This window comes from Aythya ferina, assembly GCF_964211825.1.
Source record: "Aythya ferina genome assembly, chromosome: 2".
Taxonomy (NCBI): Eukaryota; Metazoa; Chordata; class Aves; order Anseriformes; family Anatidae; genus Aythya; species Aythya ferina.
In genome coordinates this window covers 119,672,980-119,745,068 of record NC_140297.1, presented here as the reverse complement: position 1 = coordinate 119,745,068, position 72,089 = coordinate 119,672,980, and the positions used below count along the sequence as shown (strand labels likewise).

Here is a 72,089-nt window from a genome sequence, read left to right as displayed (position 1 = left end):
CATAATTGTATAGCAAGAGATTTCATGCACTGCATCAGTTTTCGTTTATGTCTTGGAAAATTTACCAGCTTATCAATTACTGAGATTTTGAAGGATTTACACTGATGCTACTGACAGCAGTTAGAAGATAGATATGATATACGCAATAATTTTGGCTGGTAGGTGTGATAGGACTCTGATTAAAGGCTCAGGCTAGAGGGATGTGATTTACCAAGAATTTAATGTCTTACTCTATCTAGAGTGTTAATAAAAAAAAAAATAATTTCTATTTGAAGGACATGGAGATAATTGTATGTAAGAATATTGTATCTTGATGAAAAGTTAGACTTGATCAAGGTTTCTCTTCTCTTTCTGTTAAAGTTTCTGGGTTCTCTTTGTACACATAGTTTGCCTTTGTACTGAAAACTTTCTTCTGTACAAATCATGGCCTTGTAAATTTTAGTAATGATTATTATGTGAATAAAGGAGTTACTTTACCATTAGCTTGGTGAAAAAATAACCTGACCTTAATGTTAAGATTCTATGCGAGTTATGTGGATGAAGGAAAAATGACACAGTACAGCATAACAAAGGATTTTATTACATCCCAGGACCTGTATTTTGCTGAAGCAGCTGCAGTCATGGGAAGGAATTGTACCTGGACAGGAACTGCAAATCTGTAGCAATCAGTAATAGAATACCTTCCTATGCAGGATGTCTTGAGAATGAGATGAAATTTTAAAGCAAGACATGAATATTGAGTTCTGAAAATATCGACAGTGGAGATTTCTTCATGTGTTTAGGGACTTAAAAATTGGAAATAAGATACTGTGTTCAGAAAAGGTGGGCATTTATACCCTCAGAAAATAAAAATCAAGAGAGCTAGGCATTTCAAATCCTGCTTCTGCCTGTAACCTGAATCTGGTAGAGATCGTGCTTTATGTTTCCAAGTCAAAGAGGTCATCATCACTAGCCTGACCCCAAGAGCTCGCTGCTGGGAACTTGGCTCTGTGGTACAGGGCTGTGAAAGCTGTATACTATAGGAGTGGCACACCTTAGATTTTGGTCCTGCCATGCTCAAAATCCAGATCATGAGCAAAGAGGGAGCACCTCTTAATGTATGTAAATCAATAATATATTTTTAGTATAATCAGAATCTCAGATGTTTGTTAGTCCAGACCTGGTTGTTACAGAAAAGGAAATAATTACTGTGCAATTAAAACTGTAGCATGCACACTTAGTTTCTAACCCTTTTCTGGAGGTATGCTCTTTCTTCCCCATCTCTGTGGACTCTATTTTTCTTAATGTTTGAATTCAATTTTAAATTTGCATTCTATGTGAGCAAATAAAGCCTTATTCTATGAGGCTGTAAGAAGTAAAAGCTGGCAGATGACTGTTACACGTCTCTGTGACAAGGGTGAAGGCTGTAGGCTTTTGTGCTGGTGAGGACTTGGCCAGCTTATGGTATATGATAGAATTTATTTTGCCTTCAGTTTACCTTCACAGTAACAAATTGTTCATGCTTTTCTGCTTCTTTTCTACAGCCAAACTCTACCTTGTCCTTTTGGAAGCAATCAAAGAAAATAAAAATCTCACCGATTTTTTTTTTTTTTTTTTTTTTTTTTTAACTATTGCCTATTTTGCACATTTGTTTCAAACTGTTCATCTGAGAGTGAGGTTGCTGCCCCTGTTTGTCTCTTGGGCTGGAGGAGACTCTGCCTACCAGATTCACAGGTGGGAGTAGCAGAGGTAGAGGGATGGGTCTTGTGTCAGTGGGGCAGTTGTGTGAATCCCCTTGGCCACAGTGGGTTGTGAAGGTTTTGCGGGCTTCCACGCTTGCTGTCTGTATGGACAGTGGTTGTGGCCTTGGGGATTTTGTCAGTGACAGTGTTCAAATTAATTTTCCCTTATGCGTGCTAAAGATAATTGACGAGTTGGGAGATGCCAGTGTGATCTAAAGCCACAAGCAAGTTATTTTTAAGGGTTGTGACACAGTGGGAACAAACTTTGGTAGAGGTTCTAAAACTGCTCTTAGAAACTGCTAAAATTGAAAGTGCTCCAGAAAACTTTTACCCAGTGGTATATTCAATGGGTTATAATTGTAGTTCTGAACTCTGTAGCTGAGATTAACAGTAATCTTGCCTGTCTTCTGTATGACACACTGGTACAGTCCTCCTCATGAAGTCTGTTTCAGTACTGGAACACCAAGTATTTAGAAAATATTTGTTTATATTTACAACATTTGCTTTAAATTTATAAGTGAGGAAGCATAAAAAAAATAATCTGGAGAGAGAACAATATTTATCAAAGTTTTACTTCTCTCTTTATAAAAATGTACTTTCCTCAGGAGAATAGAAATCCGTTAGAGAGAGGCAGTCCAACTACTGAACTCTCTTGTGAAGACAGTCCCAGTTCCCTAGGTTGAAAAGTAGTGAATGATTACATGTAAGTGGAAATAACTCATTTTGACTGGCTGCTGAAGTCTGTCTTCAGATTTTTTAGTTTCTTCCTGCTGGAAATATATCAATAATTATTCCTCAACTTCTTCTGCGTGAATATATCTTTTTTATCATACATCTAAATACCTTTCTCTGAGACCTTAATTTTTAGGATAAAATTGTGTTAGAGTAACTACTTCTATATTTTCTTTTTGCAGTTCCGTTTGCAGTCCTCTAGAAAGATCATCGATATATATATGTCTGTGTTCATACCTCTCCAACAGTGTAACGGCAAGGGCTGATTAGAGGGAGCAGCTTTCCATAACCAAGTATTTTCACTCAGAGCTCTTGTTTACTGAAAAAAAAGGTATTTTACATTTAGCAAGAGTATGATAATTAATAGCAATACAGTTACTCTGATCTAATTTCCTTATGATCACTCTGACCATGCGATAGCTCTAAGGCTGTCTACTACATTTTCAAAGGTGAACAAAATCCCTCATGTGATGATGCTCTTGGGGTTCAGATGCATATTCAAGCTAAATTGTGTTTCAACACTTTCTTGCCATTTGAAACTCAGGTGTCTAATGCAAGTTAGATACCCAGCATCTCATTACAAACACTTACAACCCCAGCATTTGCATTTGAAGGACATTGTAGATGAAACTTAGCGATGCAACTACAAGGGGTCACTAAGGGTCACCTGTCTTCCATTAGTGTTCACATGCTGATATTTTCAAGATGAAAAACTTACTGTGTAATAGTAACAGGCACATACTCCAGTCTTACACTTTACACTGTGTATTTATGACCGCTTTTCTTACTGACTTAAATTTATAAGCAAAGGATCTAAAAAATGGAATAACATGGTAATGCTCAGTGCAGTGGGCTGCTTGTTCCACACACAGCAGTGATCAGGTGACAGAGGAGGAACATGCTATTTTTAAAATAAAGAAGTGGCAGAATTATCTGCAGGATGTTACTACTGAATAGGTAGATCATCAAATCCTTCCTAATAGGTGCAGAATCCTTCCCAGGGAGAGGAGTCTTCAGGAACATTTAAGTGCAAACAGTCTCTCCGGAGCTTAATCATAGAACAGGTCAAAGAAGATTAAAGCAGATGTCGAATATAAAAAGGAAAATAACCTCCCTACCTTGGTGCAACATCTGCTCCTTTCTGTGTTGCCAGAGGCAGCTACTCTGCTGCTTCCCACAGCTAATAAAGTCAGCTAAATCCAATGAAAAATCCCACTGCTATTTTTTCAAATACATGCATTTTGTAAAATTAAAAATGCATGCAAGTTATGTGCTGAGAAAAAACCACATTTATCTGGAGGCTAAAACTTTAAAATTCCTGTATAAACCGTTGTTTGTAAAGAGAAGTGAGGAGAACCAGCAGAAAAATAAACAGGTAAAGAGAAGAGCAGATAACAGGTAACTGTTGAACAGAAAAAGTGCTCGGTGAGCTGAGCTCACTGGACTGTCTGTACCGATTGGCACTTCCCTTCCTTCAGCAATTATTCTCATTTGGGATCAATTCCCCCCCATTTTACAGGACTCTATACGGAGATGTGCCTTTATGTGCCTTCCAATGACAAAGTTGATTGAAATTGGCAAATGGTTTCCAAATTACCATGAAGAACTGACCCAACACAAGGCTCAGGCATGTATTTCTAAGAAACTCAGTCTTTCCCTGGCTAGGAAATCTTTGTTGGTTACAAATCTTGGGAGGGTTTGTCATTTGTTATAAAAAACTTCTGGCACTTGCACAGTGTTTCTAAATTGGAGACCTCTTAAAAAAACTTTAAATGGTAAATCACTATGATTTTCCTTATTCATAGCACTGGAAGTGAAAGAAGAAAAAGTGTTGGGTATTTAATATGCATTAGTTATAAATTATTAATATATTATGTATCTTATATGAAAATTGTCTCAATCCGTGTGTGCATGTCTATGTAGATATATAATTATGCTTTTTTATATAAACATATAAAAGTGTAATTGAGGAATAAAGAAATATTCATAGAGATTTGAAAACCTTTGGGAGGTAAAGGAAGAAAACAAATAATATTCTTCCTGGCAAAGAAACATGAGACTCAATAAAAGGAAGAACACAAGTTAATAACAAATACTTTTGTTTATTGCTCACTAGCCTGCTGGGTTTTATTGCACACAGAGTTACAATATTTCTAGGAAAAAGTAGCATTTTCCAGTTCAACCATGGCAGTGCTGTAGCATGTCAAGACAGAAAGCTGACCATTTCTTCTATTTTTTTCCCCTCCCCAAAATGGTAACTATATGAATATAAGATTAAATAGATCTATATCTATATTTGTTCCCTAAAATATCAAGCTTATTCATTAGAAATTAGTCTCTTATTCCAGAAATGTTCTCCAAAAATCAGAAATTACTTCTGGGCTAAAGTATTGATTCACTTTATTTGACCCCTTTTTTCTTTAGAAAAAGAAAAGTCAGTTTTGGAAAATGTGACTGTCCCTCTTTGTGATGTCCTATCACACAATTTCTCCCATTACCGCTTTTTCAAAAAATTTAATTTAATTTAATTTAATCTTAGTTTTTTTCCTAGTAGTCTCTTCTAGTAGTCTCTTGCTCTCCGTGAGATAGTACAATAGGATGGCAAACCACTGGCCTTTGTTCTTTTGATGGGTGCAGTAGGTGACCTTTAGAGATGCTGTTTCTTTTCAGATTATTTTTTTTTCTTTTTTCTGTTGTGTTGCATAATGGAGTCTTTGTGTTTTTTGTTATTGACCCGAAAACAGAGGGATATGTTACTAGCACTATATAGCTGACTCGACCGTGACTTAATTTGTAGTTAGCACAATCTATCTCAGTGATGCTTTCCATTGCGTGCAGTTTTGTATTGCACACATTTGTATACATTTGGTCAAGATGGTAAGGAACAGATTTGTGGTGAAATGTGGAAAAAAAAATACAAATCTTGAACTTCCAGATGATGATTGACACTTGAGAAGCTGATCTGAGTGAAGGAGTCTTTTTCAGCATTCCCTCAAAACCCAAAAGCCTGATAGCAACACCTACAAAACTCACTGGTTAGCTGTAAAGAATTGATACAGCCCTAAAGGAAGCTGTTGACCTTTAATGTAATTTTTCCAAACTAACAGAAGATACATAAGGCTGCCGGAGATAATGAGTAGACAAAATCATGGCAAGGTGATTGAGGAAATAACTGATTAGATGCTAGACCAACAATTGCCCAGAAAAGCACAATTAATGCTGGGTCAGGATCGGAAATTTTCCTTCTGAGACCCTGGGGGGAGGCCAGCAGCAGCAGATCTGTCTACTGATCAAGGAGTAAGTGTACATGGGCTGTGTTTGTGTGGTGACATGTGTCCTCACTGAGTTATGTCACTGAATTGTTCATATTGGGAAGGACCTCTGAGCCTGTCTAGTCCAACCTCCCTGCTCAGCCTGTCTCTTCATAAGCAGGAGCCTGAAAAATGTGGCTATGGGAGGACCAGGGCATCTGTAACAGGAAATGTGGGCAGCATTTTGTGCTCCCTCACAATTTAAAACAAGGCACTTAATTGAAAATAAAAGGGGACAAGCTCAGAGACAATGACATCTGGTTACACAAGAGACTGCTATGTTTACTTGGGGCAACTAGTGCCCAGCGTGTCTAAAAATCAGGCCCTGTGGTGTGGTAAATAGTGAGTGTGATCCCACTTGCTTTTAGCTGGCTTCTTCAGCATTGCCACAGTGCACCTGAGATAAAATTCTGGTGGTGCAGAATGACCTGGAGCTGGACAAGGGGTGGGAATACACCTGCTCCTATGCTAAGTGACTGCAGAGGAGGAAATTCACAGTACGAGCAGAAGGCTGCAGCCAGCTCTGTGTATCATCATTAGTCAGAAACGAATGTTTCTTAGCTCCATGCAGGTACTTCTGTAAACAAGCACTTGGAAATGTGGTTGTCTTAAGGCAAATGCATTTTGTTGAGCAGGTTATATATAAGCTAACATTTTTAGCATTAACTGATTTATTTATTTATTTATTTATTCAGATTCTAGTTTATATCAGATTCTCAGCTGGAATAAATCACTGCCATTTCAAAGGAGCAACCTACCCTGTAGTTTCAGTTGCTTTCAAATGAGCAACTTCAATTTACACCAGCTCTAGAAATGGCCTAGGAAATTAACAGTTCTCAGTGACATTAATGTAAATTTACTTGATTGTTGTGCATGCACTTTTAAGTGAGAATAACAATATTTATTACCTTATCTCCTCCCTTTCAGCACTCCTCTGGTCAGAATCAAGTAGAAATAGCTCTGCAGAACTGACAGACTTGGTTCTAAAATTGAACGCTGTAATCAGTGATAATGAAGGTAAAAGGAACGGAGTGACTGGTGAATTAATTCTGTGTGTGGGTGACTGTGAAACCTTATACTGAACCCCTAAGAAACAGAGAAAACTCATTTTTGCAGGCATCTGCCTCTTGGGAATTTACAGACTAATCTATGTAATATTCGAAAGGTAGTACCTCTAATATTATCACTTCAGCTTTATGCACCAAAGTACTGGGTTAAAATAGTGCTTCAGAGGAAACTATTTTATGTCCAAGGGAAACTTGGTCTTGGGACTTACTTCTACAGCTCTATTCCAGTTTTGGGGTATCAGGACCTTTCACGGGGCATTTAAGACAGCACATAGTTTTTGCCTGTTCAGACAAAAGCCTTTCTTGTTGTCTTCCTCTTTCACTTCTGGTTGGGAGGCTGGTCACCTGTGAGCTTCCCCAGAAATGCTTTAAGCAGCATGTGGTTGAATGATTCTGAAATGTTTCTCTGGCAAGAACCTCTTCTGGGTGACTCAGGGCGGCTTTGCTTGTACTTAAATTTGTCTCTCCCTGTGGCCTGAGAAGCCTGGGCTGAACAGCTAGATACACACCCCCTTCGGATAAATATGTGCTTGTATATATTTCTCCGTGCATATATGTGCATTTTGGTTATGTAACTTCTCAAAGCCATATGTGTGTGATGAATAAACAATTAACTTGCCACAAACAACACTTTATAAAATATTCATAATGAATTTTAAGTAACGGACTAACAGAATGAGAACATTTAATTTACATTGACGGAGCTAATAGCTAACAGTAATGGAGATACCTGCCCAGCAGGGAATTAACTTAATCTTTCCTCATCTTCCTGAAGCCTATCTGAACAGTCACAGCCCCAAAAATCCTTCTGATACCCTGTGATCAGGATATTGGAGGCAGAGCTGGTTGAGAACTGCTCCTCCTGAAGACACTGCAGGCTGATGCTGTGCAAATCTCGGCTTGGCTCAGGATGTCCACAGGATGTTCAGGAACCTGGCTTAGTGATGTGGTCACCTGCAGCGTGTCAGCCCTGCTATGGGTCCCTCTGCGGCACGTGGGAAATCTTGTTTTCTGTTGTCAACTAACAGCATCAAGCCAGCCACGAACTCTGAAACATGGCATTGATTTTATCTAGTTTCTGAGGTGAAGGCAGAAAGATGAAGCAAAATTCACAGGCAAAATTTGCTCATACAAAGCCTGAGTATCAGTGTATGTGATTGCAAACTGAGGTGACACAGATAAAATTATACTCTTAGTTTAAAAGGCAATTTAGTAGGCTCCAAACCCATTTGATTGCTTTAACATCCCTTTTATTTCTGAATTGATGTATTAGATTTGTTAGAGGATACATTACATTTGAGACTTATGGAAGGTGCCAGAATGACAGTCCTAGACCCTGGAGACTGCTAGCTTACTGAATGTGCTGGAAAAAGGCAGTCAAGCTTCCCGTTTTAAAAACCTCTTAAATCTATATCTATGTATTTATATATAGATATATACAGTGTTATGTAACGTATATCGAGTAACTTAGCTCAGAGGTGGAGCATGCAGGTCTTTTGAAAATATCCTTCCAACAACAGTATGTTTGCAACACATCCACAGGACTAACAGAATGTAAAAGGCATTCAGATCAAAAGAATAGCTCAGTGCTACCTAGACAGATTAGAGTTGGTGACAAAACACTGTAAAATCACATTCAAATTGAAAAAATGCAAATGAGGGTGGGAAGGGGGTTGGAAAGTTCCAGACAAGGTACAAACCTTGAAAAATATAACGTCAAAAAACCTCAGGGTGACAGTGGGCAGAAGACTAGCTAGAAATTATGATATTCTTAACCCTTTGTAATCCAGTGATGGTTGCTAGAAAACATACAGAGAAAAACAAACAGGGTTCTGCTGGTCTGCAGATACAAGAAAATACTCTCAAAAGATTTAGAGGCTTTCACCACTTATCAGATATGGAAATGCAGTATGCTTGACTGTCCAAAATAATACTTTCAGAAAATGGCAATGAAGAAAGGATTAATTTGCAAATACAAATAATCTTCATTATTACATGTTTAGCTAAGTGTGTTCTTAAGCGTTGTGTTAGCTTTATTTGAAATAAAATTAGATTATTTTTTTTTCTGAAGATGAAAATGCAAATGCCATCTGTGGTTTGACTGTTTATGCAATGCGTTGTCTGTAATAGAGTTTTATGATTATTTTAATTTGGGCTATAGCATGTTTTTAGCTTTCAGTGAGTCTCAGATGTTTGTGATAGCAGCACAGATGTGTGATCAGAGATATAAAATGCCTTCTTCAGAGAGATTTTCTTCTAAACTTTACAGAGGTTTTCCCCATGGGCCTTAGCAACCTGGAGTGTCTGGGCAAAGAGCAGTAATCTGGTACTGTGGCTCCAGGGAAGTAGCACTTCCAGGGAACAGGAACAGGGCCCAAGATGCTGTGCTCATTAATTTGGTCCTTGGGATGTCTCGAGGTGGAGAGTAGGCTCTGTGGGAGAAAAGCTCAAATGAAAGCCGTGGAGCAGCTCCAAGATCCAAACACATTGTTTTCCCTCTTATATGTGAGTGTAAATAAGAATGGTAAGATGTCACTTACTGAGAGAAAAAATGCAATCTGGATCCAAAATAATAGTGCATGTGCTGGAAGTTGCATTGATCAAGCTTCTAAAATCAGAACAGGAGAATATTCCAGAGAACTATCCTGCATCAGGAACTCTGCTAGGCAGGTAGACTACTGCTTGATTGATTTAACAAATAAAGAAGCAGTTGTTTACATTAAATGCAGATATTATATTAAAAAGGGAAACCCTGAGTGGAAGAGTACAAAAATAAATCAATGCAAATTTGGAGCTGCAGAGTTTTATCATGATGACAGCAACAGAGCAGGTCATTTGAGGGGTTTGGACCTACAAGTTATAAAGCAAGAATAAATCTGAGGGATGGGATATGCTACTATCTTCCAAGGAAGTCACTGAGCTTATAACACAGTTATGTTTATAAAGTTTATACACATTTTTAGAATGTATAAAAAGATGTGTATACACAATCACATGGAACATGCACTTCATCCCTATATAGTACTTTCAAAAGGTATTGTGAGCAGAAAGTTAGCTGCTGCTCTGCTGTGAAATAAAGAGGCATCCAGGTGTTTCAACAGTAATTGCCTGAAGCTGTCACTGATCTCTTTAACTGGTGATCTGATGTCCCCTGGGATGAATTTCTTCTGGCCAAAGGTAACTGCTATTCTTGTAGCACCATTGTTGATTCAGCTCTCATACTTCGTGTACAGCTGCAGATGCAGCCATAGTTATTTTCTTTTTCTATTTCCTTTAATTTCCTGTGAAAATTTGGTCATTTAAAGCCTAAAAGACCAGCAGCAGAAATAGCCCAACTATCCCATAAGGTTCAGACTAATATGTCTTTCTATTGTGAGATATATCTCAGTGGCATTTTATGATTGTTTATTCCCTGCACAGTGTCCCATGGTTTATTGGTCACTATTCTCTCTTTTTTGTCCAAATGTCTATTTTATTGTTTTGGAGCCATGAGCACTAATATGGCCTGGTACAACATAAATAGTCTCATGTGTAAAAACAAGACTATTTAATTTGATTCTTCTCTTTCTGTGACATCTGCAAAGCACAGTTAATCTGGCAAGAAACCCGAGTTAGGAAAAACCTTACTGTCTGTCAGATTGGGATAATGAAACACCCAGCACTTTCAGCAGAGGTTATTCATTATTTGTCTAACAAGTGTTTCCCTGCCATGGCCAAGCCCTTAAAGCCAGTTGGGTAGTTGTGTTCAGGGGGTGGTGGTTAATGGGTCGCACTCTACCTGGAGGCTGGTGAGAAGCAGAGTACCACAGGGGTTATCCTGCAGCCTGTCCCATTTTACTTCTTTATCAGTGATGTGGAGGAACAGACAGTGCACCATAACCAGATATGCAGAGGACACTGAACTGGGGATATCAGTCAATATGCTCAAAAGTAGGGCTGATATCCAGTTTGAGCTGGACAGGCTAGAGTGAGCCAACAGTAAACCCATGAAATTCAGTAAGGACAGCTGTGAAGTCATGTCCCTGGGCAGGCAGAAAGGCTGAGAGTGATGCAGGCTAAGGATGGACTGGCAGGGGAGCAGCTCTGCTGAACAGGTCACCAGGGCTGCAGCAGACCTGAAGTCGCATGTGAGCCCAGTGTGCCTGGGTAGAAAGAAGGCAAATGGCATCCTGTGTGGTGTCAACAGCAGTACAACACATAGGCTGCAGGAAATGATGCTCTCCTGTTGTTCAACACTCATTAGACCATGTTTAGATTTGAGTTTTGCGTCCCTCAAGTAAAAAAAAGACATTGATCAAGCAAGTTCAGCAGAAGACCATTGAGATGCTTGGGGGCTGGAGCCAGGCATTTCCCAACAGGGCAGGGCAAGAGGACATGAGACAATAAGCACAGGACTTTTTCTCTGACTGAAAAGTGTTTTTCCCTGAGCAACCTGGATGGTCCTCATGGCTCAGCCTAGTTCAGGCAGGCAGCTGGACCCCCACAGGACCTTCCAACTTGAATTTTCCCGTCCTCTGGACTCTGGATTTTTTTTTATTTTATTTTTTATTTTTTTCAGATTAACCTGAGCTGCTTAACATAATGATTAGAAATTTGCATTACTCTCCATGTCTTGATTATATATTCCTGTGTCTGGGTTCTCTGATCTGTGGACTTTGTTTAAAATGTTCTGTTTTAAAATTATGGTTTCTAGATTAGCAATGATTGCATACAGCCTACGTAGTGAATTTCATTGCTGCAAGCACTTTATAGAATACTTTAAAGATTAAAAAAGGAAAATTATCTATTGGTATACGTGGTATCTAAGTACACAAAATTTTGACTCATCTCTTCAGTCAGAAATGTTTTGTTCATTTATGAGGTTTAAAAATTACACTTGTTCTTTCCATTACAACTATCTCAGCCAACATTTCCCTTTAAAATTATGTGAAAAATTTCACATTATTATCTTGTTGCTTGTCATCTGCTTCTCTCCAGACTTATTTTGCACTTCCTCAAACAGAAAGTGCAAAGGATGTGCACAAATCCGTTAACAGAAAATGTACACACCTCTTTTGCCAGTGTGAAATGTATTCACTACCATAAAGATCATCTGATATGTTTAATTCATACCTCACATCTGTAATCTGCTCGTTTGACCTTTTTGATGTACTGTCAATAACACTGGTGCTTGAATAATGAATAATTTGTTCTAGCCACTAGACTGATTTACTGCCTTCACTGTGGGTTTTGAAAAGTGTCATGTCATTCAGGTGGTACTAAAAGTGAATGATGTGGTGTGATGAAGCAAAATGGTAAATATTGCTTTTAGCAAATGCCAAAGATATTGGAGCAAATACGATTGCAAAAAGATTCACAAAATGCTTCTTTCTTTTCTGTAAAGTATAACGATAGTTCTTCAGCACGTTTTTTTCCAAGCACTCCATGTTGTTTTATGAATCTTGTTTCTTATGCATTCTCAGGTATGGAGGAGGGCAGGAGTTGTTCCAGGTGCCAGAGCAGAAGTTCTCCTGCAGCCTGTGGAGAGGCCCCTGGTGGAGCAGATATCCAAGCTGCAGCCCATGGAGGACCCCACACTGAAGCAGTTCATGAAGAACTGTGTCCTGTGGTAGGGATCACAAGGAAGGGAAGAGTGTGAGGAGGATGGAGGTGAAGTGCTACAGACTGATGGCTGCCCCCACTCCCATCCCACTGCACAGCTTGGGGGGAGGAGGTAGGAAAACTGGAAATGGTGGAGTGAAGCTGAGCTTAGGAAGAAGGGAGTGAGGGTGAGGGGAAGGTGTTTTTAGTTTTGTCTTTGTTTCTCTCCATTCTACACTATTTTAATTGTCAATAGATTAAATTAATTTTCCCCAGGCTGAGTCTGTTTTGTCTGCAATAGTAAATGGTGAGTGATAACCCTGTCCTTATCTTGACTTTTGAGCTTTTCCATCTTATTTTCTCCCCTTGCCCTGCTGAGGGGGGTTGGTGGGGAGTGGCGGGGGGGAGGCAGGGTTGAGAGAGCAGCTAGGTGGGGATCTGGAAGCCAGATGAGGTCAACCCACCACAGAGACACATGGGATATAAATACCATTTAAAAACCAGGTGGGTGTAGGAGAGAACAACAGATTAAAATTTAGAAAATAAATCTAATTTCAGCCTGGTTCCAAACTAAAGAATTTCTGATCTGACCCAGAATTGAATTAAGACTTTATTTTCTTTTACAACTTTTTAATCTATCACAATTGAGATGTTCTTTAGCTCAGCTCCAACTTGTCATCGTAAGGCTGAGGAATATTACTGCCTTCCCCTTAACAAACAAGATATCCAGCTGGACTTTTTCAAAGTCACAAACAAGTCGGGACAGATAAAAGTGGAACCTGAGCTCCTGCAGGACCTCATTGCCTCAAAAACAGTGGTGTGACACTCTTTGGTTCCAGTTCGTGCTAATCATGGCAAGTAAAGCTATAGTTATCTTCTCACCACATCTCTCTCATGAATATGTACCCTGTGTGAAGCAGAAATCCTGAAGGTAATGAAACATTTCATCTCCTTTAAAATCTCCATGGTAATGCACATGCACAGGAAGGAGAGCTGTGCAAATGAAACCAAGTCAGAACCAAATATCTTTCCCTCTGCCTTTTGCGTCTCTTCCATGCCCGCCTGGGGAGCTCTCCACACTGAAAATGCTGCTCTTAAATAAGTAAATTACAACCATGATAATTCAAGTTAAAGATTATTTCTCAATAATCCAAAAATTTTATGGGAAATAAAAGAAGCACAAAAAAAGCTTTAAAATTTTAAATAAACTTTTATAGTTTTATACAAGCATATTTATGTGTATATGTATGTTTGCCTATAATCACATGCAAACACGCACACATATATACATGGATAATATGCGCGTTTGTTTGATATGTATGTGCATATGTATCTTATGTATTCCATAAGAACTTGTGAGATTCACTCAAGTCAAAAATACTTTATCAAATTTTTGTCCATTAATAAATATGTTCTGACAATATTGTCTGCTTGCCAATAAAATTTAAAAGACCCTTTTGATACCAGAATCAAGATTAAAAATACTATTGAAAAAAAAAATAAATTAAAACTTGGATCAGAACCGAGGGCTGCTGAGATGAAACATTTTTTTGTGTTCATTGCAAATATGTATGCACATTACAAGATGCACAACACTGCTCTTGTTTGACTACTCGGCTTTTTATTGTTTGGACTGAATAAGTGCTGAGACAGGTTCTGTGACAAATATTTATTCAAGCATTTGTTTTAATTGAAATTCTTTTTTAAAGATACAAACTGGATTTTTAATTATATTTTAAAGAGAAGTCAGTCTTTGGTTCGGACTTGTGTTTTGAGTCCCAGTGACATCTCAAAAATAACCCAAATGTGAAGAAAACTGGTTAACCAGTTCTGGAAGCATTTTTGTAGTGATAAGAGCATTGACATTAATACATGTTGTCTTATTGGACAACATTGATGTCTTTCCAGTCTTATGCCAAGAAGTTGTGGTTGAAAAAAAATCTGTATTGTAATGTAAGAACAAAGATTATAGCTGCTACTGGTGGTAAAGTTTAAAAGAATCAGAAAAAATATCTTAAAGATCTCATGCTCACTGTCTTGATTTATTTATTTGTTTATTTATTTTTTAACTTGGACAGCTTTGCAGAATGGGTCATTTGTGTAACTCATGCTTGGCAGCATTCAGAAGTAAATATCACACTTCCATCCCCTGCAGTAGCACGGGGCTAAGGCAGCACACAGTCCCATGTGTTGCTGGTGGGTGCCTTGCTGGCCATGATGAGGGGAAATGCAGTCCAGAGCACGAAGTCTTTGGCCCACTTTCAACAGGGGAACAAGTGCTCCTGCTGGCATTACAGACACAGTAAAGGGGCAAGGTTTAAAAGTTGTTGTGTGTATAAGTCTATCCATCAACATTTTTCAGTGTAGGTATAAAACATTGTCATTCCAAGTCCTGGTGGACAACCAGCTGGATGTCAAAGAGCAGTGTGCAGTCTGCTGGTGCTACAGATATTTTGTTTACACGGTTAAAAAGCACAGCTGTGCTATACTAAAGATAAATTGTTTATAGACTCACAGAAGAGCATTTCTCTGAAGCTTTTGTATCTGCTTGAAAAAATAGCAGCCTGACTTCCTCATAGTCCGTCATTTTTCATTGACTGAGACTGGCAGAAGTAGCAGGTGATGGTTGACAATTTTGGATACAATCGGATTTAGTGAAACCAGGAAATCGGATTTAGTGAAACTCCTGACATTCTCATTCATCATACAGTGTCTGATAATTAAAACATTTTATTAAATAATGTTAAAAGCTACCTTACCCTCTCACCCTAGATAATAACAGTTGTATGAAAACAGATTAAGTGTTTATAATTAGTTTTACATTCTTTAGAAATTCACCATGTTAGAAAACCCAGGGTAAGCCTTGATTGGATGAAATAACCTTTTGATCATGTTCCTAAAACCCAGGGACTCCTAGGGTAAACGTTGTTCACGTGGAATAACCTTCTGATCATGTTTGAGTGTGACTCTTCTTATTCAAGCAAAGGACCAGTTAGTGCCACAGTAAAGAAATATCAGCTGGTATGATACATACCCTCTGCTGAAGGAGGTGATGAGCTGTTGAATCTCACTGCACGAGGTATGACAGTGTTACAGCTGTCACAAAAGCAGATGGTAAAGACACTGGAATTACTGAAATATTACCAAGGCTAAGATTTGGTCTACAAAATGCTTATTCTTGGTCATAAGGAAAAAAAATAATAAAAAGAATATAAAATCCTCCTAGTCTTCCAGTTTGTGCTGACTCTCCAAGCTGCAGATGGTTAAAAAAATGCCTTTTTATTTCTAAATTCATGCAGTCTATCGAGATACAGTTATCATGACAATCAATAGTGCCATTTTCTCGGTACCTTATGAACTAGAGTATTCTGCATACAGTGAAAGAAGACAACTTTGTGGACGTATTCAATATCATTTATCTCCTGGTGACAAAAATAATTTTAATTCAAAAATTCATTTCTTACATTCAACTGTAGATATGTACTGATACACTGGAGAAGTAAAATACTGCAGCAATTTCAAAGTAAATTCTTTTCTCAAGATGAATTTTCAGGGAAAATAAACAGAAACAAGAATGTTAAATTCCATGGGCATGAAAACTTTCTCAGTGATCACAGTCAACTTTAGCAGGTCAGGGACCTTCCTTCATTCTCTCCAGACAGAATATATTCCAGCTGGAGAGGGGGAAAAAATAACTGTCTGTGAAACATCAATAATTTTTTTGTACACTGTAGGACCATAGTCTCCATAGATCAGTGAATATGTTCTGAACTTTTTATATGTAACACCAGAATCTAACATGTACTGAATGGATGTGGATTTCTCAGGGAGAAAAATCTTCAGTTCTCAAGAATTTTCTTCCATATTTAAAAATAACTTTGGTATTAGAGAGAAGAATAACACTAGGAGTCTGCAGGCATGAAGTACTTGTCTAATCAAATGGCACAAATCATCTGAACTATGTGATTGTTAAATGTGATTGTTAACTTTTTAAAGGAAGCAAGAAATAAAGCACTTGCCTGGTTACAGTGGCTATGGACTAATTTATTCATCAAGACCTAATAGATATCCCTAAATTTATGAAGCATTTTATTGACCTCTTAGCTACAGAAATACGGTTCGGTCAAGCATTCTTTGGAGAAAAATTTGCTATTCTTTTGGGTTCAGCAACAGTACTTTGTTTTAGAAAAGTTAATGACATTTATTCTGTTTATAGCCCTGCATATGCTTTGGGTTTTTCTTCAAACTGATTTTATGCTGGGACTGAACTCTTCTCCAAAACACAGCTTTGAAGTGAACTGCATGATTTCATATAGAATCACAGAAAGGCTTAGGTTGGAAAGGCCCTTAAAGATCACCCAGTTCCAACCTTCCTGCCATGGGCAGGGACACCTCCCACCAGACCAGGTTGCCCAAAACCCCACCCAGCCTGTCCTTGAGCACCTCCAGGGATGGGTCATCCACAGGTTCTTTAGGCAACCTGTTCATGATTTATTGCTGTAAATTTAAGAAATATAATCTGAAACTTCATGATTTAGTAGCCATCTTCAGCACCACGTCAGCTAACCTCATTTGTGTCTAAACCCAGCATCTCTCCCACTGACTGGAGGAAATTTAGAGCACTAACTGAGCATTTTAACAGCAAATGCTCAGTGCACTGAGAGGGCCTCCCAGACCCTGAGGTGGGCTGCAAGGTCTTTACAGTGTTTAAGCAATTTGCATCAGTTGTAGTCTATTGCTCTGTATGCATGGAAAGCTCAGAATAAAGAATATTAATTCTGGGTTGTGCTAAACTTTCTGCTAATGAGCACTGAAGCTACTATGGATATGGAATATGCTCACGATTCTCCTGTGAATTGGACCATTCAAGCACTTTCCATTGCAGTGGTTGTCTTTTCTGTGGGTACTGAAAACATGTATGACCATGAGTCACTGCCTGCCATGAGTCTCCTGTGGCACTCCTGATTTATAGGACAGGCCTTGGTATTTATATCTCATTCAAAACTGAAATTTGGGAATTATTTAATTTCTCTCTGCTGGGGAGAGAGGGTGACTCGGTGACTCTGTGCTGTACAGAAGTAGCATATGCTAAGAGGAGATAACAAATTTCCTTGCTGCCTGTAATGGCAGGAGGTAGTTATGGATGTTAAATGCTTCTCATCACACTTCTCTTTTAATTGAAAATTTACAATTTGGAAGAAAGGTCAGCACAGAGTAACTTTGGGAGTTCCTGGCACATAAATGTCAGATGATAGATCTAAAATGTTAGAGACCTCGATTAAGAAAACCAAACCAAACCAAAACAATGTGATTAATTCATACTGGGTGGAAATAATATAGCAAATAGCCGGGCTAGGCAGAAGGAAAGCTCCTGTCACTTACACAGCTGGCTTTAATGTGTCTCTTGCCACTAAGAACAGGAAAAGTAGTTAGTGGGTAAAGACAAGTATTCTTCATCTTCCTGTTAGCTTCCAATACAGTAATTAGGACCACAATACAACAGATGCCTAACATGAGGACACCTAGACGTAAGGTCACTGTAAGTCTTGATCGGGCAGCACTGCTTCCCTGTGTCAGGCCCATAGGAATCCCAGCCTTGCCTCAAGGCTGACAGCTGTGCTCCTGGACTGTGCATGGGGAAGGGGCTGGGCTCTGACCTGTGCTACTCTCAGCCAAGGGGGTTCTCTGGGGTCTCTGGTTCTTCAGAAGCCCCTGGTGACCACATCTAATATAGCCATGAGCCCTTTCCAGGCTCTTTGATCAGCTACTTGAGAAGAAAATTGTTTGCATCCGAACCACGCGAGCCTGATTCAAGGATCAGAAGTGTCCTAAGTTAATTTTAGCAATTTCCTTTTTGAACGAATTTGCTTTTCTTCACAACTAAGGACTAGAGTCTGTCACTACAATTTCCTTTGCAAAATATTTCATAGGATTTATTTTATCTGTTTTCTTTCGCATACATTACCCTTTATAAATTATAATTTCAGTGCAAGTCTGCCATCATTTCTGAGGATTACATCCTTTACCCTGTGATTTAAGGATGTCCCGAGACTTCTGCCAGTTTTAGAAACGTGTTTATAAAAAAAAATCTTCAGTCTAATCTTCAGTCTACATTAATTTCCATAACTAGAAAAAAAATCTCTAACTAATCTATGTAGTGCTATAAATTACAATTTTAGCCGTGCTGGACAAAAACAAACAAACAAAACAAAAACAAAACAAACTAAAACAGTAATCTACTGTTTTATTTCTTAGTTTCAAATCCTTGTTTCCTGTTTCCTGCTAATTTTGAAACTGAGTTTTCCAGACAAAGTGTAGATATAATATATGTCATGCATTATTTCTTGTAAAGTATCTTCTTTAAACGTCTCAGAAATTTGATAAAAATAATGCAAGTAAATGTAACTAAAATAAATAGATTGTAAGCTTACTCAAAGTACTACCAATACTGTCAATGGTAAAAACATTACAAAGGATGCAAAACTAATTATGTTGAACAGAAAACCCATAAATAATAATGTATTTAAAAACAAACAAACAAATAACAAAAACCACAATGTTGATTACTTGGACCTTAAACAATGAAGCAAGTATAACAATAATTGAACTGAAAGCAATCAGCATAATATGGTCTTCTGAAAATATAAGTAAGATATAGCTTTTTCTTAGAAAGGTAAGTTCGGAGAAAACGAAGTTCTAAGTTCCAAGTTGTTTGTTGCTTTCTTGTCTATTCCAAATCTTTCAGCTATGTAGCTGATCATTGCTTATTCCTAACTGCAGAGAGCAAAAGCTTTCTCATTATTGTTCTTCTTTTAATTAAACTTCTTCCAGGAAAAACAAAAACAGAAACAAAAACATCTGTTTCTAAAACCCTGGTCTTCTCCATATTTTTTAGTGTTCTTTTTCTCTTTAATTTTGACCTTTTCACAATGAGACAGCACTTCTATTTCTTCACTGAATGGACATTGGCTGCCCTTCAATGCCCTTGTCTCATTTTGGTGTGGCTGCAATACCTTTCTTTCTTCACTAACCACAGATGAGGGCTGAGTACAATAAAATTACTTTCTAATATATATTCTAATTTTTATGAACAATCTTATGGTTTTCTTCCTTTATTCTGAAAGCAGATTTTTCAAACAAGTTCTTGCTCCTATTGATCTTCATTGATTACAAATAGCATTTTAACTTCATAAACCTTGAATAATCAATCTATCTTGAACAAGCAGATTCTGTAATTAAACTAGTCCTAGATGGGATAAAACCCCTTGTAAGATTTTGTTACATATACTTTTTCTTTTTCTTTTTCTTTTTCTTTTTCTTTTTCTTTTTCTTTTTCTTTTTCTTTTTCTTTTTCTTTTTCTTTTTCTTTTTCTTTTTCTTTTTCTTTTTCTTTTTCTTTTTCTTTTTCTTTTTCTTTTTCTTCTTTTTCTTTTTTCTTTTTCTCTTTTTCTTTTTCTTATTCTTTTTCTTTTTCTTTTTCTTTTTCTTTTTCTTTTTCTTTTTCTTTTTCTTTTTCTTTTTCTTTTTCTTTTTCTTTTTCTTTTTCTTTTTCTTTTTCTTTTTCTTTTTCTTTTTCTTTTTCTTTTTCTTTTTCTTTTTCTTTTTCCTTTTTAAGTTCGTTCACATTCAGGGCTTTTATTCATTCAATTTTTATTTATTTATTTATTTATTTATTTATTTATTTATTTTCCCTCAGCAATTCTCCCATTTTGTCTCTCGTGTTCAGACATTCTTCAGCTTTTATCATCTTCCTCCTTCTGGCAGATGGAAGCAGTGAATCAACATGCATGTTGCAGACTATCATTAGGTTGTACCTATCAACAAAATAGATTACCCAGTCATTGCTGGATGATACTACTTTTTTTTTTCTGCTATTGCTACAATCCAAATCTCCATTGAATTCCACTGTAGGGACCCATTATTCTACGTTACATTCCTCTTGAAATGGGAGAAATTTCTATGCATTTTAACCTCTCTGTCTTCTTTTAACCTCCAACCATATGCAATTGATTAACTGTGAAGATATTCCATGATTGGCCGTACAGTACTATTACTTTCCTACATACAGAATATTTATAATTCAGGTTTTAGAGTGAACTGATTGTTTCCAGGTAAAAATTAATAAAAACAAATACAATTTCTACTTCTATCTCTCTCTCTTTCTCTCCTAATGGTTTTAAACCTATTAGTCAATTTTAAACCAGCTTGTCAAAAGAATAGTCAGAAATATTTAATAGATGTGAATGAGTTTGGTGAAATTGGATGGTCGGATAGAGAAAAGAGCACACATTAGGAACACATGATGGAGAGGTTGAAGAAGAAGGTTTTAAATAGGACAGGAATTGTTTCAGTGCTACTAGGACAGTTTATTTTATTTTTCAAATATTTATGAGTTTTGAAAAGTCTCTGTGATGACCACTGACCTGGCTTGGTTTAGATTAGTTATCTGGGGCACAGTGTCCTCTTTTATTATTTATATCTGGAAAGTAGAATCAGACAGAAGTGGTGTATGCTTAATTCTTTCCAAAGTGCACTTAAAAATGCACTATATGATGAAGTGTTTAATAAATTTGTGTTTTCTAAATGTCGGTTTGAGCATCATTTATCTACTTGGAACAGTGCATTTTTGCCAATCCATTACTGCTTCTAAGTCTGTAATAGAGTGGTCCACTGGGAATAACATGTTGATTAACTTCAATATCAACATGTTGCTCTGCATTTTTCTCTAGACTGGGAACGTGTCATCTTTGTAGAACATATATAAACCAGATAGACTATTAAGTTGTTTTATCGCTTCGCATTCTAGATTAAACATGAAGATTATGTGTGCATTATTACAAAATAAATATTTGTTATATCTGCAACTTTTCTGGTATTAAAAAATACAACAGAATATCCATCCTTACTCCTGCTTTCAAATATTAAACACTCTATTAAATCAAGTCCATAAACACAATAGGTTTCAAAATTAAAAATGAATACGCTTTCACACTAAATTAATGTTCTTTTCCATAGACACTTATGTATGATGGCTGATTTTTGTAGTTTTAATTATAAGCACACAATGTCAGAGTTACTGCTGTTCCATATTCAGATTCTTCTATTAACAACAAAGAAGCAATTCACCAAACTCTTGTGAAAACTTACACAAAAGGTTTTCCACATAAAAGTTAGGTTAAAAACTGACTAAAATTAAAACAAACAAACAAAAAACACAACAGGATGTGCAGTTAAGCAAGAATTGAAAAATACAATTAAAAAAAATCCATCTTTCATGTATCAAACATTTTCTTTGTTTTCTAAAACCCCAAAATACTGGATATTACAGGCATTGTCATGATGGTGAAGTAGCCAATGGGTGTTTCTCTGTTGCCTGGAAAATAGTAGGAATTTTCCCTCTATTTTTACTTTTGCTTTTATTACCTCAGTTTTATTAGTCCTGTTGGTTACTGGAACTATGTAACTAGGTTGTGAAATAGTGACTGTTTTCTTCTCCAAATACCTCAGCAGACCAAAGACTATGGGGTCTTAAGGGGAGGAAAGTGGAGGGGAATGTCAGAGGCAGGGAAAAAAAGCCTTCAACCAAGAACAGATATTCTGCTGTTTTTTAAAAAAATAATCTTTATTCTGTCAATGTCAAAAAGAAGTTAATTTCATGGTGATGGAGCTAAACCAGCAATATACCAAGGCATTAGCAAGGAACAAAGGTTTTTCAAAATGATGGTCCTGCCTGGAAAAATTTACTCCCACTGCGGTAACAATTTCTCCGTACAAGACTACGGAAAAGCAGGTAATCAATGGGGGTAACAAATGGGGTAACAAAATGACACCATTGGATAACCAGGTTACTATTGGGAACACTATTGAGTGCCTGCAGGTTTCAGAGCAGTGAAATCACTAAGAAGCATAGAACTTCAGAAGATCATTTGTTTCAAGTCCAATTTCAATTTTTCTAGAGAGATTTACTTCAAAGTATCCTTTTTATAAACCTGTAACTATAATAACATTAGAAATAGATTAATTTACTCATCTGCCTTGCAATGAGGTGGAAAATAAAATAATCCATGGAATTCTGAACTAAAAAAGCAACATGGAAGAAAGCATAAACATAACTATTGAATGTTTTTGCTTGGGAGTCATCCGGCTGGACAATGCTTGCAGAAGAAAAATAGACTGTAAAATGGGTTAATAAAGGAGAGAAAGAGTAAATGTTTGGTTAAAGGAAATTTGCCAGACCAGAGAGGAGGAGGTTATATTAGTCAGACCGGATGTGTATGAGGGCCTGGATCACAGAAATAGCTTGTGCAGGAATGTAAATCTCTAGATCTTTTCAATGTCACTCAGGAAAAACTGTGTCTGATAGTTACTCCATCCTTGTGGTCTTTTCTGCCTCTACCTCTCCAACCCACATAAATTCCTTTTCAGACTGTTTCCAACCCTGACTGAGGCCATTCTGTGACTGTATCCATTCCTTGTTTTTCTGAAACAGCTCTCAGTTGTGTCTGGACTCATTGAAGCTGTCGTAGTTGCCTCCAGTCCACTGTTCCAGTTCCTCTGTCTATTTTACTTCACATAAGTCTTCACATCAAATTCTCATTTATGTATTTATTTATTATTTATCCCCTACAGAATGATCTGAGCCCTGGATCTTTGCCCTTTGCTTCTAGTCTGATTTGGGGAGCCTTAAATTGCTCCAGGCTAGATGGACTAAATCTGAAAGGTCCTGCTTTATGTCCAAATTTTGGAAAATATTGGGGAGATATTATGCAAACCTTTGCATTTTAAACTGGATTTATTCTATATTATGCAATTATTTGTATGCTGAGTTGCCACTGAAAATAAGGAAATACTAAGAAAGAAATGTTGACATTGAATAGGTAGGAAAAAGTATTTAAGTGATCATAACTATAATCCTTACTGTTTCTCTTCACAAGCTAAAAATCACAGACTATTTTCCTTGACAGTAATCTCTCTTGAGAGATTACCATAAAAAAATCAGATTTTCAATGTAGTTTCTACAGTTATTACTTCTTATTCTAAGTAAAGGCTGCAGGCAAACAGTCAGCTGCTTATGTCAGCCTCTGTATCTCCACATCCCATGTCCCCAGCCTGATAGCCCTCTTTCCCTTCCTTCCCCCCAGTTCTTCTCTTCCTGGCTGCCTTGGCACACAGGTAGGACCTGACGTGCTGAGTTCTGCTGCTCAAGGCTAGCAAACTCTATGGAGATTTCACCTTCCCAGGTCTGACAAGTCTTTTCAAGGTACTACTTGAGATATTCAAAAGCTTTCAACATAGTACCATTTGGGGAAATTTCCACATGACCTGCATTCTTCCAGCTCAAGGTGACTCCTTCTGAAAATATATGAAGTCTTTCTTCTGGTGTCAGTGTCAGAGTGCTTCAGAAAAAAATCAAACCAAAACAACAACAACAACAACAACAACAACAACAACAAGGTAAAAACAAACCACCTAACCTTGTTCTCCAAAGTAGTTAAATACTTTTTTTTTCTCTACTAATTTATCTCAAAATCTTTAAAATGAAGATAGAAAGTTAGCATGAAATAAAAAATAGAGCTAGTATTAAAAGTTGGTCAGAAAACTGAAAAATAATATCTCAGAGAGGACAATGTTTGGGAGTCTCTACCTACTGCAGCAGTGACGTTATAAAAGATAATTTTAAACAACCTGGAAAAAGCCCTTCACTGGGGCTGTGGAAGGGACATGAGACTTTCTAATGCACTGCTTGTCACAGAGGGAATTTGGTAATTTTTCTTCAGTGACTGTTGCTTATGCATATTTGCTGGTTGCAGTAGGGCAAGCCTGGTGGGGCGTGGATTTCTGCTTATTTTGCTGAACTTGGTGATTCAGTGAAATGGCTTAATTCTGCCAACTAATTTAAACCATAAATTAGGAACCATTTGGAGCAATTAAATGTGTCATCTTTTCTTATTTTCTGGTTTTATTCTTTGGTTGTACTGAAAAGATCACAAGGCTAAAACACATTGAGGATTTGCTATCTCTTGTGTATCAATTCATACTTCCTGAGAAATCCTTTTCAAACCTTAAAGAGGTGTAAAGGCTTACCAAAAGGTGGATTTGATAACATTATGTGCAATTCATTTCTCTTGTGGGAGGTAGAATGAAAACTAGAATAGCAAATGGCATGTCCCTTTTTAATAGTCGTAATTAATTGTTATTTACATTTTTCAATGGGAAGTAGCAACACCTGTCATAATGATCAACTATATACATATACTAAGTATATATTTTTACTTGTGGAAATTTTTTAAGACAGGTGGTTGAAGCACTGTTAGTTGTTAGCATTGCTGCTGCTGAGTTTCTGAAGTTATTCTCATGCACACTTGTCAATAAATCTTTCTGTCATGAAGTTGCAGAACTGATAAGTCATGGTTTTTATACTGGAAAAATTTCCATTAGTCTGTAGTTTAATACATTGTTCACATAATCCCTTTCATTCTCCTGTGTGGAAAAGAGATGTATTCAGACTATGAAAGTGACAAATTTCCTGAGTATGCAGGTAGTGTGAAATACAAAGGATAAATATTTCCACAGGGTATTGTGTTAGGCATGCTTTATTTTCCATCCTTCTTGATCTGGAATCAGAAAAAAAAAATGCAGTATGTAAAGGCCTGTCTTGTAAAACCTTCCTTACAGAGCTAATTCATTATCTCAGACCAAGTCCTATCAACCTCTAGTGGAAATCTTTTGTTAGAGATGGACTCTGACTCACAGAGCATTTGCAGGTCTAATAAATAGTAAGCCAGTGATATTAACATGGGTTAAAAGCTTTAGGAAGAGGAATGACAAGAAAGCCTGCAGAAAAATGAGGCACACAAGCAGGTAAAAAAAGAAGAAGCAGAGCAAAAAAGAAGGGACTTTACAGCCTGCTTCTGGCCCTTTTACTAACTCCTCCTGTATGTCTGGAAGCACACTGTAACCTTTATGTGTTTTCTCTATCTTATAGATGGTGAGTCTTTTTAGTTTATCTGCCTCACAGCAGTATTGTGGTACTTAAGCAGGTTTCTAACACTCTGTTTGTGTCAGAATTAATCAGAATGAACAAAATGAAGAAAGTTCCTATAACCAATGGCATTTCCCTTCTTCCTCCACTCAGGACTGGTTCAGACAACTTTGCTGGCAGAATTCATTTAATCTTGTTCAGTTGTGCAGAAAACAAAGCCCAGAGGGAGAGAAAAAAAAAAAAAAAAAAAAAAAAAAAAAAAAAGAGTACGAGGATTTCAATCTCTTTTGCCTTCATGGACAAATAATTACAATGACAATTGTTTTAGTTATTTTTAGAGTGTACCTCTCTAACTCATTTAGTGCATTGCTGTTAAGCAACCTAGGACAATCACAGAGGGAAAATCATCAACTCTCTGTGTATATGGTACATAGGTTCAAAGTGTTGAACCTGGATCCTTTCCTAAAAACACCTGTACAGGAAGAATTATTAACCTGAAAAAGGTTTAAGTTCATACCTATGCTTTTAAGTGAGAAAATCTGCAAAAGAATAATGCTAAATAATACTAGCATCCAATTAGTTGAAATAAATTTCTGAAGAAACAGTCTCTGTAGAAAGCCCATGTTATATAGATAAGATTACTATTTCACCTGATTATGACTATGTTACCTTAAATGCACAGAAACATCTGGGTTATCATAGCTCATCATTAAGTGGTTATTGCATTCCCTTATGATTACTTCCTTTAGATACAGGTGCTTGGTGTAACACGCTAACCTGTGGTGTAAACTAGCAGCTATAATGTAGGAATTATAGGGACAGCAGGACCCAGGAAGACCAGCAGTTGGAATGGAGGACTAATAAGCTAAGGCAACCATGGGCACACAGGGGGTCAGCAGGAACATGCCACAAGCCTTCAGATTAATCACAGTGCTGAGGGACTGTAGGCTTTTTGAGCCAAACTGCCAGCTGGTAATTGCACAGTAAAGGCTTATCAGAGCAGGGTTACTAAGAAGCTTCCATGGCAACATCTGCAAAAGAAAACCTTCACCTGCAACCCAGCATGCGTGTGTAAAGCACTTCCAAGTATGCCAAATCAATCTGGCTAGTGGGTCTGGGCTAAGCACAAGCAATGACCATGAACTCTGAAGATCCTGGGCTATTTTTGAAGCAATAGACGTGTGAAAACACAGAAAATCTAATTATAAGAACTGTTTATCAGCTTTTTTTCCCCAAGACACTTACAGGAAGTTAGGAATGTAAGTCCTAGCTGCAGACTTAGGCTCGTAATGTGTTTTTTTTTTTTTTTTTTTTTTTTTTTTTTTTTTTTCTTTTCCTCAGCAGAAACAAAGGTACAAGGACAGAAGCCTATGCCTGAGTCTTTCTACTTTCAAATGGTTCATTCTTGGTTTTGTCCAGACCATATACAAAATTTAGAGTGTCACCTCTCCTATAGAAAAATGGCTCTTCACTCTTCTTTCATCCTGTTCTGTTCCCAAAAGCTGGTCCTGTAGTTTTTAGGCCAATTGTTATTTCAAATAACGGAGGAAAAGTTAATGATAAGAGGGAGCCTTCATTTTTCTGAAGAGCAGAAGGGAGAACACCTCATTCTGATTCTTGGTATTCAGCAGACCCATCTGTGAAACTCAGACCCTTGTTTCCTTGGAAGCAGGATTCATCCCTGTAATCATCTAAGACAGGCTCTAAAATGCTGTTTTGAGATGTTATGTGTAAGAAGGGATTTCTGAAACAATATTGTGTGGGTCACTGCCATGCAGCATTGGAAGGACACAGATTTTGTAATACTGCAAGCCTTTACAGAAGACTTTTGGGAAGTCACTTGGTCACCCCATGCTTCAGGTCCTTATTAGTAACAGAAGGACTCTTTGTTTCTAAAGTAGGGGGGTTATGAGGAGAAGAAGGTGGCAAAGCGGGAGCGAAGCGGAGGGTGGCAGCCCCTGCCCTTCATTGTGAAGAAGCTGAGGGTAAAAGTGAGGGGAAATGGAAACATTGTGGAGCGGTCGGGCCTCAGGATGTGGGACCTACACCTCCTGCCAAGAATAAACGTCCCAGGAAAGGAAAGGGTGCCATCATGAGGTGTTGGGACTAGAGGGAATGGCCTCAAGTTGCGCCAGGGAAAAGTCAGAAATTAGGAGACATTTCTTCTCAGGAAGAGCAGTCAGGCATTGGGATGGGTTGTCCAGGGAGATGGTGGAGTCACTGTCCCTAGGGGTGTTCAAGGAAAGGTTGGATGTGGTGCTTAGGGACATAGTTTAGTGGGTGGCACTAGTGATAGGGGGATGGTTGGACCAGATGATCTCGAAGGTCTTTTTCAACCTTAATTTTTCTATGATTCTATGATTCTATACTACATTCACCTGACTATGTTAGTACTGCAGGACATTGATTATTGTTAGGCAGTTTTTCTTTCTGGCTTTTAGCTTCTTACATAGCAATTTTAACATCATAAATAATAAACCTATTTTATTAGAGGGCCCAAGATTGTGTCTGAGTTTACCATTGACTGCTAACAGAATAAATGCAATTGGATTAGTTTTTGTGAGTTTTTTAATTCTTTATGAGTTTAAGAGGTAGGTTAAGTATTCTATAAACACCATGTGATTTTAAACTATTCAACATGCCATAGGCACCTAGAAAAATTCAAGGTAAATACCATTCAAAAACTATAGTCAACACTTCAAATTTTAATGATTTAAATGAATCATAATTTTAATGTCATTTTGGAATTTTGGTTCCTAAGGAGGAAAAAATCTTTTGTATTCTGATGTGAGGAGGGAACAGAACAGAGTAAGAATAAATACACAATAAGGTCAGGCTCACCTAGATGGACTGATACCCTAGTGGATAGCTAAAGCATGTGGACAACAGGTGGGAGAGCAAGAAAGTCAATATATTTGCTTGGTACACAGAGGTAAGTTCAGCTTTCTGCATGTCTAGCAAGAGTTTTAGCTGTACTAGCTATAAGAGTTTTACTATATTAGAGAACTACCTGTCATTTTCTGAATATTTATTTATCCACAATGGACTAGCACCAAGAGGAAATGCTAAAGCCTAAAGATGTTGCTTCTGTAATGCTAGCCATGACCTCTTTTACCAGCCCTAGCTGCTGTCCCTGTATGTGTACATGTATATATGTTTCTGTCTTCCATCTTTGACAGTAATAGTGTCATTGAGATAGACAGTTCCCTCAAAATTTGTGTTCAAGAAACTCAGAAGTCTCCAATAGGCTATTAACAGATGTTGAACTCTTCTGACTGAAGGAAAAGCAAGGACACAAGGTATGGTCTTTGCCAGCTGATGCAGGACAGGCTTGGGGAATTTGTTGGCTTATTTTGTAGTTACTTAGACCCATTGGTGACACACCTGTAAAAAAAGTTTTTACGTTCTAGTTAATTGTAGGTAAATTTTAGGAGCAACACTGGTTATAGTTATGGTTATAGTTATGATGCAGATTTTTCTGAGGAACAGTGCATATCCTTATATTGTCCTTCTCAAAACAAGCAGGTTGCTGGGCTCATTCTCTCTAGGGTGAATATTTCTTAGAAGAATTTCAGTCATAGGATGCAAATGAGCCAAAAGGCTACATGTTGTGAGGATCATTACAGGCTGTATTCATGTCTAATGTTTTCTAAGTTAATGGATGACTATTTTGTGTCATATGAAATAAGCACATTTCTGTGGTTTCATACCTTCTTTAATAGCCTATGTGGATAATAAACAGATTGCTCCAGCAAAAACAACTGGCTATGTAAAGTGCCTGACTGGTGTTTTGCGTTTATGTGGCTGGGTTTTGGTAGCAGGGGGCTGCAGGTGTGGCCTCTGTGAAAAGAATCCAGAAGCTGCCCCATGTTAGATAGGGGTCAGTTCCAGCCAGTACCAAAGGGACCTGCCGCTGGCCAGAGATGAGCCAATAAGTGATGTTGTAGGCACCTCTGGGAGGGCAGATTTAAGAAAGGGAAAAAAGCTGCTGCACACAGCATGTGAGAGAGAGAAGAGTGAGAAGCAGCCCTGCAGCCCCCCCAGGTCAGTGCAGCAGGAGGGCAGGAGGTGCTCCAGGCACGCAGCAGCAGTTCCCCTGCAGCCTGTGGAGAGGCCCCTGGTGGAGCAGGCTGTCCCCCTGCAGCCTGTGGTGTTGCAGTTTTCTGTGTTATATCTCTACTGAGAAATTTCTCTTCTCCACCCCCCCCCCCCCCTTGTCTGTGTCTTTTACAAATGAGCTTTTTATCCTGGTACCTTTCAGTCCATGACCAGTGTTACTGGAATTAGTGGCACTACACACACTGATTAATGAAGACACAATTGGGCTTTCATACTTTATGGGACACATTTAGTACCCTTCAAAGTGAACCGTGAGTTTTCCAGCCTGGCAACCAACTGGGCTGTAAGCAATTGATCACAGACACATTTCCTTCTCTCATCATTTGTTTAAGCAAATGTCTCACACATCACACTTCCATATGCTGCAAAACATTGGCATGAGTTTTCAGATTCATTTCCACACTTAGTAATCTATGATTTAGTAACAGCACCAAACAATGCCCGTTTGTGCATTTTTTTTTTTTTTGGTGACTTACTCTGAGTGAGCTTTTAGTCTTTATGTCCTAAGAAATGCGGTCATTTCATGCTAATGGCTGCAGATGAAAGTACGTGATTTTCTGCTGCTTGATGCCACTGGGTCATAATAGTATAATAATAATAATACATTGTCGAGGGACAAACCGAAGACCAGTACTGATGATGCTGGGAGAGGGGCAGCACCATGAAGGGACTCTGGCCCCTGGCTGCCCATAGCAGAAGCGGGTCCGGGTCTGGGTCCAGGATCAGGTCCAGGTCCAGGTCCGGGTGGGCAGCAGGGCTGCCATCGGGTTTGCTCGGTGGCCCCACGTCAGGGCACCGACACCCCCTGCTGTTGCTTCAGAAAATAGCTCTCCGTGCGGGTACCAGCAGCTGGTTACCTGTACAGCTCATCGCTGTACATGTACATGTATATTTAAGCAATCCCTCTTTCTCTTTATTCCAGCTCCTGTGCTAAGTTAAGCTTTGCCTTCCGTGCCTGATTTTTCTTGATACCCTTTGTTCTCAGCATCACTGTTCCTCTACTATTCTCTCCTATGGCTCAAGCGGGATCTCTGTGTTATAAAGTGAGTGATGAACAGATTCGATAACTAGGGAAAGGGGAAGGGGGGATGACTTAGGGAGTGCTGCCTTCCCTGCTCCATCCTGGAGTCGGCAGACACTGGCTTAGTCAGCCGGTGCAGGCACAACCTGTTATTCAGAGAGCTTAATTCACCTCTTTTATATCACTGTTTAAGCAATTGATTGTGTGTGAATGAAGGTGCCAAAAGCAGCAGGCAAGGGAGCTGGAAGAGGGAATGTTTAGGGACTGTCCATGTAAAATTTGCTTTTCTTCAGATGCGTCATTTGTTTTCATTCCAAGTCTGACTTCTGCTAGGCATTTGAAAAAGTGAACAAACAATTCTAGGTCTCAAGAAAAGTGGATTAAGATTTGGATATCATTGGCATGTAATTGACACATAGCTCTTACCTCTGGGAAAAAAAAAAAAAAAAAAAAAAAGAAAAAGAAAAAAAAAAAAGGATCCTTTCTTTTCTTGTCAAAAGGTAAAGAGAAGTCTCTCCGGGATCCTGAGCCCTTTGGCTGGTACTTATCCCACACAATCCACTGGGATCATCCCGCCATACACCAGCCTAATCTTAAACTGATTCTTATTTATTCCTGTAAAACTTATCCACGGCAACAACAGCTTCTGGTGCCTCAAAGCTGAAGTTTGAGCTGTGTTAGCTGAGCCCCATTCTCTTCCTGGAGAGGCATGCCAGCTGCCAGCAGCCCTGTACTCCCATGTGCTGGGAAGCCAACTTACTATGGAAGACGATCAACATAGTGCTCTGCAGGAGGTGCAGTTGCAAATAATCATTAGAAAAGAATAATTAGAGAGACTTTAAGGATCAGATTATTTATTTTATTTTATTTTATTTTATTTTATTTTATTTTATTTTATTTTATTTTATTTTATTTTATTTTATTTTATTTTATTTTATTTTATTTTATTTTATTTTATTTTATTTTATTTTAGGTAAGAACAGGATGACAGATGCTCGAGGAATACTACAGTTTTCTCTGAAAAAGAGAGGCACTAGGAGTGGTTCTCCAGCTCATGCTCAGCTGTTCTCAGCATGCTTGCATCTCCTCCAGGAGCCACAGCTGCAGCCTGCTCCAGGAAAGTGGGCAGAAGGAAAACTTCCAGCTGGGGAACCCGATTAAGCAAAGTGTAGGGAAGATGGCAAAGTGGCCACCTGCTTTGACAATGATGCATCTGCTGTGGGGGTGACAGTAAAGTGGAGCAAGTGGCTTCTATCATTATGACTTGCAGAAGTCCTTAATCCCAGCTAGTCACTTCCTTGCTGCCAGTGAACTCCTGCCTGTACACCACCCTTCATTTCTTAAGGCTTGGGGTCAGAAATATGCCAACATCTGCCCAGTGCCTTCCAGTGGTTTCAATCTGAGGGTCTTACCCTGTCCCCAAGGACTTTCCCATGGAAGATGGAGGTGTCTGGTGACAGGTCACAGAGGTTCTTCCTGTGCTCAGAGCTTCATGGCTTTGATTTCTGAAGGTGAAAATAGAGAAGTATACTAATAATTTATTTTAAAATGAGCACTAACTTCTGCCATCTTTCAAGTGTAAAACAAATCACAAATGGTATGTTGAATATTCACCGTCTGCTATGACTAAAATGTATGTACAAAAGCTGTTTAGGAAGGAGTATTACATACACTTTCCTTCCTCTCTTTTCCCCCTTTCTCTGTCTTGCTGGTTTTTGAAGAGGATGATATGCCACATTTCCTGAAGCCATGTTCACACAGCCAGCCCGCATTTCTGGATACACAGACACAGGAGAACTTTGTTGCCCTGGCAACTGAAAGCACAGAAAAAGCTCTTCCAGCATCTCCTCCCTTTATTTGGGCTCACCATTATTGTATTCTTTGGTCAATCAGGTAGTAAAAACGATTATGGACTAAAAAAAGCATTTTGACAGCCAGCTGCACTTAACTCATCTTGCCTCCCTCACAATTTCTAGAATAGAAAGAGACCTCTACACATGATCCTGTACCAAAGTGTCTGGCTCATGGCTGGACTTCAAGGTCTGCCCTATTCCAAAAATTTAACTTAAACCTAGAAAGTGGCATAGTCTTCAGGGAAGCAATGTTGGAAGCTCAGCAGCTTTCTCACAGCATCTACAACCTGTGAGCTGCTGCAGCACCACAAGTCGTGCCGGTGATTCAGTACACTTCGTACTTACCTCTGAGTCAGGGCTGAATTAATGTCCCAGTGCATTATTGCGATTTTGAAGCACAGTGCTGATGGTGGCAGCTCTTTAGTTTAGATTTTGGCAATTAAAAAAAAAAAAAAAGACAATGTGGAAGTCTTCCCACCTGCTATTGTTAAATATTGCATATATCCCTCCCCCACTGCTACTGTGAAATATCACATAGCTCCCTTCCCCCATGTTCTTTATTCATTCAAAGAATTTCACAAGGATTGTAAAAGAAAACACTTTACAGTTACAAGATTCCCAGTTTATGGGTTTCCTTACACTTAAATGTAGCAATATCACATAGTTTACCTGTGAATGATAGAGAAAGCCTGGACACTTAGTTGGGTAAATATATGTGTATTGTACTGCCTAGCTATCAGACAGCTGGATGTGGCATTTCTGTACCATAGAGGGCTGTGATTCACATTTTAAATCATGATTCTTAAATATAGAATTTTGTACATAGTTTTGCATTTTTAATGCAAAAGTTTTGCATTTAATGCAAAGTTGTAGCATTTAATGCAAAGTTGTAGCATTTAATGCAAAACAAGTTCAGATGATTTCTCTTGTGTCTCCTAAAGTCCAGTGAGGTGAACACTGAATCTACAGTATTGTAGTGAAAAAAAATGAGGGTGTGTAATCCACAGATTTACTACTTTGGTGCAAGAGGCAGGTTATAGCTAAATGGTTGAGACTATGCTCTTATGTCTTTTTTTTTTTTATTATTATAAAAAAAAAAAAAAAAATGAAAAATCATTGCTTTCCCTGAAAGCACAAGGCCTTTTGTCTTTTACCTCCATCAGGGGTGCTTCAGGCAGAAGTGTTGGTGTGTAGACAGGCTAGATCTGCAAATTCCTTTCTCTTCCCCTGTGACTTCAGGGCATGTGTCCCATGCAGCTGTAAGGTACACTTACTCCATTAAGGGTCAGTGATGGTGTGTAGACAGGCTAGATCTGCAAACTCCTTTCTCTTCCCCTGTGACTTCAGGGCATGTGTCCCATGCAGCTGTAAGGTACACTTACTCCATTAAGGGTCAGTGACCACAGCTGTTAGCACATCTTTTTTGTGCTAACTCTAAGATGACTGAAGAATTTCAGCACAGAATTTACCTAGAGAAAGAGGAGCTCACTGCCCAACCACTGATGTTTGAAAAAATCTTTGAGTCTGCTATTAATTAGTCTTACTGATTTCTTCACACCATCTGTGCTTGAGATTTATTCAGAGCAATAACAAACTTTTCTTCCTCATATAGATGTTTCTTATCCAACTGTAGCAAATGAAGAATGACAAACTGTTGCTTCTTCCTCTATATCACCAGCCTAACCCTTATAATCCATTTTATTGATTATTTTGCAGCTGCATATGCTCACATTTAAGGTACAATCCAAATAAAACAATTGCTTATAAGAAACAGATTATCAATGAATGCTAAAATATTGCTACCTTTTGGCTTTCCTGTATTTTTTAATTCCAGAATGTGGAGAAGTCCAGTGAAGATGTTCACAAGTTAAAAAATGCCAAATAAATCTACATATGAGAAGAAGCAGTGGTAGTAATTCCTTTTTGTGTATTTGCATGGGCCCATGGATTACAGAGGGAAAAAATGAGGGGTGGAGGGCGAGAGCATTTTAAGTTAGAATCTCAGCTTATCTCCCAAGAAATGATGATTATTGTCTTAAGCCTGTGTTTCTCCTTTAAAATATATTTGGCTCGGGAGTGTTTCTGCTGTGTGTTTGCTGTCTTACACTTTTTGACATCTCCATTAAAGGTGAAACTTTCAGACAGCTTTTCAGACAGGTAATGAGCAGATGCTGATGCTCTGGAAGAAGAAGTAACCACTGTCAGAGCCATCACCATGTTTGCTTGAGCCTCTGCCTCTGAGAAAGGGGATTCTATACCTTTTAAATCTCCTTCATAACTTTTAATTCAACAGCTGACACCTTTTCTCATCTTGATTATAGGTTTAGAATGAAACAAATGTTTTAAAAATAGAAACCTCAGCCTCATCACAGACAAAAGGAACCTGAAATAAAGTTTCTAGAAGGATGAAGGAAACTCACGACCCCTTTTCTGGATGTCTGAGCTTCACCACATGTCTAGAGAGTCGTGACAGTCTGCAGTTGCCAGCGGACACCTGCTCTCCTGCTGGGAGCTTTGAGGTGCATCCAGTCTGGACGTTTTCCACTTCTTCCAAGGGAGAGGCCACTACTAAGGTTCTTGCCTCATCTCTCCAATTTGCCATTTAGAGGGAGTCCTGGTGGAGATTTCAAGGCCTGTGTACAAATTAAGGGATATACTGAACACTAATTGGTGTTGGCACTTGATGGAGTATTTATAGGATTGATTCCGAGGGATTTGATTTCTGCATGTGCCGCTTCTCTATGCCTGGTATGCTTAGCTTCTCACACCGTGAGGGGCAGCTTGAATAAAGTAAGGACAGTGATCAGGGTGTTCTCAGCTGTTTCTGCCTCTCTGCTTTGATACCCAGCTTCTGCATGAGTTACAGGTATAAGGGAGTAGGAGCACAGCCACCCTGCAAGAGGCATTTGGGACATACAGTTTTGAAGCTGAGGCAGGAAAAGGCTGATGGACCAGACAAAAGATGTAAACTGAAAAAAATCCTTTTATTCAGCATCTACTAGCCTGTAAAAGCATGCAGAATTCAATAAGGCAGAGGAAATCATTGCTTGAGGCCTGGGAGCACAGGGGCAATGAGAAAAGGTGATTTGGAAAAGTGAATAAAACCAACTATTCATTCCTTGCAGAACTTATTTCTTGCTTATCTTTTAATTTGACTGCCTCTGAGCATTTAGGCAGAAGTCATGTGAGCTCCTGAGCTGCAGGGACAGAGACGGAGGAGAACGCGTGCATCAGAGCAGAGTGCTGCCGGAGCCCTGGCAGGGGGAGAGGGAGGCAGAGAGAGCCTGGGAGGGAAAATGCGAAGTGGTGGGAGCTGGAACAGCAGCAACTGCTTCTAGCACGCCACTGCTCCTGCCCGGGAATTGGCTCGGCTGCCAGCACGCATCTCCAGAGGTGCAGGTGCCTCAGGTTCAAAAGTCCGAGAAGACCTGTGGTACTTCCAGGAGCTACGGTGGTGCTTTTTTTCCTGTGAAGAACATCTGTCTGAGGACTCTGTTCCTTCCCCTGGACTGAAAGAGGTAATTCATGTCATTATTTTGTCCCTTCTCTGGAAGCAGATAGGGGATCTGGAAAAAGATAGCTCAGGGCTGGCAGTCAAAGCAGATGTGCAGAGATGTGGTGGGTTTCTCTCTCCTTGCTTATAGTAGAGCTCAGAGAATAAAGAGCTCCTGTCATTAGGATGCTCTTTGATTTAAATATGGAGGATGGGAGAGACAGGGTTAAAGTGTGGGGGTGGATCTGAGCTGCTTCCCATCTGATTTGTTTCTCTGTGTAATCTCTGAAAGTGGAGGAAAACTTTCCTTGGGCACCTGGAGGAGCAGCACTTACCCATTACACACTGAGCTGTAAAACTTGCATTTTTTATTTTTATTTTTTTTTTTGAATCTGAATGTGGTTTGCTTAAATATCTGCTTGACAAATTACAGTTCCTGCCACAGAAGAACTCCCTTTTAACAGGTACAAATTTTGGAGGGCTGAACATCCAGTGGCCGTGACAGCACTTTTGCCTCATTCCCTGCTGGTCTCTCTCCTGCCCGTGGGGGCCGTGGCCCCTATGGATGCCCCTGTACAGATTTTCCGTGAGGAGCCGGACTCCACCTGCTCGCCGGGGCCCTGTCGCCCCCCCAGCACCAGCAGCAGCTGGCCCCTGGGCTGGGCAGACTACGACAACAATGCCACCGGGGCCTTCGGGGACACCCAGCACAACCACACCAGCATTTCCCCTGCCATCCCCATCATCATCACCGCTGTCTACTCAGTGGTCTTCGTGGTCGGCTTGGTGGGAAACTCTCTGGTCATGTTTGTCATCATAAGGTAAGAGGCTTCGGTGTAGCTGTTTGAAAGGGATGCAAATGGCTGTCCTGAAATTTATCAGTTGGTGGGGTGCCTATATGAGGTGATGTGCATATACGAGAAAGTGGAAAAGAAAAAGTAGCTGGAATGACCCCAAACCTTTTCAGTCACTGAGGTTTGTCTGGAAACGCAGATTCAGGCAGAAAGGAGCAGCTGGTTAAAAGTGATGAATCCTGCAGGAAAGGTGTTTGGTATCTGGGAGCTGTGTTCACCGGGTGCCCTCTAGGGATGAGAAGCTGCCCTTGTCCGAGGGAAAGTGAAGAAGAAAACTTCTGCAAGGTAGTTTATTTTTTTTTCTCCTGTGAGGAGTCCCCTAGGGAAGGCTTATGTGTCTAGTCGTGTGGACACTGATACCTTGCTACCTTGTCACCTAGTGGCTCGTTTAACAAGATGGGAAAAAAAGGAAATGCTTAAAGGAAATGCAAGGGGTGTTGTTTCTCTGCTTAGTGGTGTATAACTCCAGTTGTTGTCACCTTGAAGAAAGCAAAGCAGATGCGGAGGCCTTTCCTATTGTTTTTCCAGAAGCAGGACAAAGCTGTGTATCTGTATCAAGTAGTTTTTCACATTAAACCACTTAGTGAAATGCACCAATACTTGTGTGTTGGCATATATTTTAGCTGACAGAATGATTTTTCTGTCTTTTTGTGCTGTCCATTTGCAATTTATAAAGATGCTCAGATAGTGCAGCTCAGCAGAGTGATAATGAGCAACCAAGGGAGCTGAAATCATACAACTTCTCGGAATCCTGCTTCACATTCTATTTGAATGCTGGAAAAAAAAAAAAATACTGTGGAGTATTCATTCCTTATATAAAATCAACTTGAGCACAGTAAGAAAAATTGAAGGATTGCAAGGGATCTTGTTCGTAAAGAGTGCATGATAAGGGTCAAGCAATTGCAGAATGGTGAAATAACTCTCTCAGACTTGATACAGAGGGAAGTTAACTGGAAGCAGTGAAGTTAATGATGATATACTATGTGAAAGGTGAGTTATAACCAGATGAATACTCTTGAAAAATGGAAGTAAAATTCCTTTTAAAAGTTGATCTAATAGATAAAGATGCCTGTGGTCAATGTGGAGTAACTGGTTTGTTCCATCTTTGTGGTGCTATAATTTTGATACCCCTTCCTGCTTTTTTATCCTTCTTTCAGAGTAGATATTTCATTTCTTTTTGAATTTGCGAGAAGAGAGACTCCATACTTGACATGCATAGTGGCAAAGGCAGTTTTTCTAAATCATCACTCACTTAACAGTGATAGTGTTGATTAACTGGCCTGAGAAGTGGAAAAAAATTCAAATGTAGCCAGGGCTCTGAAAGTTAACATGTATGTATTACACTAGTTCATATATATTTCTTTTTTTTTCTCCTTTTTCTCTCCTAAGATTATTTTTTGTGAGAGTCTAGTTAGACTTGCCTCCTTCTACCAGTTCCCACAATTACATTACAAATTTATTTACGTTATATTTGGGTCATTTAAATATTCCAAATATTAATGCAAGAGTTGTATTTTTCATTTTTGTCCTGACCTCTCATCTCCCTTTCTCTTTCCCTCAAATCCTCTCTCAGCATGACTGCACCTCAAGATAGGTTTTCACAACCCATTGAAAAATGCACAGTGCAGTAATTTGCTTTTGTGTGGAAAGCCAAGGTCTGTGAGACGTTTGTGAAAGATGGTGGCAAGGCATAGGGGGAACATATCCCCTTGCCATCCCACATTGACTTTCTCTCAGCTGACATGAATCTCAAGGAGGGTGGGAAAATGATTCTTTATCGACCAGTTGAACAGAGGGTTTCTGTGCATCCCCTCTTCTCCATTTCTCATGTCTCCAAATCCTGGATCTGCTTTCCTCTTCCTAACTCTGGCTGGACCAGCAGGCAATGCAGGCCTGGCTCCTCCTCCCTTTTCTCTTTTAAACAACAGCTGATATTGTTGTTGTCCTGGTTTCAGTTAGGATAGAGTTAATTTTCCTCATAGTAGCTGGTATGATGCTGTGTTTTGGATTTAGGATGAGAATAATGTTAATAGCACACTGATGTTTTAATTGTTGCAGAGCAGTGCTTACACTAAGCCAAAGACTTTTCAGCTCTTTGCTCTGTCCTGTCAGTGAACAGGCTGGGGGTGCAGCAAGAGCTGGGAGGGGACACAGCCAGGGCAGCTTGCCAAAGGGATATTCCTTACTATATGATGTCATGCTGAACAATTAATAAGGGGTGGCAGACTTGGGTAGGGGATCAGTTGCTCAGGAATGGGATGGGTATTGGTCAATAGGTGGTGACCAATTGCATTGTGCATCACTTGTGTTGTACACAGTATTAATAGTAGTACTATTATCATTATTGATATTATTTTTCTTTCTTTTCTGTTCTAATAAACTACCTTTATCTCAACCAAAAGATTTTTTTTTTTTTCTGATTCTGTCCCCTATCCCACTGGTGTTTGTGTGTGTGTGAGCAAATGTCTCTGTGGTGCTTACCTGCTTGCTAGGTTAAACCACAGCAGTCGTCCACTGAGTCACCTCTTGGGTGACATAAACAAGACCCCTTATGTTCTGAAAATTTCAATGAAACCGTTGAAGTATCGACACTGCGGTAGATTCAGGAGTCTCCAAATGGTCTTGAGACCCTTCCAAAGGAGGCTCAAATTCAGCCAAAAGCTGTGGAGTATGCAGGCCTTGGGCTGTTCCTTGCTTTAAGACCAACACAAGGGTATGTCCTTTGCTGCGTCCTCACATGTGCTGCTGGGAGCTCATGGAGACCAACAAGTCACCAACCAAGCACCCTATGTGCAGAGTGGTGGGTGTCTGAAATCTCTTTTGGGTGTGGCGGGGATGTTCCTGCTGAGGGGAAAACCCACAGAAGTGACCGGAGAATGACACTTCAAAGGTGTGTACATGTCCTGAAAGTTAAGTAACTGCATCTGATAAATCCGTGGGATCTTTCAGTTTTGGTTAGGAAGCAAACCACATCATTACACAGTTTATTAAAGGAGGAAAGAATTACTCCAAATATATATTTCCAATGTGATTGTAACAACTCCTTTACTGGAGGGCTGGACTATGTTCCAGACCTTAGCTCTTTCCCAGGATGGAGAGCTGATGTCCAAATACCTACAGTGATGAGGGAGTGGGTGGAGGAGGAGACAACATGCACGAAGATGCTGCATCCCTCCTGAGAAAAACAAGTGTGTGTTCTGCTTCAGTGAATGCAGAAGTGGAAGCAGGAAGAAAACAGAAGTGTTGAAAAGGCAAGAAAAGGAAGACATATATATTCCATATATAAATGGAAAGGGATAGGTCGAGACAGAGGCAGCCATACGTTCTTTCATATACTTTAAAGACATAGAGAGAGAAAATGCATTGGAGAAAATAGAGAGAGAAATATATCTCTTTAATGTGCTGAGAAATCCCTGTGATAGAAAAACATTAGAGTTGAAATAAGGTAATAAGGATGTTTTTCACCACTGTTCAGGTATCTAATTTCCTCATGTTGGCGACGAATCATTCCAGCTCCCATAGAGAGCTGTGTTGGAGGCAGTGTGGGAATGGTACTGTGGTAGCAGTATGGCCTGTTAAACCAAGTTTCAGGAAACCTGTATTCTTCCCTTGGTTTTACTTTTGGGGTACAACACATTGTTCTTACCTGAGAAGGTCACTTTGTGGCTCTGTGGCTCAGTTTCCTCATATAAAATGGAAGTATGGGTATTCATTCTCTTTAAATGCACACAGTAACTGTTAGATTAAAAGCCAAAACTCAATCATTAAATATCCTAGGCAAGACCAGGGCTAATGTAAGCACCCCAGTTTCCTCAGGCACATTGAGAAAGGTTATTTTTAATACACAGAAAGTAGCTCTGCTTTATGTATGCAGTGCAACCTACACTCTTGGCACTCTCTAAGGTTTGCAGGAGCTCTCCCTGTGTTAAGATCAGATGTGTGGTCCTTGTACAAGCCCCGAGAAGTCTGCTGTCAGTCAACAGCCAGTGGGGCACATGGCATGTAACACTTGCCTGCAGCTGCTGTTTTTTGTGGGGAGACAGTAAGAGAAAAACAGGGAATCATGTTGCTAGCTGCACTGGTGGGAATTGCAAATGCAATGTGGGAAGCACAGTTCACCTGTGGAGAAGAGGAGGCACACAATGTTTTTGTAGAAACCACGTGAAATTATCTTACCTCACCTGTGTAAAGTTACACATCTGTGTGTGTCTTAACATGATCAGAGTCTATCTCAAACCCTCAGAGTAAAATAATTGGCTGAAGTTGATAAATGAAATTACTTTTCCTTTCTTTCCCACTCCCCTGCTCCTCCTCTCCTGACTTTATTTCTCCAAATGTTAGTGCTAACTTTAAGCAAAATGGTGCATTTTGCAGCTGGAAGGGAAGAAAAGTTCTCTGAATGAAAGCTGAGTTACAAGTTTAATAATGGTTTGGCTCTTACAGAAACCGTAAACATACTCTGGTAAAAACTCTGTGGGAGCCATGTGACTGCCTCTTACCCACTCCAGACTGACTTTTTGCATGTGCCTTACCGCCATTGTTACTGAAGTCATTTACTGAGAACAGCTGCTGACATCAAATTCTTAAATAAGCAGTCCTGTATTTCTTTTAAAATTATCTTTCAGGTTTCCAGTGAACTGAATAATTTTCTACATTCAAAAACAGTTTTAACAAGAGGCTGTGTCACAGATATGTATATTCATTCCTAAGGGAAAAGAGAAAGCTTGTATTCTGCTCAGTCTAATATTTAAGAAAAAAGGTAACTAGTAATACATTTCTGTTCTGCTATTCATCGAACTGAGTGGCATCTTATGTAACAGGAAGAGTCTGTTAAGAAATATCATCTAAAACCAACTCCCTTCCAGATTGTTTTTAAATTTATCCACCATTCATTCCAAACCATAATGAAAATATTACAGTAGACATATATGCAAAAATAAAAATGATTTAATATACTGGTTTAGATCTATATTAGATTTTGATAACATCAAAGATTACATGTTAATTTGCTTTAAATAATTGTTCTAAATTTATTAAATTATATTTTGAAATTATATTGTTTTGAAATGAAAAATGAAACTGGGGAGGGTCAACCTAGATGAATTGCCTGTTGTCTATTACTTGCAGTCAGCCATTTTATTCTTTTATGAAATCATGGGATTGGCTGCTAAATGTAAAGGCCTTGCTGTAGTATACTTTTTGAAGTTTTTGGATTTTACCTATTTTTACCTGGTAAGACACATAACACCTTACTATTATCAGCACAGAGGCATCAAATGGATTGTTAGTAGTTCATCACAGGACCTGAAGGAACATCTGACCTCACCTTGCTGAGTGGAGGTACTTTTGGTGGGTTCTGCTGAACTTGGCCTGACATGGCACTATTTACCAACAAGACTTTGACAACTGGTCGCTACTGACAGCTTTTACAGATGGCACAAAGAACAAGGTAGAGCAGGAAGAAGAACAGGTTTATATATATATATAAAAATATTGGTAGTTTGTCAAGCACATCTCATTTAAACAAAATCTAAATGTTTTTTAACATATTTAATATCCTGCTACACAGTAAGACCTGGGATTTATAAGCAGATAAGAAACTCAAGATGATTTTCTGATAACATACTATGATAAGAAGATCTGATACTGAAAAACTGGAGAGAGCACAGGAAAGAGTTAGAAGGAATATTTATTGGAGAGAGTATTAGAGAGAGGCAATAGCTTATAGTGAGTAATCTGTTTGGCTTCTGGAAAGTAATCTGGTATCCATCCAGACACTTCCGCTGGGCCAGCAGCCAGGTAGTCATCTATTTCAGTGAAAGGCATAACTGGAATTAATGGCTGGAAGCAAGACAAATTATGGGGAGCCCTTTTGAACTGGCAGAAAGTGGAAACTTACAAGAACTTTCCAGGCATACCACTAGCAATGCAGAAGTCTTGAGACAGATCATCAGTCCTCAGCTGGGAGATGGATGGGGAGGACCACACTCCTGGCCAGCACGTGGGGAGAAAGCGCAGCAGGGAAGCAATGAGGGGGATAGAGAGAGGGAAGAGTGGGGACCCTTCATGTAGTTTTTCACAATGGAAGATTTTGAATTTGCTGTAAGGGTGTTGAGTCAGGAAATGCTTAATGTGGTGACTTTGGCCCAGGATGTGCTAAGGGTAATGGGGGATAATCTTACTGGCTACCTACTTTCACCCTCTCTTCGAACTGTGATTTATTGGTCCCTTACCTGAAATGCTTTGAAACAGGTGAGTTCCCAAGGAGAATTTCAAATTCAGGTACTTTCCAAAGGAAAAGTAACCACAAAAATCATTATAAATTCTACTTCTAGGAACCCTGCTTCATGTCTCTTGGTTCTCCCATCTGTAATAATCAAATAACTCAAAGTGTGGACCCTGTATGTACTCCTCAAGTCAGTCTTTGTGCTTTGTTTATTGGTTTTCTCTTCGGAGGAGTTTGAGAGGCATAAGGAAATGCCAATATGAATGTTATTTTGTGTACAAGTAGGCATGAGTGCACAAACTGAATTAGCTTTGGGGAAGGGGTGAGTACGGATGGAATGAGGACATGGAAAGAGGTGTGTCTGACCCATGCTGGCATTCCACAAAATATAAAAAATATATAAACAAAGAATATATAAAGGTGCACATCATTTTTATGATCCTATTGGGAAGTTTGCCTGCTAGACTGTGTATTATCTTTGAAATATTTACTTATCCTGAAGCCAGAGGGTTAAGATCTCATTAGATTCAGCTTTTAATCCCTAGAGAAGTGAAAATTAGTTCTAGACAGTTTGCTATTTGCAGTTTCAAGACATTGTTTAAAATAAAAGCTCTTTCCTTTCTGCATGAATGTTAGAGCCTAACATGGTTTTCTTCATCACATGAGTTTTCATTAATCCATGGCAAGAACGCATGCAGAACCTTTCTGTTTTCTCTGTTCCTCAGACCACTGCACCTATGCAACGCACAGTGCTCTGGCTGGCTGCTCTTCTCTATTACAAAGTTGGTGCTGTTCTGCAGTGCACTGTGAGTGAACACCTAGGGTTGCCAAACCTAGCTACTTAGCATATGGAAGACAGAAAACATTATATCTCCTGACTGACTATTTACCTAAATTCACTGCCTGCTGTGTTGCTCATAGTCTACCCACAGTGGAACATAGTCATCCTTGAGTAGTGATGGGAATCTGCATGGTAGGATTAGTTCAGACAAGCTATTCAATGTGTTCAATTACTATTCACAGTCAGAAATTTTATTTTACCATTCTGCTAGCCAATGAACAGCTTTGCAGCCTACTCTTTGACATGGCTTTCAAAGTGACTGGTTTGTTAAAGTGCATTGGAGAAGAAAAACATTTTTAACAAGGAAGCTATCAGTTGTGCTTTACAGTTGACTATGTCTTAATGTTTCCTGCATTTTGCTTACCTCATCTCTTTTGGAAAAGTGAGTGCTCAGTTGGTCTGTGCTGGGGGCTTCTCTGAGGCAAGTGAGGAAAACAGATGAATGGGTAGAGTCTAGAGAGAACCTCTGGGCTGTCTCCTAAGAGGGACTTATGAATTTTCCCTGAGCTGGCTCACTGTTAGTGTATCCATTCATTACCTTACAACATAATCCTGTACTTGTTACAGAGGGAGGTCCCTTGTCTCCTATTCAATTCCATTACAGGAGTGCTGACCTGAGTTTCAGGTCCCAACACAACCGAAGTGTGCAGTTGTCCTATAAAACACTCCCAGCAGTGGCAGTTATTATTCATCCCTATGGCAAAATGGAGGCCAGGTGTCTTGTTCTCAGAATAAGAGTGATACCCAGTCCACAGGACCTCTCTGTGAGAATTTTCTGAATTCTTTCCTTATTTCTCTCCTGGAGAAACACCTAGATGAGAACAAACGTTCAATAGCATTTGGCTGCTTCTGCCAAGTTCTGCATATATATGCTACCTATGTAGCAGGAAAGCAACACCCTGAAAAACCTTCTGAGGGAGCTACTATCCCTGTACCCCTGAGCAATGAGATCTGTTCTTTCTGCCAGTCAATCACTATTCCACTGCATAGAAAATTCTCTTCCCACTCCCACAAGAAGATAGGAAGCATTTTGTTCTGTTAAGGGGGCTCATGATGTCCTTCAAGAAGAAAATAGGCTTTCAAGAGGTACGAGGTATGAGAAAAGTGAATGTTATTGGAGACAGAGACTCAGCTCACAGGGCTAATGTGCATGTGGCAAGTGAGAAGGGTTAGGATGGGCCGTGTAACACCCTGGGATCTCTCTGTAATGTGACAGATTACCAGGAAGCATTTGCAGCAGCATCAAGTTTCTCAACAGAGTCAGTTGCTTGACAAGGACTGGATTCTTCCGTTAGATGTCAAAAAAATCAAGTACATAGACTACATTAGTTGTGTAGGCTCCCTAATGGTAATATGAGATATACGGATTTTAGATAAAGTACCACTTTTGTAAAATTCTGCATTCCCTTTATTTCAATATAAGACATGGTAAATCACAGTGCCCTCAAGGTCTCTCTGAGCTCTCCTAGCAAAACCATAGAAGAACAAATTTCACAGTATTGGTGTTTCTAACATAATTTCTTCAAAAAAGATGCTTTTGAACTCACACAAAAATATTAAGAATCCTTATCGCAGAAGGAAGAAGAACAGTTCATCCTAGTTAAGGAGTCTTTATTTAATTTTATTATTTATTTATTTATTCCTTTTTACTAGGTTATATGTAAACTTGAACCTTATCTTCCCCAATTCAGAAGCTCAGGAAGGAATGTTTCTACATCTAAGATCTCATTCTGGCTCAGCCTATGGCTAGTTCATAAGAGTAATTGTAGTGGTAAATTGTCAGGACTTTGGTGATATCTTCTGACATTCTGGTAGATTGAGCTCCCTGAGGGAAGCATAAAAGCCAAGATCATGTATTATTTAAGCCACTTAAAAATAGGTACCTGCAAGTGTTTATGAGTAAATAGAATTCCACTTTAGGATACTGTTTTAAAGGCAACATATACAATTTTCATAGGCTCCTAACTAATTCGTTGTTGCAGACAAACAAAATTTAACTGTGTGCAGTAACAGTGTTTGCTTTTGCTTAAAGTGGCAGACTCAATGGTTTTCTAAGGTCCTGTCCACTGCTTAATTCTGTCTGTCATTTAAAATGTAATAATAACATATAACCCAATGTGAACATGGAAACAACAGATTTTTTTTTTTTTTTTGCATTCTTCTTTTGACCTCAACCTTAGCTTCATATTATCATAAACATTTACATTGAGCTTGAAGATACAAAAGATAGCTGAGCCATCCTTTTGAACTGATGTGTTTGGAATGCATACTCCTCTTTTATTTTTTTATTATTATTTTTTCCTTGTTCTGACTGAGAATGACATTGAGTGTGCCCTGAATATAGCCTTGAGATTTAGAGCTTTCATGAATAAGCTTTTCAGCTGCTTGATCTCCATATACATCATTCAGAGGAGCCAAGTGGAACAGAGCCTGCATCCTGGTGATAGGTGTTTTTGCAATTTGCTTTTAGATGTGCTTTAGCTTTCATTTACATTTGCTGGCTCAGGTATCTGCCAAAAATACGTTTGTTATAACTTGTATTTCATGCTTTTGTACTTTCACTCTGCTACTGTAGAACATTGTTGTAGTATATTTGTTAGACTTGCTTCTCTCCCCACCCCTCATTTCACACTGCAGGGAACATTTTAGCCTATTTCAGGTACATGACAAATATTTGACCAGAGCTACCTTCTCAGATTTTATTAGCTTTACTAGTGTTATGCTGTACTGTAGAACCACACTCCTCTGTTCTTCTTGAGATAATACCTTTAAGGGGCTCTGCTAGCAGGTTTACTAATGAATTTTATTTATTTATTTATTTCTGAAAGCACACCAACTTCTTACTAGCATGCTTCCTTCTTCAATCACCCCAATTTCATTGATAAGCTTGGGTTAGAGGTGTGATTTTTATCCTATTTAGTGTCTTAAAAATATGTGCAAAGAAAATTCTGCTCCATAAGGAAAAGTACAGTAACGATGATTTGAGTGCGTGATGGCAGAAATTTTATGAAGGTCAGTCCAAAGTCAGTCTCAGAGAACTTTCCACTTTTGGAAAGTGTACTTAGGTTAAGATGTGATTGCTTTGAGAATTTTACTTGTGATATATAACACATTATTTTAATTTTGCTTCTTAAAAAAACATTACCATATATTCATCCAAAAAAAAAAAAACACATCCAAATTATAGTTTTCTGTTTATCTTGATTGTTTTTCTGTAGGATTTTCATAAATCTTCCAGGTATTTAAAGCCTACAGAGGCTTGAGACAGGTAGTTGCAAAATCCATCAACTAATTTAAGTCATTGTAGTATTTTCTGCTCCTTGAAAAAAGATGCTAGCAGCTGATTTAGCAGTGAGACTTTCCATTCCTATGTAACATTAGTATTAATCTTTTGTACTCTGATAGACTAATTTAAGCAGATAGCAGTACTTTTCCTTAAATAACATTCAACTATTTGATCAATAGTTTTAGTTTTGTAAAGGAAGGCAGGATTCCCTTACTCCATTACTATTTTTGCCTTCTTCAAGTGCTGATTTGTCCGAATGAAAAGTGTAGGGAGAGATGCTCAAACCTTCCAAAATGTTGCCTCCCATATTTTAGTGCAATAGAAATGAGTTGTAGAAAAGTGATCAAATTGCTCATCTTGTGTTAGAGTCAAGACTCTATCAGGGTCCACTTCAAAGTGTCAGACAGCAACAGCTCTCACTCCATTACTTTAACTGAACTTTGATTAAGCCTGCAAGTACATATCTTCAGAGGCATCTAAGCATTTAATAATTTTTAAATGTTTAATTCCAAAAATTCAAAAGGAGTTTGGATGATTGAGTCTGGATTCTCACGAGCTGTTCTGAATTTATAAACTTATGAATTATGCTATGATTTAATCCATATTGCCTGACAGCTGTAAAGGCCAACACCTCATTTATGTGGAGTTCTTTACAAGTTCTTTACATTGCATAAATGTAAAAATAAAATAAAATAAAATAAAATAAAATAAAATAAAATAAAATAAAATAAAATAAAATAAAATAAAATAAAATAAAATAAAATAAAATAAAATATGATGTCAATGAGATTTAAGGTTACAACAGTAAAAAGTGTTTAGACTTAGCATTGCTGAGGTTGACCAGTGAACCACTTATCCTTTAGTTAGGTACCCATCATTGCTCTGCAGTGTCTGGGTGAATTAATTGCCTAAATGTAATAAAGTATTTATTGGAGCAGTATTTATTAGCCTCCTTCCTTCTTGTTCCCAGTCTGGCAGAAAAAGAGTGTTGTGGTTTAACCCATCTGGCAGCTAAGCACCACATAGCCCATTGCTCGCGTCCCCCGCTCCACCATTAGTGGGATGGGGGAGAGAATCAGAAAAAAGTGAAAGCTTGTGGGTTGAGATAAAGAGAATTTATTGGGATAGAAAAGAAAGGAAAAAAAAAAATAATGATGATAGTACTAATACTAATCTACTACTAATAATGTGTATAAAACAAGTGGTGTACAATGCAATTGCTCACTGCCCGCTGACTGATGCCCAGACTATCCCTGAGCAGAGGTTGGTGAACAATTGTGTGCCCAGCATGGGGGTGCCCAGCATGGGGCTCAAACCCACGACCCTAAGATTAAAAGTCTCATGCTCTACCGAGCATGTACAAAGGGGAAGAATGTATAATATACATGTAGGTGCCTGTTCTGGCTGAGAGTGAACAGTGCAAAGAGGCACCTGCCTGTGGTCTGTGAACTCAGGGGGATTTGGGCAAGGCCAGCTATTCATGAGACTGCCTGGCTGGTGAGTTGTGGGGAGGCATGAGGCACACAGCAGGTAAAACTATCAAAGACAGCGTTGGTATGTGCTTACATAAGGAAAATGATCCAAAGCCTTTTTCAGAGCTTTATAGGTAGAATGGCACTTAAAAATATATGTATATTTTTAAATATATTTTCAGTCGCATATACAACTTTGATTTGCTTACACTGAAGGTTGTCTAAATGCTGATGCTTGGATGACTACGTATTTCTTATAACCTGTACATGACAAGACATCCTTCTTGTTGGACTGAGGAAAATTATTTTACTTATTCATGCATATGTTGTGTAGTCCAAAATATCAATATTGCTCACTTTACATTTATAATATCATTAATACACACTGTGTATACAGAGAACATGTTTCATGTTGCAGATTAAAAACTTTGAGTTTTGAAATTATGTAAAAGATAAGTTCTGTTTTACAGAGGGTTTGCTACTGCTTTGAAGGCTAGTGGTGGGGGAAAGAGGTAATGGGAAAATATAGTACACATTGACAAAATATAGTATACATTGACATGTAATTAAATTGTGTCATGGTGTCACATGCACAACAAAAGTTGAATTCAGGCAGCAAGGAACAAGAAATGTGAGATAGAAAGGCTTTCAGATATTTGATTTTTTTAAGGCTAATAGTTATTTTTTATGAAAATGTTCTGATTTTCTTTAAAGGAAAAAGATCAGACAAATTCTTCTGTATGTGAAAGCAAACTTTCCCTATCCAAATCCAATGGGATTTTTTAAAGATTTACAGAAGCAGTGATTCAGAAGAGTTATTAGTAATTTCACCTCTGCTTATCACAGGCCATTGCATTTCATTTAAATAATCCTGTATTGAGTCTAGTAGCTTGTGCTTAACTGAAGCACAGCTACTTGCAAAGCATCAGACATTGATCTGGAGACATAAAAGATGGAAAAATTACTCCTTTCCTGTGTAATTTGTTCCCAGTAATAATCACCTTAGTTGTTAGGAAAAATCTATCATTGTTTCTAAGCTGAGTTTGTCTGGCTGTGACTCTTATGTATGTCTCCTTGTTATGCTTTTCTTTCCAGTCTAAAAGAGCTCTTCAGTACCTGTTATTTTCTCTCTGTGGAGGACTTCAGAAACTGTAATCAAGTCACCTCTTGGTGTTCTTTTGATAAACTAAATGTTTTGAGGTCTTTAAGTTACTCACAGAAAGAACTTCTCCCCTTCTTTCACTTATTTTTGTAGTGCTTCAAGATAACCTTTCCAAATATACATATACATGTATACATATTAGCACAGAATTGTTGAGTGCTTAGTGAGTTTTACTTCAGTCTTACAATTGAGATGCATCATTCAGAGTTGCTTTTTTTATTTTTTTTCCTACCTCCCCCTCCCAGGAGGAAAATTCCCAGTCTGATAATGCACCTTATATTTGTTTCCACAGTCTCTTAGGGGCTGTAATGTGACCTACAGGATAGACTGCCTCCTCTGCTGGAGGCACTATTGAGGATGCTGCTCTGGAAAGTGTAGGGAAGCCCAGCTTTGACTGGTGGGTTCTTCCACACCTTTATTCTTTTATCTTGTAGAAGCTCAAACCAGGGCAGAGGGAGACTAGACCATAGGGATCACACCATTGCTGTAAAGATGCTTCATTTGGCAGCTATTCCTAGTGCTTCATTGCCTATAGTTTTGCTCAATATGTAAACCTGGATTAGAATTGTTCGCTGGGCAGCAGGCAACCCTCCCTTGGGAAGCAAATACCAGGATTCTTTACAGTCATTTCAGACAGCAGGTACAGCTTGTTGGCATCTAAATGAGAAGGGTTTTTACCTTCAGTTCTCATTGCACCCCTTGCAGTTCTCATTTCCTTACTTTGAACCAGTATTTGGATTCATTTTCTCACTGAGTTCTAATTAGAGTGAAGTATAAAAACGGAAGCTGTTTTTCATGCTTCATGTAGGTCATTAAATGACATTCCTGTCTATATTTTAATTAATATTTAATTTACTTGCTAGGCATATTTGTCAGCACTTTTGAACTCTGCTCAAGACTTTTTTTTTCCCAAATTAAATTTGTTTTCACATGTCAAAGTTTAAAAGATAAATAGACACATTGCCCAATATGTTCATTAGCTGAACTGATAGAATCTTATATTCCACTGCAAATTCGTTAATGATACTTGGCACAATCTAGCTCGATGTGTTTCTGTGTGTGTTGCGTGTACACCTTTTAGTTTGGGGACCCATTCAAAATATATGTGTGAAACAGTTTTGAGTTTTGAGAAACTCTGTCATTGAATCTCATAATAAATTAACAGCAATGACCAGAAATAACTATTTGTTTTAGGGGGTAGGAATCTCAGAAAGGAGAGTTAAGCATATCTGTATGGTAATAACGGAAACGAGAGAGGCTGTCCTTCCTGCTCTGTGTCTGTAGCAGAGCTGGCAGCAGTCCTCCACACCCTGTAACACAGCCAGGGCCCCCCACATTAGACTGTCATTGTGCAGAACAAAGCAGGGTGCTGTCTGGGATCCTATTCCTCTGTGTGGGTTAAGGTTCCTACCACAATGACAAAACAAGTGTTTTGTATTGGTGAAATTAAAGGATGCAGAGAAAACATTGCTGATTTTTTTCTTCCTCTAATGTTATCCTACTGTTCAGTCATCATCTTTTATGTTGGCAGTCATGAAAGAGGGGACTAGGAGAAGCAGATGATAAAAGAGAGATTGAAAATATAGAAGTGAAGAAGGGAAATTGCTTATAGATGGATCTGAGCAGATAGAATTGAAACCAGCATTTGGATAATTAGATTACATTTATTCATATGTCTGTTTTCACTTGTGGTGAATAGTTGTAACTGATTAATGCAGGTACTGAAGGATGGAGTGAAAAGTATTTACTGTAATTCCAAGGGTCCTAAATGTGTGCACTTCTGTCACGCTAAAAAATGATAGAGAAAAATGACTATGGCAAAGGATGACTGAGAAGATATTACATTTTTGAATGTGCTGATACAATCACGTAACTTTTTCTATTTTTTGTCCTTCAGGTATACAAAGATGAAGACAGCAACCAACATCTACATTTTCAATTTGGCTATGGCAGATGCCCTAGTTACCACAACTATGCCTTTCCAAAGCACAGAGTACCTGATGAACTCTTGGCCATTTGGGGATGTACTGTGTAAAATAGTTATTTCGATCGACTACTATAACATGTTTACCAGCATATTCACACTGACCATGATGAGTGTTGATCGATACATCGCTGTGTGTCACCCTGTGAAAGCTCTGGACTTCCGTACTCCACTCAAGGCGAAGATCATCAATATCTGTATCTGGCTGTTGTCCTCATCTGTTGGTATATCTGCAATAGTTCTTGGAGGTACCAAAGTCAGGGAAGGTGAGTGTGAGCATTCTGAAAGAACTGAGTCTTCTTGTTTCTCAAATGACATAAAATGTAGCTTGGAATATCGTCTAAACCTGCTTTGTTCCTACTTCTGTAATTTGTGTACCCTTTACACACAGAAGATCACCCACATTCCTTGGTTCCAAAAGTATGTCTAAATTTCATTTAGACATTTTGAAATATATTGTGGAACATTACTGTATGATGTATAAATAATTTAAGCTCAGATGCCCTTGCCAACTTGAAATGTGGGCTGAAGGTGCTTTTTGTAAGTGTTGTGAGAGTAGTTCTGATGAAGTTCCAAGAGCAGAAAGTAGATTGTTTCTCATTAGTGTTAATATTAAAACCATCATTAGTATTAAGACTTGGGAACTTATTATCAAGAGCCATTTCACAGAACTTGAAGGTATGGAAAAAAAATAAAAAAAATATCAGTAGCTGGAGAGAGAAAAGTAAGCTAAATCCTGTGAAAATGACAATGTCAGAAGTTCTTGTTTAAAAAGAAAAGGAAAGGGGGTGTATATGGAGACTTGGAAAGGCTAGGAATAAGCTTCAACAGAGAAATTGGGAATACAGAGCATAATGGAAGCAACTACAAGAACATGAGGTCAATGAATCTGTGTGCAGAGATTGTGCAAGGCCCTACTTGAAATTTATAATCCATACGGATTATGGATTTATGGACTGCAGATTTCACCCCTATAACTGGTGACTCATTACCAAAGCTGGCCTGCTTGGGAGTTAATCTTATTTTGAAATCCTCCTTGTCAGGGAAAAGGGAGATTGTGCGCTTCATACCCACAAGCATGACAGTAGTGCAGGAGCACTTCTGTATATTCAAAAGGCTTGAAACCTCTAATGATGTCCTGATGTTGAGGCCATCCTGACACAGATGACCTATGAAACACAGGGCATACATATTTATTTGGTGGTAGTGTTGTTTGCGATGTAAATGATCTTCTGAAGAATGATAAATAAGTTCCTGAATTAGCAACCTTTTCTAGTAGAAAGGTTTCACTCCTCCCAAGAGAACTGGTAAACTTTACATAAGGACACAGTTTTATCTGGCAGAGAAAATAAATGGTGTGTGTTAAACTCTTGGCATAGATCAATGCAAACAAAACAATGGTGTTCAGCTGCTCAAAGGCTGATTGATTTTACTGAAGATGTATAGATACTGGTTTTACTCCTGGTCTTATGCTGGGTAGGTGAGAGGAGAGATGCTCTGAGAACTCTTCATCAGCCTTTTGGGAGATCAAGTGTCCTGGTCTGCAGTGCTGTAACTCTTCTCTCCAGTAAAGTTTGGACAGGCTCTATGAAATAATGTGTGGCTGAGGAAAAAGTCACTTCCAAGCATCTCCAGGTGGGAATAATGATTGTCTAACTGCAGATGAAATCTTGAAGGCTATGAGACATTGGCTCAACCAGGTGTTTTGTTAGGAGTGTTCTTAACTAGCAGAATGTTCTTGTCATTCACTGTAAGCATCACACTGAGTTCAAAGGGCTGCTCTGTGGCCAGAAATGATTAAATGTCTTTTTCACGTTGCATGGCAGGCAGAGTTCTTTTTTTTTTTTTTTTTTTTTCCTTCCTCCTGAAGCAGTGACTAGTAATACACACCTCAGCTGGGCCAAATAAGATTAGGAATTATTAGCAAATGCTTGTCAGCCCCTACCATTCATCCCTGCTTGTCTGATCTAAGGTGTCTCTTGAGCATTTACTGCCAATTATCTTGTCTGGTGTGTTCATGAATTGCACTGATAAATGGTGAAGGGGAAAAAACACAAAGATCTTCCCTTTGCCTGGCAGCTGGAGCTCAGTACTGAAACTCTATATTATGTTGATGACAATAGTTGCTGTTTATATGCCCTGGGGCCTCTGTTGGGTTCAGATTTAAACAACAACTGAATATCAAAAGGAAAGTGACTGTATTTAAAGTTCCAAGCCCACACACAGTTAGTCCCTTTCATTCTCACAGTGCAGGATTGCTCCCAGGGATGTCCTTCCAGATGCATTTTCCCTACAGAATAAATCTTACGTCTGTGTAAATTTTCCCTCTCTGGCCTTGATGGAGCCTTTATTGCTGAAGAATAATTAAAAAATAAAGAAACCAGAGGTACTATTAGTATTCCCAGAAATATTATGAAGGCTCCAATTGAATAGAGAGGAATACGGATGCCTGTAGGTGAGGTATTACTAAGTTACCTGCCCTGGTTTCAGTTAGGACAGAGTTAATTTTCCTCCTAGTAGCTGGTAAGGTGCTACTTGGCTTAGGATGAGAAGAGTGCTGATAACATGCTGATGTTTTAATTGTTGCAGAGCAGTGCTTACACTAAGCCACGGACTTTTCAGCTTCTTGCTCTGTCCTGCCAGCGGGCAGGCTGGGGGTGCAGCAAGAGCTGGGAGGGGACAGAGCCAGGACAGCTGACCCAAACTGGCCAAAGGGGTATTCCATACCATCTGACATGCTAAACAATATATAGGGGTGGCTCGCCGGGGGAGGGGGGCTGTCTGCTCGGGGTTAGGCTGGGCGTCAGTGGGTGGTGAGCAATTGCATTGTGCATCACTTGTTTTGTACACATTATTATTAGTAGTACTATTATCATCATTATTGTTATTAGTATTGTTGTTCTTATTATTTTCCTGTCTTAATAAACTGTCTTATCTAAGCTCACAGGCTTCACTTTCCCATTTCTCTCCCCTAACCGAGAGAGGGAGGGGGGAGGGAGAGCAAACGGCTGTGTGGTGTTTAGCTGCCGGCCGGGTTAAACCACAACACTACTTAACAGAAATAGACTTCCCGCATCAGGATTAAAATGAATCTTAAGTGGTATTTTATCAAACATTTTAATATATATTTACACTAAAATACCTTTTGAAGTGCAGCATTTTCCTTTACATATATCGATCTATTCGGAATAGATGGCTTCCAGAGTGGAAAAAGCCAGTATGACAGTATGAACATCTTAAGTGCTCATTTTGTGACACTAAATTTAGTTCTGCACATTTTCAGGCAACAAGCGTGAAGTACAAATTGGATGTTATTCTCTCTCAATGTTCCTAAAAATTAGTATGATATTTTGTACCTTTGACAACGATATTTATTGATCCTTGTTGTTAACTGTGAAAAAGAAAAGGATTCCATATTCCAACTCTTTCATTGTGCTCATGTTTTTAATTTCATATATAATTTATATATTCTTATGATAATATTCAATATTAATGAATTTAGGATAAGATTTTACGTATAAAGTACATTGCTGTGAGATCTAAAAGAGCCATAAATTTGTATTTGATAATTTGGGATTTTGAAGTACCATTGTTATTTACCAATTTATGGAAAGCATAGCAAGTGTGACCATATTTAATGGTCATAGATCTGAAAGAAGAATGCAAAGAAGGAGCCAGACTCTGTTCAGTGGTGCCCAGTGCCAGGACAAGAGGCAATGGACACAAACTGGCACACAGGAGGCTCCCTGCTTTGTGTGGGTGACAGAGCACTGTCACAGGTTGACCAGAGAGGCTGTGCAGTTTCCTTGGAGATATCCAAAAGCCACCTGGACATGATCCTGCGCAGCCTGCTCTGGGTGGCCCTGCCTGAGCAGGGGGTTGGACCAGATAGCCTCCAGAGGTTCCCTCCAGCCATAACCACTCAATTTCTTTAATAAAGATTTTATTTTTATCTTATTATTTTATTTTACAATATTGAAAATTAGCAATACTGACTTTCAGTAGTATATGTTGGGATACACATATAAAGTATTGATCTTTTTGTAAGCTAAATCCACTTTTGTCTTTTTTTATGCATCAGAAAGAAAAAAAAAAGAGTTAACTATGCTGATACTATCTTTTTTATCTTCTGAGAATATTTATGACTATATTGTATATTTATATACATTCCATTTAATACAAACACTGAATTAACACTATATTATCTTAATATTATGACAGTTGTTTATATTTATCATATACAATTACTTTAATATTTTTAACTTAATAAACTACATCTTAAAAGTATCTTTAAAGGTAAAATTATAATAAAAGAGAATTCACTCTGAAAAGGTATAACAGAATGATCTATTTGAATACTCTGAAAGTAAAACATTTTTTATTTTTTTTTCCTGTTTTTCTTTCAGATGATTTTGATCAGGATGGATTAGGGAAATAATTTTGGTGAATTAACAATTCTAATTTTCTGTTGGAAAATTTCTAAGTCATTTCTGGTTTTTCCTTTTCTGTCACTGGAAGTGCTGCCTGGACTCTGAATTTTTTACTGAGGGATGATGATGGGGCTGTGGCTGGTCTTGCTCTTCCAGCTGCAGCTGAAGGTTTTGGGCTTCCAGTATGACTCCATCAGTTCAGTAGCTCCCGTCTTCTCAGGAATGGCTGCAAAACTGTATATATGTGTTCCTGTGGCTTTCTCAAGATGATTTGGCTGGCACAAACATTTTAAACACCAGGAGCTTTTTCTAATCTAATGATTTTGATAAATACATTAAATTATATCAATAGAACTGAAGAGGGAGGGGTTATTAGTAGGTAGCTGGATGTGGTCTAGAGCAGTCATCCCTAATCATAGCTCTCGTTTGTCCCAAACTACACATCTGGCTTTACTAGTCTAGACATCGTACTTGTGTATTATTGCTGCTACATTATATTGTGTATTATTACTTGTGTATTATTGCTGCTGTTGCTAGGCCATGATCTACTACAAATAAAAGTAAATAATCAATGTGAAAGTTTTCTTGAAGATAATTATTGATATTTCTATAATAAAATTAAGTAAAAGTAAACTGCTTATATATTAAAATATAATCACAAAGGATTTAGAAGTGCTGAGTGAAAGTTGCAACCTTATGAGATAATGCTTGTGCTGTCATCTTACATTTTCCATCAGGCTTGAAAGATGGAGACTTTTTTCACTTTTCAGCTTTCAGAAACATCCATTAGTCATTATATCCTTTAAAATAAAAACTCAAAATATTTAGTTTCAATTTCAGCCTTTTATTTGAATGTAGTAATGTTCATTATCACCCAGTAACAGTTTTCTGATATCTAACCATGGAAATGCCTATATGATACTATAATTTGGGGATTGGACTCTTTTCACAGATAACTAGTGATAGGACTAGAGGGAATAGCCTCACGTTGCACCAGGGGAGGTTTAAGTTGGAAATTAGGAGACATTTCTTCTCAGAAAGAATGGTCAGGCATTGGAACGGGTTGCCAAGGGAGGTGGTGGCATCACTGTACCTGGGGGTGTTTAAGGAAAGGTTGGACATGGTGCTTAGGGACAGGGGTTAGTGGGTGACAGGTGTTGGACAGGGGGATGGTTGGACCAGGTGGTCTTGGAGCTCTTTTCCAACCTTAATGATTCTGTTATTCTAGGATAACTTTCCCCACCCCAGACTCTGGGAACGTTTTTCAAAATAATATCAGCTACAATATCAGCTTGATTTGTGAAGCATTTTAATAACAAGCAAGTATGGTGTGATGGATTTTTTTTCCCCTGACTGTACAACAGTGTATTGAAGCTTTCCACCTTTAGCTCTGATTCAATAAAAGCCAATACATAATAATTTGTAGAGAAATGAAGAATTCAGTAGGGAAAATGAAAATAAATAGATAAAACATACCACCAAACACTAGAATAATGCAGTGCTTGAGAGGATAAACTCTAAGCTACAATTCAGAGTGAAAAATCCCTGGGTTACCTTGACTTGTCTTCAGTGCAGTTTAACTGCTGATAGTAGTTGTAAATTTATCCCTTGTCCTGCTTTGCCATTTATCTAATTTCTTGTTTCTCCATGTGGTTTTTATGTTAGAAGGCTGCAATGAGGTCAGTAAATGAAACCTCATATTTCATGCCTTAGCAGCCTCCTATCAGATGGAATACTGGGGTCTACAACAATGTGAGAGAGCCTGTGGTTTTGAATTCTGCCATGGGAAAGGAGAAAGGGAGTGGGATGGTGTTAGTGGCTTGGATACTGCAGTCAGTGATGCTATCTGCAAAAAGAGCAGCCTCCATTTGACTCTGCACACGTACATATTTTATTTGCTTCTATGTAACTGAAAAGAAGCTGAAGAAACTGTTGCCAGGATTTTTTTTTTTACTTTTTTTTTTTTTTTTTTTTTTTCAGAATGCAAGCATTTATATGTACTCCATTTGCATTGAAGGAGACACATGGGAAAAGATTATTACACAATTGTCATATATTGGCAAAACCTTCCTACGGTCGAAATCTCATTCAGCTCCCACCATTCATGATACCAAAAATCTGCTCCTCCCACAGACAAAAGCATATATAGTTTGATAATAATTATGAGTTTTCTACTCCATTAAACCTGGTACTCTTTCTGGCTTTAAATCTCAGTGAGATTCAAATGGAAAAAATTGCTCAACTCATTTTATAAATTTTTATTTTTGTGCCTCTGCATTTTTAGCTCCTCCTGTGGGAAGCAAAGTTTATACAATGTTATGCATTTTAAAAGCCCATATCTCTCCAAGTAATTTCTAGAGACAGCTGCATAAAACCAGTTTCAGTGGTAAATGAAAGCTTTCCTTGGAGTGATTTAATGCTAACTCTATTTATTAGTATCACATTACATGATAATCACTTTTTCTAGCTTATGCTATGATAATTATATTGCTTAGAATATCTAATAATAAAGCAATTTTCTTCTTGTTTATTTCATTTCTAGATACCACGAGCACTGAATGCTCCTTGCAATTTCCAGACAGAGATTACGTGTGGTGGGACATCTTCATGAAAATCTGTGTCTTTGTCTTTGCATTTGTTATTCCAGTCCTCATTATAATTGTTTGCTATACTCTGATGATCCTGCGCCTTAAAAGTGTACGGCTTCTGTCAGGGTCTCGAGAGAAAGATCGAAACCTGCGCCGCATTACCAGGTTGGTTCTCGTAGTTGTGGCAGTTTTTATTATCTGTTGGACTCCTATTCATATTTTTGTGCTGGTTGAAGCATTAGGGGATGTGTCCCACAGTACTGCTGCTATATCCAGCTATTATTTCTGTATTGCTTTGGGTTACACCAACAGCAGCCTCAATCCAATCCTGTATGCTTTTTTGGATGAAAATTTCAAGAGATGTTTCAAGGACTTCTGCTTCCCCCTTAAGATGAGGATGGACAGGCAGAGCACGAGCAGAGTCAGAAACACTGTGCAAGACCCAGCTTATATGCGGGAAACAGATGGGACAAACAAACCTGTATGACTAGTCGTGGAAATGTCGTCTTACTGTCCTCAAGAGAGAGAAGAATCCAATGATCTAGGACTGACGCAGATTACCACTGCAGTTTGAGCTAGACTCACCTAGACAGATATTTTTGGAATACTTAAGAAATCCTAGTAGTTTGAACTAAAGCAAGTTATTTATTGACAAGCAAGAACCTCCTGAAACTAAACTCAAATGAAGAGGACCTGAGGTTTTGGCATCGTGTTTTCTGTAGTTGATCAGGTACTAATGCACACTTCTGAGGAGAGGAGAGATGCTTAATATTGTACCACTTTACTCTGGATAAAGAAAGCTCTGAGTTTCCTCTTTACGCTATGTAATATAATATTAAATGACATTTGGCTATAACACCAAGTTATGCCAAAAACAAAGTTTTGCCCCAACATTGATTGCTTCTGAAGTATGTAGTTTGACAACTTGATTTATCATACTCTTTTACAGTGAAGAGTGTAGGTTTCTGCAGAACACTGCCAGAACTATAATCAATATTATCCTCAACTAATATATTTGTAACATTTGTCTGTTCTGTGGAAATTCAATTTAAGCATGATCTGCCTACATACCAAAGTGATTTTGTTATGTCTGTATATGGTAAAGCATTGCAGTATTTAAAATACCGAGACTTAAGGAAAATTGTTAGCATATTTTTGCATGTGTTGAATCTCCTCTGTGTAACATTTTCTATGTGTGATTTTCCAAGATGTTTGTATACTTATGATTGTGGATAATGTAATATCCATTTCCAGAGTGTATTTTCAACAAGAGACTAGAAAATTGTACATTCTTCACTTGTTAAAAAAAATGATGAGTAACTGTGCCGCATTCATTATATGGGAATAAATAATCACATTCCATTTTCTGTAAAGGGGACATACTTAAAAATAGTGCTGTACTTGTTTTCCTGGGCAACTTGTAAGCAGACCAAAATAAATATTTGAAGAGTTCTTAGAAACTACTGAATTAGCAAACAGATTAACTGGATTGATAAAGAGGAAATGAAGATTAAACAAGATGGATGGTTTAATGGTGCTTGATTGGAAAAGTTTCTATCTATTTTTCAGATGACAATATGTTTTCTTTGATGCAGTCCTATGAATTCAGTAAATTTCTTTGTGTTCCTATGAAGATGAAAAAACAAAGGCACAGCAACACAGGTTAATGGCTTCCTGAAGGTAAGTTTATGGCAAAACTGAGCCTAAAATCCAGCCCATAGTTTCTTCTTTTCCCATTAGTGATATATTACTACCCCAATTTTTGCTTTCCTGAAGTTTGGAGGAATGCTGTCATTTTCTTCACTAGAAGCAGATTTGTTTACCAGATATCTTCCTAGTAACTTTATTCTTTATACGAAATCATGACTAATGAGGGTACCTTCACTGCATAGCAAATTTTCTCAGAAAAAGACAACTAGTTAAGTTGTACTGGAGTAACCAACTAAAAATCCTTTATGCACACAGGTGCAAATTGTGATATTTGCTTTTGTAGCTGGCAGTGCAGTTCTTGTGGAAATGCTGTGGAAATTCAGCCCTTTGGATAACTTCAGCATCTTTTAGTATTAATACAGTGACATACATCTAATATTTTTGGTACCAGGTGAACAAATGCAGTGCTCCTGCATTCACCTCGCAGCACCCGACCAGTCCTGAACAGTCCCTGGTGTCTACAGCCCTCTGGTGGTGCTGCCCTGTGGAGCACAGGCATGAGGTTCAGGCTGTGGAGTTTGGTGCTTGAAAACTAACTGCTGTCATGCAATTATATTTGTAAATGAAAATATTGAAGATAATCCTTTCTGGATAAGTCTAGCACTTTCTATTTATTTATTTATTTATTTATTTATTTTCTGTATGATAAGAGCAGAGCTGACCTCAGGATATTTCATTTTCAAGAGGAAATGATTGAGGTTCACAAAACAGACAGTATGATTCTTTATGTTCTACTCTGTTTCTCCATCTCTCTCCCTTTATTTTTTTCTCTTATTTTCCTTTCCCTTTTTCTTTTCCTTTCCTTTTTAATTTTAATTTTAATTTTAATTTTAATTTTAATTTTAATTTTAATTTATCTCTGTCTCTATCTCTGTCTCTATCTCTGTCTCTATCTCTATCTATCTCTATCTCTATCTCTATCTCTACCTCTATCTCTATCTCATCTACATGTATCTCTATCTTTACTTATTTTTATTTTTTATTTTCTTTTGTATTTTATTTTTGGAATGTGTCTCTGTATCACGCATACACATTTCTAGATATTGTTCCAACCTTTAAGTAGTCACAAAAATTGAATGTTTGGGGTAAAATCTAGTGGTCAGAGATATTTATCAAGTTAGCAGTAAATGTACTATGAAAGAACTGGGCCCTAATGAATTATTTTTATTCCAAATAACTTTTTTGTTTGTTTGTTTTGTTTTTTAGTATTGTGTTGTATATGTATATCTGTATTACAGTAGAGTTATTGCTCTGTACATTATGTACAGTGCTCTGCATTGCAATGAAAAAGCAATGTTCTGTATTTGTAAAAAAAAAAAAAAAAAAGAACATTCTAATTGTCTTTATGCGTGTGTGTGTGTGTGTGATTATGTTTTTGAGAAATTAGAGCATTTTCTGTACCACAGTTGGAGGAAAGAACAAGATCCTAACAATTTTTCTGTGGTATGGGTATGAAAAGGCTTGAAAAGTGATATAAAATATGTTCTAAAGATTTCTTTCCATAAAATATTAACAGTCAAATTAGTCCTGATGCAGCAGAAGGTTGGAGGTTTTCTCATAAAATTAGGTGTCTTACAACACTTTGTTGAAAAGCAGGTTATTGAAAAGCTGGCCAAGATTTTTTATTTTTTATTTTTTTTATAGCTGGGAAAATATATAAAAATAGAATAATATTATGGTGTTGCTCACTGGACCTGCTTCCAGTTGATTACATTCCCATTGTTTGTTCAGCAGTTCCCAGACTGGAGTGACCAGTTGGCAAAAACAATCATTCTCACAGGGACACGCACGGTGACTATGGAAACCTATATTTAAGCCTTGTAAAATACCTTACTTTCTCTGCAACACTGGAGAAATGTTTTGCCTTCACTGTTGTGTAGCCACCTATCTCCAGGAGGCAGCGAGAGGTGAAGAATGGGGGTGAGGGCTGCCTAGCCCAGCCCTGGCTGTGCTGGGCAGGGGACAGGACAGCAGGGACACGCTGTGCTGTCCCACAGCTCCTGCAGGAAGGCAGCGTGGGGAGATTTGTGCAGGCAGCCTGACAATCAGCCATACTTCTGGCAGCCGGCCTCACCTCTCTTGCTTACAGGGGTTCTAAAAATTTGGTGTTGTCATTTGACCTGATAGTGGGGGCAACTTCCCATTTCATGTTAGGGAATCACTTTGTGTGTTCCTTGTTTCTTTCCATTTAAAAATCCTTAATATGGAAAACAGTGAACAACGTTCTGATCCAGTGCTTTTGTCTGTGCTTCAGAAAACATAGCAAAAGAGAATCACCACTGAGTTACTGACACCTGCAGACCAAACATCATTTCTGAGATCTCAGACTTCTGCTGTGTAGAGGTACCAGATTAATGAGAGAGTGGAGGGCTATTTCACTCTCTCCTTCTCTTTCCATTCTAAGTTTAGCTAAGATTTAAATATTTTACAGTTGCCACTAGACAAGCCCTATTTAATTAATTTTAATTCTGTGGATTTTTTGATGCAGTTTGAAAAATGTGTAAAAAAAAAAAAAAAAAAACTAGAAAACTTACTCAAATATCTCTAATCCTGGGGATTTAACTGAGTCCATGGATATTTGTGTATCAGAATTCTACCATAAGGAATTATAGTGGTTTTCTCCTCCTCCTCTTCCTTCTCCTCCTCTTTTTCTCTTCCTCCTCTTCTTCTTCTAGCTGGGAAAACACCTAGTAAAATCCCTGTGTGTCAAATGTCCTTCACTTTCCTTAATGCTAAATATTTTCTACAAGTTGAAAGTGTCTTTGTTTAAATATGAAATCTATTGCCTAGGTTTGACATCACCCTCTAAAAACCAAGGTGGTCACAAAGTGTTCCTTCAGCTACAGCTCAGTAGCTTGTTTCTTATTGTCCAAGGCTACATTATACCATATTCAAGCTGAGACCACACCAACGCTAAATACAGTGGGAGAATTATGTCTTTTGACTGTCTGTCTGTGCTGTATTTAATAAACCCCAAACTGCAGTTTGCCCTCTTGGCTGCCAGGGCACGCTGCTGGCTCATGTTCAGCCTGCTGTCAACCAGCACCCCCCAGGTCCCTGATGAGATGCTCTCCAGCCACTTCTCTCCCAGTCTAGTCTGTACCTGTGTCTGGCATTAATCCATCCTAGGTGCAGAACCTGGCATTTTCCTTTGTTAAGCTTTGTGATGTATGTGTGCATGAGAAATAACTTCCCTTCGCATGTATGTGCACATGCATGTTTATGTGGAAAACTGTTTAGTCCCTCATTCCTAGTACATCAGCATACATTAAATTGAAAAGGAATGAAATATCATCATGCAGTTTTGTAATTACATGGATAAATAAAATATTAAAATAAGATTATGCATCATTACTACAATACAAAAAATGAGAGAGATTTTCTGCTGCTGTATGTGTAGAGGAACTGCTAAGTTTTCTGGCAGTTACTGCTCTAGATTGAGGCGATTAATGCTGAGAGATGATATCTTGTATTTTCAGTTTAACATATGCCAAATTAGTTAACTTAAGCTACCATTCATGCTGTCATACATTCAAAAACTGGGCAGAAGAGGAATCTTTAGAGTTGTATAAAACATTTTCATTTCCATGTTTTTCTGTTCTGATACCAGATGGGACCAAAAGAGCAAGTTTCACATGCTGTGAGAACAGTCAGATTTTGTATTATTTCCAGTATACTAAGAGAAAAACTTGTGATCTGTGTTGCTCACTATCACAGAGCTAAGACAAGTATGCAATATTTAAGGTGTTTCAGGGAAAAGCTATGACTCTTAAGTGTCCTAGGGGAGAAATAATGTCACACAAAACATCAATATTAGTTCTGTTTCCTATACTAAGTAATAATCATTTTCTAATAGGAAATCTAGACATTAATTGGGAGTTTTATTCAAATAGCCTGTTGCATTTAAATTCCATATTTTGCTTAGTGAAAGCAAAAAGGCTAAACTAATATATATATTAGTTTATATATATATATAAACACATATATATTTTTTTCCAAGTCAGAGCAGCACTCTGAACTGTTCAATTAAGACATTCAAGAGAGTGGAACCTATGTCCCAAGGGGCAAGGAAGGTGTTTTCAAAAGTATGCATGCAATGACGCATACACCTTCTTGGGCCTTGGGTGTCTTATCTCATTGGTGCCTTTAAACATCTCCTCCCCACAGTAATATAACCTTTTATTTTTAAGACAAACTCTGTTAATTAATTCAAGAGAAGACAATGATCATTATATTTTAGAAAAGGATCTTAGACTTGAAAAACTAAAATGTCAATGAAGTGATGTTATTTTACTACGGATAAAGAAGCAGCCCCTGAAGTGTTGCCCAACATCCCAAACTGCTTTCCAAGTTCAAAGAGAATGTTCTTTAAAAGCAGCCATCTTTTAGAAAACAGAACTTTCTCTAAAAATTCAGACCTTCCTAGTTCTGCCAAGTTATGGTCAATAAACAGACCATTACTGAAATGATAAAATCACTTGTTAGAACATGCTTGATAGACTCCATATTAAAATATTGAAATGCCATTGTTCTGCTTGCAGCTGTTGTAATCAGCTAGAAAACATCTACATATTAACTTTTAGAAAAAATGTAGATGTTTTTAGAAAACATCTACACATTAGCTTTTAGCTAGATATGTTCTTGTCTTTCTAAACAACCGTGGCTGTGTAATAGGAAGGAAATGTGTAGTAACACATTTTTGAGGGATATGAACTGTGGAAACAATAGAAGGAAGAGAAGAAAGTGCAGCAAAGCTAATTTATCTCACTGAATGATGAAGACTGGGTAGAAGGAAGGAAGGAAGGAAGGAAGGAAGGAAGGAAGGAAGGAAGGAAGGAAGGAAGGAAGGGAGGGAGGGAGGGAGGGAGGGAGGGAGGGAGGGAGGGAGGGGGGATGGAGGGAAGAAGATACAATTAATCCTTCCTTTTTATACTCTTTTTGTAAAAGTTTATGTATATATATACACATATAATTTTGCAAATGATACAAGTGGGGCATTGTCAAGAAAGAAAAAATTATTCTGGACTACTGATTACTGGACTACTGATTTCAAAGTGCTTGTTTGAAGGTTGATTTAGTATTGCTCTTTGGTATGGTCTGGTTGTTCCTTACGCAGATTGATAAAAGCCTCAAGAATATTTTCCCTGTCCCACCTTCTCAGAGATGTGATATTTCTGAATTGCTAGAATTCTGTTCCACCTCCAGATACTTTTGATGCCGCCTAAAAGACAGAGCTCCAATCTGAAAGTAGAACAGCATGAGCAGCAAGCTTTTTGAAACATGTGAAATGGTAAAACCAGGAGACAACAGAGAAATGACACCCAGGTGTTGAGTCACTCCAAATATAATGATAGAGCAATATCTTTGTATGTCAAGATATTGAGAGGAAAATTTACAGAGCATTATCCAGTGAAATAAAATGCTAAAACCTCACAGTAATTTGAGCCAGAGTTTCTCTTTGTGCCAGTAAAGCAATGTAGCCCATGCAGAGAACAGAGTCAGGGAATTATGCTGGGATTATTATTATTTTTTAATTTATTATCAGTTCTTAACACAACCACTGTAGATCTGTTTTTTTCCACTTATATATTTTCTTCAGAAAATGTGGATTCAGCAGAACTCATTAAGCTTCTGATAATTTACCTAACATGTCAAATAAAGAAATTCTTTTTGCCTGTTTAGCATCAAAGTGCTTCATATTTAACAGTATCTTGCAGATATAAAGTATCTGCAATAAAGTATTGAGTACATCAATTAATCACCAGAGTGATAAACTCAAAGATGTTTCAAGTGGATGAAGCAAAGTATTCTGGCTTGTTTTGTTTCTTGAAAAATCCTGAAAGTTTGACTGCTTGTCTTAATTCAGAACCAAATGGAAAGCTTCAGAATTTCCCACAGAACAAGGAATTTTCTCTTTCACTATAGCCTTTACATTGCTACCATTCAGGAAAATGACCTGGCTGCCATGTGTATGGTAACATCCACCAGCAGAAGAATATGGACCAGGCAAGCTGGTGAGAAGATTTTCCTGAGTAGATTAGAATCTGCCTGTGTATAAAAACAAAAAAGCTATAGCTGAATAATCCTGCCCAAAAAATCAGAGCTTAGCGCAATGTCATCATAACACTGTCACACAAATAAATGTACAGGATACAACTTTGCACTATGTGAATTTTTCAGCTTTGATTTCCATTAGCTAAGTTAAGGTTACTAAGGAAGTAAGCTGAATGAGTCCCACGACACAAAGATGAAAATGAACATCAAGAGGCAATAAAGATAATCTGTCACCACAGTACAAGAATAAAGATATGGCTTTTGAAATTGGAAGTTGAAATTGAAACCTCATGAATAAAAGAACTTTTGCCAGTACATGAAATTAAAGCCCATGGCTCAGTCATAGTCCAAAAGAATTATCTATGTAGTTGAATCAGAAAGTTAGAAGGATGAAAACCTTCATGTTTTCAAACACCATTTCAGGCATTAAGCCAACACTAAAGTAGGCAGGAGCATAAGACAAATTCTAGTTTATAGGACACATAACAGGTATTAACAATTACCACCAGGGAAGTTGGTGTCCATCTTCGTTTCAAGTCCCCTATCAGAACAGCAAAGCATTTTATGGATGTTGCTCTGGGAAGAACATCCAGGAATTTTAGGCTGAACAACACTGTCTGATGGGAAAGGAAATTATTATCAAGAAGCAGCTTTTCTTTAAGACAAAGAAATAAAAATTTTGAAATGGAATCTAAAATGGCAGCTATACTCAGGAAAGGAATAGCTGATGATGTACTTTGGTGTATGTGCCAAGGCATTCTAAATCTGCTAGATAATAAAGGAGTGTTAATTTAGGAAGGTGAAAAAAGAAAATATGGATATTTTCATGAAGTATGTTCTGGGGAATAAAGTCTCATAACAATGTTAATTTACCAGTTAATCTTAACAGATAATAATATTCTCCTCATATATTTATAATCTCTCCTACATTTTAATCTATACACAGCTTTTAAAAAATTTGTCACCATAATGCCAGTATTCTACTATGCATGAAATGATCTAATTTTGAAAAACAGAAGAGGTGAAAACCATGTTTTCTCCTTCAGTATCTGAAACAGTGCTTTGTATGTGTGATGGGGATAACTGACAAAATAATCCTGTTTTCAAAAGGCATATGTTTTGGCCATATCTTCAAAATCAATACAAATATTTGTCTCAAATTATCCGTGTGACTGATTATAATGTAACTGGGAAAGTAAACATTTTCTCCCTCCTGCTGTGTCCATACCACATGCAAACAGTAGGACATGTTGTTCAGCATTACTTGATACCATATTTCAGGAAAGTATCTCAAGAGACAAATCTCTTTTGTTGTGATTTAGCAAGTAAAATGCTAAGGCTGAAATTTTCTCAGAAAGCATATAGTTAGATAAAATGATACGAAAGAGGTGAAAAAAAAAATCAAGATTTTGTAATCTGTATAATTTATTTTATTTTAAGCCCTATTTGGAAATTCTGGGAACCTTGTCTCTTATGACTCTTCAATGGGAATTTGACAACTTTGAGCATATCCTTGGGGTAGATTAGAAGTGTGTGACAGCTGGTAATTAGAAAGCTAAGATTTAGTACCACTTTCAGAATCTTCTGCCCATTGTAATGTTTGGTCTCTGAGACTCTTTGCTTTTCTAAGAAGGAAGCAAATGTTCTCTTCCAAAGCGGAATGTAAAATTCTGAGCCAAAATACAGTAGTTTTGGTAATTCAGATATTTAGTAGTATATTTCTTCATAAACTATTTGCTGTGGTGGCAGCATTATTTTGTAACTGTCCAGAAAGAAAAACAAGTTTATCTTCCTCTTCAGGCATCTGAGTAGCTGACTAATGGAGTGTGCAAAGCTCAGGAGAGGATGTTGCATAAATACATCCCATGAAGCACTTATGTGCAATGCTTGATTGAAAAGCAATTTGACATCCAGAAATCCTCCTACTGTTTGGTTAATGCAGGAGAGGTGGTATGCAAACACGGCCAGCTGCTGGCTGGAGGAAGGTGGCTGACAGCAAGAGCTCAGTGCTGTGTGAGCAAGAGGAGCTGCCGTGCTTTGTATGGGGAGGCTGCTGGCTGAGGCACCTCCATTGCTTGGTACCTTGGGTGAGCCAGCATTAGGTGACACTACTTATGGAAGTTAGTTATGGAAGTAACCATCCCATTCTTTTCCTCCAATGCCAGTTGAACTTGGCAGCAAATATACAGTCTCTGATCAATCTCTCAAAGTTGTTATACCAATGACAACACCTGAAATGGGCTTAGGGAGTTTTGTAAAGGCAATACCCATCTCCTTCATAGGTGACCTGGTCCAGGGCAGAACAATGGCTGTAGGGATCTACATTGCTACCTCCACACTAAAAAGGATACTGAAAATATCAGATCCACTGTATTCCACTGCAAAGTTGTACACAAATCTGTAACCTCCTGAAAGTATCCATGTTTATTAGTGATTTAACACTGTGAAAACTTGGAAGTAGGAGAGGGGCACCTTGTATGAGAAAATTGTTATTACAGTAACTGATAGCAGATGCTTAGGAGAAAATAAAATCTAGAAAATATAAGAAGTAGGTTGTGTGTGTGTGTCTATGTGTGGGTGTACAAGATCTCTCTCTCCTACTGGTGAAAAACTATATCTATTCTATGAGGCCTACTTCAGAGAAACAGCTGACCATAACATCTGTTTCTTCTCAAAAATAAAATATTCCACAAGACTCTAGAGTCAAACATGGATTTAATTTTGGTCTAGCCTTGAAATGAAGATTTCAGGTAGATCAAGATTTCACAGATCATGAAGGTAAAAAGGTGTTAAGTTTTTGTGGATTCCTCTCTGTAACTTAAAATATTTTTTTCCCCTAATGCAGGGGAAATATAAATATATAAATATTTTTTTTTTTCAGTGTTTCTTCACAGATGGCAACTTGATTGCCTGGCCACCTTAAAGTGAGACTCTGGGAACTTGGTAATGGGAAGACACAGAACTCTGAACTCACAGTTTTAGGAACACACTATAAAGCATAAGCCAGTAGCTCTGATAAAAAGAAAGTTGGTGGTGGGGAGCTGAAGACCGAGGGAAACATAAAAATACTGCAAGAAGGTGGCTTCCCTTTGATACTGGTTGGCAGCAAACTCAGAGATGGAGTTTGTGTGAGCTGCTGTGTGCAGATCCTCTCTGCAAACCAACTCTTCGGTGAGTTGGGTGCTGGATCTCTTCATACATCCTAAGGTGCACTTTATTAATAGAACAATTTTGTCTTAAAATAGTGTTATAAAGTAGTACTTTGCAGAAAATGTATCCTGTAATATTAGGATTTAATATCTTAAAGTGTACTTATTGTGGAGAAACTGTTAATGAGCACCCAGCAGAGCTAGGTGAAATATTTTTTACATGCCTGAGGTATCATTAATAATCCATTTGCCATTTCAAGGCAATTTCTAATCTGCAAAAAGGAAGAGAGGGTTATAAAAAGCAGAAGAAAACTTTTACTAAAGATAAGTTTTCAATGTGGCTTTGAGGACTAGGGATAGAGATGGGATGACACTCTAAAGTGCTATTGATCCTTCATTTTAGACAATTTTAAAAGAGGAAGACTTTTACGTTTTGATCTAGAATGAGACCTTGTTTAATTTGCATTTTCTATTATAACATATAGCAAGGCCAAAGAAAAATTGAAACGTTTCCCTTTCAAACTTGTGATTTAAGAAAATTTGAAAACTAGTTGTTTCTCTGAACAAAATAGAAATAATTTTATTTATTTTCTGAAAGATGTGAGTTTGTATTTTCTGCTATCATTTCAACAGAGAAACAACTGATCTCTGTTCAAATAATCTGAAATATGTTCTGAAAGGTTTGAAAGCAAGCAATTTAGAAGGCTTTAGTGTATGGAAATAAAGTAGAAATAGTGGGTGCTGAAGTACAAAAGGAAGGCATGAGATTTGGTGTGGTAAGAAAGGGTTGAAAGGTAAAAAGGGAGTTTGGAAACGTCTGTGTAATACTAAAGAATTTATTGGAAGAGGCCATCATGTCTTGGAAGACTATTTAGTACTGCTGATGTGTTTTGTTTCAGACTGTTTCCTGTCAAAGTAAATACTTAACTATCTCTCTCCAAAAAAGCCATGACCTTTCTTAGAGGTCATTCATTTTGCTATACAAGGTTTTCAAAGAGCAGCCAGAAAGAAATCATAAAGGCAGTCTGATGACAGACCTGGGACTAAAAGTTGCTCTTTAGTTATTACTGCTTACTATGGACAAGAAACCTATTGAATGCATTTATTTTCTATTTCTAAAAACCTGAAACCCAGCATTGAAATTCTTCATCTATTAAACAATTGCTTGACTGATCTGTGAAAACACTTTTGTACTGTGAAGGAAAGTCAAGGCCAAGAAAATGTCAGGAAGCATTTTAGGGATTCTTCAATACCTTCCTTCTGTGTTTCCTTTCATCCAGAAGAATTTTGTTTGGTCAAAAAATGCCCTTATTAAAACATGCCCTTATTCAACTCAAAGTTAGCATTAGTGTACTGCCCTCTGTAACAGGTCACCTGCTGTTTCGTGGTCTCAGAGCACTATTTCCCCATCAGCCCAGCAATGTGTCTTATCTCTGGTTTGTGTCAGGGTGCAAGAAGCATTCAGAGGAGGAGAGGGAGAAACATGAGCTGTTTGATGCTCAGTGATGGCCTACCACACCAACTGAGGAAAGTGCTGCTGGTGTTGATGCCAGAATTAGATTTACCTTGTGTATATTGAATATTTCCTCTTGCTCTGTCTCCTGTCTTCATCTTCTGGGGGCTGAAAAAAATTTGATTTAGAAATTTTATGTTTAAGCATAATGCTGCCATACGTACATGGTTATCTTTTTTTTTTCTTTTTTTTTCTTTTTTTTTTTTTTTTCCCATTTTGTATCTCTTATAGATGCCCAAAACTCAGCAATTACCTCCATCTGTTTAGAAAAGTACAGTGCTTTGTCCCTATATGAACTATGGTAATTGTTACAGGTCTGTCCTATATTCCAACACATACATAAAGTATTAATTTACAGCTGTTCCTTGGTATGCAGTTTCGCTTTTCTGAAAGGGCACAGTGAAATTTAGCCACTCTACTGCACCCTGCTGATATCAGCAGCTGTTGTACATTACATTATACACTTCACTTGTAGAAGAGAAGCAGCAATATGTTTATTGATATAATGTAGTGATCTAACAAAGCTTAATTGCAAATAAGACAGAACTTATCAAGATTCGCGATGGCAAAGTACACTTGATTATTTGCTGCATAGAGGACGGGATAAGTCAGACATGTCAGGGAGACCCTTGCGCTGAGTCCCAAGGTTCAGAGTGGACCCCTTGCTTTCTGAACACCTTGAATGGAAGAGGTGAGGAGCTTCGGTGTGGCTGAATCCACTCCTAGTCACAGGCTTGTTCAGTGGTTTATATCTAAGGATTATATGTGCACAATCAATCTAAGATATAATCTTAGTGAAGTTTTCAAATTTTAGCAAGCTATAATCACTTACTGAGGACCTATTACAGTAAGGAATCTCTCTCAAGGAGTATGGGACCTCTGCAGAAGGTCTTCAGAGGTGTCCCAGCTCAAGGGGAGATCCTGTTGTGCAGTCAGAGGAC

General features: G+C 38.2%; 1 protein-coding gene across 1 annotated transcript; it reads left to right on the top strand.

Moving 5' to 3' along the window:
* The first annotated feature begins 35,570 nt into the window (after nt 1-35,570).
* Nucleotides 35,571-60,100, top strand: OPRK1 (opioid receptor kappa 1). The gene is made up of 4 exons (XM_084511872.1): nt 35,571-35,904; nt 36,344-36,700; nt 51,618-51,970; nt 58,677-60,100. The coding sequence occupies exons 2-4, from the start codon at nt 36,441-36,443 to the stop codon at nt 59,207-59,209; spliced, it is 1,146 nt and encodes a 381-aa protein (XP_084367998.1). The 5' UTR covers nt 35,571-35,904; nt 36,344-36,440; the 3' UTR covers nt 59,210-60,100.
* The last annotated feature ends 11,989 nt before the right edge of the window (nt 60,101-72,089 follow it).

Bases quoted from the DNA above. Each gene is read 5' to 3' on its own strand.
- OPRK1 (XM_084511872.1), top strand. From the start codon at position 36,441: ATGGATGCCCCTGTACAGATTTTCCGTGAGGAGCCGGACTCCACCTGC. The intron at 36,701-51,617 runs GTAAGAGGCTTC...TTTGTCCTTCAG, and splicing joins GTCATGTTTGTCATCATAAG to GTATACAAAGATGAAGACAG. The intron at 51,971-58,676 runs GTGAGTGTGAGC...TTTCATTTCTAG, and splicing joins AGGTACCAAAGTCAGGGAAG to ATACCACGAGCACTGAATGC.